Below are 72,089 nucleotides of genomic sequence, written 5' to 3' on the forward strand. Positions count from 1 at the left end.
TGAACTTACATAATAGTTCTAGGAGTAATTTGTAGATTTCCTGGGATTTTCCATGTACACAATCATGTCACCTGTCAATAAATACATTTTTTATTTCTTCCTTTTTGATCTCTATGCCTTTCACTTCCCTTCTTTTTAATTGCACTGGCTAAAATTCCCAGTGCTGAGTTGGATAAGAGTGATAAGCGTGGACATCCTTGACTTCCTCCTGAACATAAAGGCAAAACATTCAGTCTTTCACCATTAGGTATGATGATAACTGCGGATTTTTTTGTAGATGTTCATTACCAAGTGAAGTAAGTTCCTCTCTATTCCCAGGTTTCTGAAAGGCTTTATCATGAATGGGTTTGAATTTTTTCAAATGCTTTTTCTGTTTCAATTGATATGATCATGTGATTATTTTTGTTTAGATTGTTAATATGGTGGACTACATTGTTTGAGTTTTGAATATTGAACCAACCTTGTATCATGGAATAAAAGATATTTGGTTAGGGTATATAATTCTTTTGATATGCTTCTGAATTCTATTTCTATTTGCTAATATCTTCTTAAAGATTTTGAGTCTGTGTTTATGAAGATCTTTAATCTGTAGTTTTCTCTTTCTTTTATTTTTACTATCCTTACTGGTTATAGTGTCAGGGTAATATTACCTTCCCAAAGTCTACAAGAAGTGTTCCCTCCTCTTCTATTGGATTGTGTAGATTGATGTTAATTCTTCTATAAATGTTTAGAATTCCCCAGTGAAACAATCTAGGTCTAGAGATTTCTTTTTTGACAACTTTTAATTATAAATTTAATTTCCTTTACTACTTAAAGTGCTATCTAAATTCTTTATTTATATTGGGGAAGTTGAAGTAGTTTGTGTTTTTTGAAGTGGTCCATTTCATGTATGTTGTCAAATGTATGTGTGTACAGTTGTTAATAGTATTCTCTTATTATCTTTTTGATGTGTGCAGTATCTGTAAAGACATATTTCATTTCCTTCCTAGTATTGGTAATTCATGCTTTTCTATTTTATTCCTTGTCAGTCTTGCTAGAGGCTTGTCAATTTCATTGATATTTTCAAAGAACCAGCTTTTTGTTTCGCTGGTTTTCCGTATTGTTTATCTGGTTTCAATTTGATTGATATCTGCTCTTAACTTTATTATTTTCTTCCTTCTAATGCTTCAGGATTATTTTGATATTCTTTTTCTAGGTTCTTGGTGTATGAGCTTAGATAACTGATCTGAAACTTTTCCTCTTTTCTGACGTATCCATTTAGGCTATAAATTTCCCTCAGCAGAGCTTTATCTGTGTCCTACAAATTTTGATATGTATTATTTTCATTTGCATTCAGTTAAACCAATTTTTTTTTTTCCTTGAGACTTCCTCTTTGGTCATGCAATTATATAGACATTTGTTGTTTAGTTTCAACGTGTTTGGAGATTTTCCTGTACTTGTTCCACAATTACATTATTCATACATAACTTATCACAGTCTACCGGTGTCACAATTTCAACAGTTCAAATGAAGTATAGAAATATTACCTCCTTTTATGTTCCTTTATATGTTCCCCCACTTATAATATATCTGGTGTAAATATTTCTTTTACATACATATAGAACCACATGGGGCAGTGTTATAATTTTTGCCACATCCTCTTTAGTTTTCAGAAGATTAATTATGTTTGATATGGATTTCTTTGGATTCACCTTGTTTAAGATTTGTCCAGCTTTGTGATTCTGTCGTTTCATGTCTCTTACCAAATTTGGCATTATTTTTCACTAACATATTTAGCCTGGCATCCTTTATCCTCCTCTTCAGGGGCTCCAGTTACACAATTATTTTTTAATATCTTTTGTTGTGGTCACATAGATCCCTGAGAATCTGTTATTTTTTTTCTATTTTTCTATGTTTTTCATATTGGGTAATTTACCTTGTTTTATCTTCCAGCTCATTGATCCTTACTCTGTCTCCTCCATTCTGCATTGAGTCTATCCGCTAAATTTTTATACTGGTTATTTTATTTTAAAATACTCAAATTTCCCCTTGGTTCTTCTTTAGATTTTCTCCATTTTGCTGCCTCTTTTTATTTGCAATTGTTCACTGATGCATTTCATTATGGCTGCTTTCCAACGTTTCAAGGTAATTCTATGTCTCTGTTATTTTGATATGTGCAGCTGGTGATTGTCCTTTTCCTTCAGTTTTAGACCTTCCTGGCTTCTTGGCTCTCACATAATTTTCGACTCAAAACTGGTCACTTATTATTATGTTATGAGACTCTTATTTAAACCTTCTGTTTTAGTTGGCTTTCTCTGATTCCACACTGAGAGGAGAAGGGAGCTGGCACTACCTCATTACTGCCAGGTGGAGTTAGAAGTCCAGATTCCCCACTCAGTCAGCCTCATAACACCTGATAGGACTCTCCACTAGGACTCCTCTGATCCCACTCCAGTGGGGAAGTAGAGGGATGTGTCCCTATGTGATCTCTACTGTCACCATGGTGGGTTGGTGAAGATAAAGATGAGTTTTTACCACTCACAGGGGATGAAAGTCTAGGTTCCAGATTTGGCCTTCTACAACACCAACCCAACAGGATTTGGGGACACCTCATTATGGCCTCAGGAGGAAGGAACTCTAGGCTCCCCGGTCAACCTTTATTGCTGGGAGTAGAGGTGGGGCCACAGCTTTTTTTCTGTGATGTTTGGTTCGAGTTGATAGGTTATATCTAAAAATTTTATGTCTTGCTACAATGCCCTTTTGCTGGTCTTTCAACTAGAAAGAGTAGGCTTCTGTTGGCGTATATATTTGTCTGTGCCCATTGGCATTTCTGGGTTGCTGGCTTCTTCAGCAACAAGACTCAAATATATGAGATAAAAAGAAAATCCAAGGAACTCACCACCAAATTTTTCCTCAGGCTTCAGGGTCACTAGCTGGTCTGACTTTTTCTCTCCACATTTCAAAGTCTTCTTATATTTGTTTTACATATAATTTCCAGGGATTATACTTGTGCTTAGAAGGGAAAAGTACATCTCTTCCATCTTCCTGGAAGCAGAAGCTCATTTACGTTTATTTTTAAAATTAGACTGAGAGAGCTCATTTTAAAACAAATGCTGATTTGCTATATCAAATATTCCTAATGAAATACATGAGCTAGTTTCTCCATATTTTGAGTTATTCCCATATTTTAAGTATTCGAGATATCTAGTTATCTGTTAGAGCTATTACTTAATAGCAAATATTTGTATGTTTTTGCATTGGGAAATTATAATTTTTAAATTCAAAAAAATTCCTTAGGAAATTATTTAAAGGCTATTTTTATCATTTAGATATAAAAGACAGGTTTTATCTTTGCTGACATTTTTCTTTATCCTTCAAGTATTTTATGATGATTATAAATCAATAGTGTTTTTGTGTTTAAGAATGCATGGGTAAACCTAAATATATTACAAAGCATTATTTTATACAAAATTAATGTATGCCCTGTTCCCTTTGCTTAAATAATGCATCATATTATCCATCATTTATCTTGTTTTGCATGCACATATATACCTTCCTTCCTATGAGTGAATCAGTCATTAATTCTTTCAGTTTACAACACTTCATTCACATTGTGTGAATATTCACAGTGTGTCCAAAATTGCTCAAATTAAAGTAGCCTTTCTGACTAGATCTTTGCCTGACACTGCGAGATTTCTAGATTCAATTCTGTGTTATTTATTTCTCTTGCTGGAAACAAAATTTTATGCAACCCCTAGGAGAAAAGATCAGAAACCAACTCTGAACTGTTGGTGGTGAATGCAAAGCTTGTACAAAGAGTCATCCTTAAGTCTTATTTGGATGGTTATAATGGGGGATGAAGTTTTGGGCCAATTGGAGGCTGGCCCTGTGGGCTAGTGGTTAAGTTCGGCATCCTCTGCTTTGGTGGCCCAAATTTGGTTCCCGGGTGTAGACCTACACCACTCATATGTGGCCATGCTGTGGTGGTGACACACATACAAATAGAGGAAGATTGGAACTGATGTTATCTGAGGACGACTCTTCCTCAAAGAAAAAAAAAAAGTTGGGCCAATTGTTAGTATCTAGTGGGCTTTATATCAAAGAGTATTAAATGGTGCAGTTTCCCAGGTTAGGGGTTTAGCTCCTCTGGGCCTTCATTTTCTGGGACAGGACAATCTCTTTCAATTTCTCATTATTTCTCTCTCTCTCTCTCTCTCTTTTTTTTTTTTTGGTCAAGAAGATTTGCCCTGAGCTAACATCTGCTGCGAATCTTCCTCTTTTTCCTTGAGGAAGATTGTCCCTGAGCTAACATCTTTGCCAGTCTTCCTCTGTTTTGTGTGTGGGATTCCACTACAGCATGGCTTGATGAATGGTGTGTAGCACCACACCTGGGATCCAAACCCACCAAGCCGTGTTGCCAAAGCAGAGCACACAGAACTTAACCACTGCACTACTGGGCCAGCCCCTCCCAGTATCTTTTAAAATATACACCATCTCTCTTTCTCCTTCTTTGCTAGTCTCTCTCTCTTCTCTACATTCAAGTCTAGTTTCATTAGCTCCCATTGGGTATAGACCCACTCCATGCTCATTTCTTTTATTATTCTTTGAAGATATATCCACTTTATCCAACCTTGCTTTTTTTAATATACCAAGAGAAAATGACCTGATAAACAATTTGATGCAAATATTTCAATAGCAGTTTGGCAGTCTACTCTCCAAAGATATATGGTGTAAATTTACTCTGAAATAGCTACAGTGAAGCCTTGTTTCTTAAACTGTGAAATAAAAGCAATTGACATCAATTTAAGAAAGTATATCCGTATGTTTTCTATAAATGCATTTTGGTACAGATTCTTACAAAAAAGAAGAATGTAAAAATCCTAGCTTGATATAGTTGGTGCCAGAATTGATCTGGGATTTAGAAATAATTTGTATGTGTATGTTTTAAACGTTTTATGGAAAATTTTATACAGATACTAGGTAAACTTTTAGCTAACAAAGTTTTGACACTTCAACAGTGCCATGTGTTTTGTTTATAGTGTTATTTTGGTGCAAAATATAATTTCTAGAAGAAATTACAAAGGAAATATTATAGATTCTAACAGATAGCAGATTGTTCAATTTCAATAAACAAAACATAGAATTAATAGCTATAATAAACAATTCATTTATAAAAATTGATATGAACACAAAAATTCCAGTAGATGAATGCACAGTTGACTTTAACAGAGAATCATGAAGTCCAAAGTTAGTAAGCTTTTAAATTATTTAAATTCATACAGAAAAGTTAACATACAAATGTTGAATAAACACATGAAAAATGTTCGACCCAACTATTAAACAAAGAGATTAAGATTAATTTCAATCTTAATATACCTAGTTACAATGTAATTAATGACTGGATGAAACAGGCATTCAAAGTTTTTTCTAATGCTATTTCTCAACACATTCCAAAATCTTCAAATAAATAGTTCATAAAATGATGAAATAATTCACATCTAAATTACATCCAAAAGATAGACAAATTGACAAGGTTTTATTCTCAAAGAAGTTTTATATTAATCATTCTTTACATCTGGGGAATTGGAACTAATACATATGTCCATGGCCACTAACTTTTAAGCAAGGTAAAAAACATATAGTAAATGATATAATGAACTATTGGCCATTGAAAAATAATCTTTACCATATGAAAATAATTATCATATAATATTAAATAAAAGTACACCTTTGGTGTTACATGTCTAAATGACAAAAATTGCTTATTTTTGACAGGTGAAATCAGTGATAACTTTTCTTCTCTGTCCCTTTGTATAGTATTCAAATTCACGTGAGAATTACATTTATAACATACGTTAATCTTGAGAATAAAACAAATGGTCAATTGTTGTTTGATGTGGAGCTAAACTATAATGGCAGAATAGATGCATAGTTAATTTACATCTGAATCTGAAGCAAGTATATGTAACACTAAAGAACTTCTATGGAAGACAGTGGGAGGGAAGTAACTGCCAGGAATTTGTTCCTGTATTTGAAATTGACTTATCAGTCAGTTTTAGAAGCGAAGACCATCCACTGAAAAAGAATTCCTAATGAGTAATAACACTTTTGTGTGATGTAGACCGTGTTTTCCAATGGACTCTTGAACTTGACCTGCCTTGAAGAATCCCTGTTGTGGAGGTTTGATCTCCTCCTTGTTGGGATCTCAGGCTTCCGGCAGTGCTGTGGCAGCAATCTACGGGGAGAGCTGCTGGAAGCCAAGCCAAGAGCATAAAAGCTAACAACACTTGGCCTAGCAAAAGATAACTCAATCAAAGAGAAGGAAAGAACAGGGAATATTTTCCAATGCATTTTAGTGGACAGGGCAGGCTTAGAGAACAAAGAAACATTATGTGGAGCCACAAATTGAGAGCTGCATTGAAACCTCCTAGAAAAGCTATAGAAAATAAATTGCCAAAATGTCAAATGCCAAATTTTGAAAGACGAAGAAAATAACAATGCAAATAAAAACATATTTGTTTAGATAAAGAATAGATATGTATTAGAACACAAGATTTTTATTTAAAGTAGTGGATGGAGTGGCATTTCTTTGAAAAAAGAATGTATTATGTTTGCCTGAAGAGTTTACTTTCCATGTATGTTTTATTTACACTATAATTTATCTCCTCACTTATAATGATTTTTTTCTACCTTTACCATCTACAGAAAAATAAGTATGTGCAATTTAATATTGCCAGAATCTTTGAAGTTGGGATCACCTCAAAGATGTTTATGAATATGATTTTATTTATTTTTACTTTGCAGGAAGCAGAACTTACGTATTATTTTTTTCCTTGACTACATTAGGAAATCAAAATTTCCAGGGGGTTAAAGACAAGCCAGATGCAGGTAAACCTGGTGTTTTAAAGTATTTTCTAGTCTTTAAAGCCAATTCTATGTAAAGCATAAAATCAACAAAGTTTATCTAAAATAATTTTCAAGTTATAAATAGTTACCATAAACTGTTCCCTATAAAATCACAAGTATTCAGGACATCCAAAGATATCTAGCATTATAGTCGTTACAGTAGCAACAAAAAAGAAATAGAAGATAGTTTCTGCTCTTACAACATCTCCCATGCATTGTGATTTGTAATTATCAATGTCCCTCCTTTGGTTCCCAAAAGGGAGCATCTGCTGAGACTTGGGCCTTCTCTGGGAAGTGAGCAAAGGATGCTCCATCCACTCTCCCCCCACGTTTACTCAGTCCTTCCCAAGGGAACAGGAGTGACTTATTGATAAGATGTGATGAAGGCTTTTCTAAAGCATGCTCAGGTCTTCTATTTTTCTTGGAGGGTTGATCTCCTTCCCTCTATGCCTCTCTCAAAACTTTACATCTGAATACTCTCAAGAGTCTTTAAACCAGAATAGTCTCAAGAGGTCTTTTTCTCAGAAGGCTTAGTTTTAATGTTCACCAGCAGGCCCTAAGGGACATCTTTTGGCTTCTCTGTATGGCCAGTGACCAAATAATGCAATAGATTCTCGTTGCCATAAGGCTGGCTGGGTAAATGTCTACGTGGTAGAAACAACCTTCTCTCTAGTGACTGATGACAGATAAACTAGAGAACACACAATTAAATTTGAATTTGAGATAACCAATGAAAAAATTGTAATCAAGTATGTCTCAAATACTGTAAGTGATCTACTAAAAAGTTGTTCATTGTTTACCTGAAATTCAAATTGAACTGGGCTTCCAGTAATTTTGTTTGTTAAATCTGGTCCAGTTGTAGAAATAAAGCCAATGAAATATGCCAAGCTGAAAGTGAAGGGGGTACTAAACCAAGAAGAGAAAGCAGAAGGGATGGTACTGCTGAGAGTTTTGAGCTGTTTGTTGTTGGTTTAACTTGATCTGGACCCCATTCCCCAGCTATCAGAGAATGTTATGGTATCAACTTCAGCACCAAAGACCTCTTTCTTGCTTTAACGTCAGTTTTGATTTTGCTTAAAAAGAAAACTCCTTGGTCCACTTTCAGCATTTACTCCCTTATCCCCATTCTTGTTCACTTTTTTTGAAATATTAGCATCTTTTTTTTTCTCCCAGTACATTTTAAGCTTTCTTGAGGAAGGCAACAAAGCCTGGCTGCAGGTGCTCATCCAATGCATGTTAATTGTCCTCCGTCTCTGAGAATGGACTGTGTCTTAATCATATCTGCACTCCCACAGTATTCTATCACTAGGACTCACATATAAGCCTCTAAATACATGTCAAATCAAAGTGGACAAGCCCGTGGTCATCACTGTTCTGTGATGTCAAATATATAGTTACTCAATTTAGCTAAACTAAGTATTTCAGTTTTAGTGCTCCAGAAGACAAAATGATTTAATTAGTGCCATGCTTATCCTTATCTATATCTTTTTATACAATTCAAAATCACTCCCTTTCTTCTTCTCTCATCTTCCTTTATCTCAAATTGTAGTTTTCAATACTGCTGCCAGACAGCAGGAACAATGAAAGGCAGAGTTAAGAAGCCAGGGGCAGAAGAGAGGCAGTGATGGAAAAATTGAATTATGGCACAGGGCAGCAGACGAGTTCATTAATATATATTAACTCAGATAACTTGCTTTAGGTGCATCTATATTCTCATTCAGGTGATTCTCATAATATAAAAAACATTTAGAATTATACCTAAATGTTATTTGCAAGACTTTATTAGAGGAAGTTTTCAAAAGCGTAAACATCTGACAGCAGAAAAAAGAGTTAAAAAAGAATTTTTAGAAGGAATGATTAAAAAGAATATAATATTTTTGTATTTTTAAAATTCAAGCAGTTTTCAGTTAAACTGAGCAAACCAACCTAAGCATAAAAAAGCCACAGAAAAATGTACAGCGACTAACGTTACTTTATAAACTCTTTTTATATCCAAGTAAACCACAAATCCCATTTTAAAAAATAGAAACAGGTGAAGGATTTTTTTACGTGTAATAGAGATTGTTATACAATGTATTTAAAAAATAGTTTTGTTCCTAAAGGGAGAATTTTAATATGGTAACTCAATATAGTGAATGTCAACTTCAGAAGTAATTTGACTGTTAAAGTATAAAACAAAGGGATGGAAACAGTATAATCCAATGACCTGGAAATGGACTAAGTATATCTTATTTAATACAACATTTTATCAATGAAGAAATGAGATTTGGACAAGTTACATATTTTACCTAAAATTATGCATCTTCTAAGGAATGAAGCCCAAACATAAGCACAAGATTGCTTGACTCCATGGAGCCAACTTTGCTTATACAAATTTAACGAATAACAATAATCAAATTTTCCAGGATTATGAGAGAGGTGAATAAGCAAAGAGAGTGAAATGGCTGAGCATGAAGGCTAGAGTTACACAGTGGAGGCTTGGGACTGTCAGAATCAGAGGTGTGCATTTCACTCGCTGGAAAAGAAGAGTCACGAAGGATTTGAAATAATGGCAACATGATCGTAACTTAAAATATATTTGAGGAAGAAAATAAGAAGTAAGTGTGATACTTCGTATAATCGATTTAGATATGCTGAATAATATATAACAAAAAATATCTTCGCAATAATGTTAATAAAACATTTTATCAATATTTCTTTCCTTCCTTCTTTAACAACATTTACCACATCATTAACGTCAAATGTTTCCATGACGTCTACTTCATTATTCAGAAATTTTCATTATTATATCTTCCTCTCAATCTTGGTGTTCCCATGCTATTTTAAGCAGAGCATCTCTTCTCAATCATTATTGGAAGTCAATAGTGTATTTCCTTTCCACTTTGCAATGGGTATACATTAGTAGCATAAACTGTTTTTCTTACATGATTATTTGGAAATATGTTAACCATCTATGAAATAAGAAAGTACATGAAATAATCTCATTATGTATACACAAATTATTTCCTTGTCAGAGATTCTAGGTGACAAAGTAAAAATCTTAGGAAACACTTTAATGAAATCTATCTTCAAGGAAATAATTCTTCTGAAATCTATATGAATATGATAGTATATATTTTATCACACTTTTAAAATCTATAATTGGATTATTCCATTTCAACCTGGAAAACAATATGTAAAATATTTTCCCAAATATTTCTAATCAGCATTCTTTACTTGGTTCTGCATACAATTTTTAACCTACTGTATGTTATAATATGGCAATTTATAAGAGGCCATTTATAATTTTATAAAGACAATAAGATATGATAAATATTCGATGAGCATAAACATACATTTTCCCTGACATAGAAAATTGCATTAAAAATTTTTATCATAAAATAGAGAATATGAAAACAAAAAGTGGGTGAAATGTATATGTTCAAATAATAAAATTTTAACTTAAATTTGATTTACCTCAAAATAAATGAGAATTTTTAAATTTCAGCAAGAATCAACTGAGATAAAATACCCAGAGAAAAATAACCAATTTAGAGGTATTAAAAATGGTTAATATAGTGAGAATAACGAAATGATTTTAAACCATAGAAGGACAAACTGATTTTACAAATTTGTAGTTTACTGATAAGCTTCTCTCCATTGTTAGTACAGTCACATTATATTTATTTATATCCATTTTGTTTAAGCATCTATTGTCTATAGGTACCTCTCGTGCTTACAGATGACTTTGCCTGACTCTATGTCAGTATTTCAGTACACAGTTTCTGCTGATGTTACAATATAAACCATTCAAGTGCAGCTCAAGCATTTAGTGAAGGCCAGCACATGGAGGAAAGCAATACTGCCAAGGAATTTTCAACCTATCAATTTTCCTGAATCTCGTGCAGCCAAAAAATATACAAATTTATGTAAAACACTGTTAAATATAAATTATATGTACTTCAAAAATGAGAAACCAATTATTGTATGCCATATTGTAATATTGTCTTAGTTGTTATATGTTAATTTTTTTCTTATTTCTTTGCTTATTATTATACTATCACGAAACTCCAGTTTAATTGTGTAGAGGAAAAAAGCAACGTGAAATTCCAGATTAAGGGGAAAAAAATCAGAATTCCATTTTGAAAAAGCCTCTATGGCAAGACAGGTGAAAGTGGTTTATTCAGTAAACAGATTTTAAGGGAAAGACTTCCAAAGACACAGACAAAAATTACACATACATTCTGTCCAAATTTTTCTATAGGTTTTTAGTATTTATTTTTCTACTCAAAGAACACCAAAGTTAGGTGTATTTAAGAAAATGTCCACCTTGCAGCATGTAATCCCTTCTGTAAATTGATCCTACAGTGAAATTTCGACACTATTTCAAACCTCGCAAGTACGTCTGTAATAACAGACCGAATTGTCACAACCACAGGTTCAAGAAAAAAAGTCAACCTGGGCTTCCATTGAAAAAGCAATTTGTTCAAAACACATCTTCAGAATCCACAAAGGAGAATGAGATTTTCATTATACGTTGCTTCTTTTCAAAGTCTTTGATTAGCATTCATGAAGGCTCCATTCTTAGGCACATCAGGTTCATTATTATTATAAGCAGTTTACATTTTTGTTGCTCTTTGTCACTTTTCAAAAGAACAGCTAGTTGCACAGGTGAAGAATAATACTTGACATACTACAAAAGGTATATAATTTAAAAATCAAATAAGTACTTGAAAATGACAAACACGTCTAAAAGTTAAATATACTAAAATGACAAGGATCATAAAGATAATCAAATAGTTAACTGGATTTTTACTATAATAAGTTCATTTATGGTGTTTTGCTAAGGTTGATTATCAATATCATAATATGTTATGAGGAATAACAAAACCTCATTCAAAACCAACAAGTGCTATTTATGGAAGAACTAAAAGCTTAGGTTTTCTTTTTCTCCCTTTCTTTTTTTTGATATTTATGTCAATATATCTTTCATAAAGTATCATATAGCTCAATGTATATAAATTGACGATGTCCGACATGACAAAGAAATTATTTCTAGTACAACATAAATATGATATCTAATTATGAAATTAAGAAACCTGGTAAATAGCTCTGTAAAATCTTTCACAAACATCTTAATTACGCAATTTAAAAAGGGATCAATATCAACTAATTTTTACGTTTTTACATGATATATGGAGATAGAAAATCAGCTATTATTTGTCTTTACCATACAATTATATTTTCCTTAAAATAGCACGTATATAATAATCTACTAATCTTTGAAGAATCATTTCTATGTAGTTTTGGGAGAAAAACTGTTAAAAACAAATGAGCGATTAAATAATTTTGTTTTAAGAATTGAAACAAATTATGCAGTTAATTTGACTGCTGGTCCTGAATTAATTTAGAATGAATTTGCTTCATTTTACGACTCCAGATCATACATAGTTTTCCTACATATGATAGTAATATTATCAACAGCTTTTCACATGTTCAAAATGATTAACTGAGAAATGATATATGTTAAACTGATTTTGTATAAGTTGTCTGAAATATACAATTCTTATAATAGAAGTATATTTCAAACTCTTTTATCAGTTATAGAGTTTTAACATTTCATATATCAGATTAAACCAGAGGAACGGCACTGCTCTGGTGCATTTCATTCACCACTAATGTAAATAACTTGCCTTGCTAGTAAGGCTAAATAATTTGCAGCACTGTATTCCTGTATTCGAGAACACACTATTAACATACATACGATAAGGTATATTATAAGAAGATTTCACAAATTCTATGTATTTGCAAATCAAATCTTATTTTCTCCTTCAGATTCGTTTTAGTTAAAATTATTTGTGGGGCTGGCCCAGTGGTGCAGAGGTTGAGTTCACATGTTCTGCTTGGGGGGACCGGGGTTTGCCGGTTTGGATCCCAGGTGCGGACATGGCACCGCTTGGCAAGCTATGCTGTGGTAGGCATCCCACATATAAAGTAGAGGAAGATAAGCACGGATGTTAGCTCAGGGCCAGTCTTCCTCAGCAAAAAACAGGAGGATTTGCAGCAGATGTTAGCTCAGGGCTAATCTTCCTCAAAAAATTAAATAAATTAAAATAAATAAATAAATAATATTTTTATTGGTGAATAGTGACATTTTTTAAGATCAGAAATGATCATGGAACTAGCATTTTAAAACAAGTTCAGAAAATGTGCACTACTAAATAAATTATAAAAATTCTTATTCTTTAATGTCATGCTACTTTTTGGAATACCTCTACTGGAGTTTTCATTTGATGAGCAATTAAGGGGTTACATAAAGAAATGTAACATTTGGGAAAAAATGTTAATAATAAGCTTTTCATATTAATCTAAATTAGTAATATGCTATTTCTATTTTCTAAGTAGGAGTCAATTTCTACATAAAATGCTTTCTTTTCTCAATATTATTTTGACGTTGAATTAATCAGAGCATATACTTATAACTTGCATTATTTTTAGAATATTAAAGTACTGTATTTTCACAAAATACCATTTCTTCTGGACACTACTCCTAATCATTTTTTCAATTAAGAAAGCAGGAATCATTGTATAACTATTAAGATGATTTAAAATATCTAATGTAATTTATAAAAAATTTCTCAGCCTTTCCTTCTAATAAAATATGTCCTGGAAGGAATGCCTAAAGCAAAGTGAACTGTTTATTTTCTTGGTTTTATTTAAATATTTGGTCAGTTATTCAAAAATTTCTGTCATTAACTTTCCATTAAAATCTCAATTTTGTGCATAAATTAATATCTATTAATGGTTACATTTTTCAAAATGTCAATAGGAAGCATGAATATCTTTCTTTACAAGAGGCAGAGATTCATTTTAAATATTTGCACATATTCATATTTATTTACATCTCTATGTAAATATAAATATATATATATTTATCTGTGCATACTGAAACTTCACTCTAATAGATGAGAATTTAATATAAGCAAACGCCTGCAAGGATGTTTGGTTTTCTAAATAGCTGAGTCATTTTAGTAAAGTTTATAATAGACTACAAAGTGTAGTAAGATGCTCAGTGTTAGAATTGACAGTGGATGAAAGGATATCCAAAATAATTAAAGGGAAGGGGCTGGAAATCAGGAAAGCATTGAAGAGAATTTAGGTAGAAAAAAAGACGCGGACTGTGGTAAAGATATGACATTTTAATGGTGTAGTTTGAGCTGTAGCCAGAGAATCCTCAACCAATTTGACCTGAATAAATGTGAAATTAAGATTTTCCTCACACCTTGGGCAGTCTCATTTGACATATTTTAATGGGTAGGCCAGATGGTGTTTGGGCAAACAACCAGCTTGGATTGCAAGCTTGTCCTCTAACACACACACACTACATAAGGTGCTGAGCCATCAAACTCTGCGTAATGATAGGAAGCGAACTGAGATCCATCATTCTTCTATACACAGAGCATAAGATTTGATATAAAACATGTAACATGTAGCAACCTAAAATGTTGCAAATCATCTCCATTATTTTCTAATTAAAGACTCGCTGTAAAAACAAACCATTAATTCAATTTCAGGATCTCTTTGAATGGGATACATACGATTTTACTTCTTTTTGTATTAATTGGCATATTCACAATGATGATGGGCCTCATGACTTCAATTGGGATAGCTTAGCTAACAAAGTTTAAATACAGCCATACATTGGAGATTCTGTTATATTACAGAGATGTTGTTGCAATCCATTTTTCTGCATGTTTACGAAAAAAGGGAATAAAAATGGCTGGCGCTGGAGCCACACTATGAATCCAAATCCTGAAACTGCAAATTAACTTGTATGTTCTTGGCACATTTACTTAAGTTTTTAGCAGTTCATTTCCTTCATCTGCAAAATGGGCAAGCAGGAGTGGACTAATAGCATGTCCGCAAATTATTTTCAGATATTTAGTAAAAGACAATCCATTTCAAATAGGAATAATGATTACATTTTACCAATGTGCACATGTTTTCTTTATCTGTTATGAATGGATTTTAGAATTGGACATCACAAATTAAATTTTAATCCTTTGGTGAGTCTTTCCCAAGATATAATATTTTTACTTCAATATTTTTCTGGTTACTGTGGGTTTTAACAAGAATTTTCTAGGAGCAGATCACTCTTGACTAAGTTAATAACTGTAATATGAAAACGAAACCCACGGAACAAGCTAAAGACTTCTTCATGATATCAAAATGTGTGAGTTCAATTAATAAAATAGACAGAATCCATTTTTTTCATCTTATGTTTATACCATATCTAATTGTTATGATTAAAATTATAACATGGATACACATTTATGTTTCTATTATTGTTTTTGTTGGATTGTGTTGTTTTAGCTTAAAAATATAATGTGCAGTTTCAAGTCTTGACTGTCATTTCACTGGTAGACTATGTCACATTAATCTTTATTGCCTAAAAACTAGCACGTCACTTGGCATAAATTAAGAGCATAGTAAAAATTCATTGAATGAATGAACAAACTAAATAAATCTATCAATCAAAACAGGCAAGTCAATAAATTAACCAGTGAGCTAATGGATCATTCTCTGAGCCTCTGAATAATTCTTCTGGTTTCCCAGCCAATGGAAACTGACCTCTGGCCCTCTCCACTGTCTGGACCACAGCATGATACGCTGGCCATGGGTTTCTGTCTCCATCTCTACTCTGACAGACATTTGGTGTACTGTCTGATCCCTGAGCTTCTAGCAGCTTCTTCATCTGAAGGCAGAGTCTTTACTTCTTGGCTGCAGGTTCATTTTCATGGAAGCTGCTCCTGATTTCTTTGCTCAGAGAACTTTGCTTTAACAAATATTAAATAGGAAGCCAGAATGTGGAAAGAAAGATTGTAAAGGACCAGATTTCCAAATATACAAAATCACTAATACATCATGCTTTGTAAATAAAGTCTTGATCTAAACCAACAGTTGGAGAGAGTAGGTGCTTACTATCAAAGGGAAGAAAGCCTAAACTAGGTTAATGAAACTATAAGAGTTCAGAAACACATATCTTCCTAAAATGATTGTTCCTAAGTTTTCTTTCTCAGGATAGAAATGTAGAGGTGGACTTCTAGGACTAAAGAATATCGATTATTTTAGGTTTTTAATACTTGTCATGGCAAAGTATATGACTTCTCTGGATATCTAGCTTTTAATATATAAAGAGTGTGTGTGTATGTGTGTAGGGGGAGAGAGAGAGTGAGAAAGAATAAGATACAAGGAAACCTGAGGCTTATAATTGATAGAGGAAAGATATTGAGTTGCAAGATGACAATCTGGATCCTCCCTTTGCTACACAGCAGCTTCGTATTATTTATTTATGCCTTGAAACTCTAGTTCTTCATTTTCCTCCTCAAAATGATATGGCTGGATTATGTGATCTCCATGTTCATTTATCACTTTAATTGTTTTCTATTTTTAATCAATATTATCAAACTGAGTATTCACCAATATAGTCTTGCGGGCCTGTTGTTATCTAAAAGACATTTTATTGCCTTGTCATTTTGAATATAACTGAAAAAATAATTTTGATCATTTTGATAAATATTAAAACCAAGTTCTGTAACATAATTCCAGGTTCTTCACTTGCATTTTTTTTAAAGATTTTATTTTTTCCTTTTTCTCCCAAAGCCCCCCTGTACATAGTTGCATACTTTTTTAGTTGTGGGTCCTTCCAGTTGTGGCCTGCGGGACGCCGCCTCAGTATGGCTTGATGAGTGGCGCCATGTCCGCACTCAGGATTTGAACCAGCGAAACCCTGGCCGCCAAAGCAGAGTGTGCAAACCCAACCACTCAGCCACAGGCTGGCCCCCTTCACTTGCATTTTTATTTAGAAAGGTTTTGGCACCAGGCACCAAATGATCACTTATTTTTTACTGTAGAACTAAACTGAGTTCTATGGGGCATTTTGGAGTGGTTATGAAGTCCTAAGTTGAGAAACATTGTTGTATATGATTACATGTGCATCAGAGCAATAATTCATAACTGAAATAGGCAAAAATGGGTTTATGTCTCACCTTTACAGCTTAACCAACATTGAGTTCTTGTTGAGTTTACCCAAATGTTCTGAGTTTCAGTTTTCTTGTACACCAAATGGGAATAATAAAATCTACCTTGCATGGATGTTGCGAGTTGCCTGTGTATCCCACAGATGTTAATATTTTCTTCAATTTGGAAGCCATGTAGGCGATGTCGTGGTTAATTAGACACTATTAATTTTATTAACAAGTGGTTCTCCAGACATTAATTTGCAAATGTTTTCTGCACTCCTTTTTGAGTCTTATGGTTCTGTCTGGCTCCTAATCAGTCTACCTGTGCTTCTCATGCAGACCTTTAAAAAAGAGTAGTCTACGTTAGTAGTATTAAAATTTCTGTCATCTTATCCCATCTCATGTGTCAACACACTGGTATCTTAATTCTACCTCCTCTGTTGTTATTGCAATAACAATGATCTAATTTCCAAAAAATCTAATTTCCCAATCCAATGAATGCTTGGGGGCCCCTGTTTTATTGGATTCTATATTTTACTTGACAGTCTTGAGTTTTTGGTGTTTCTTGAAAGAATTATTTTGGCTTACAAAACACTTTCTGACTACTTCTTTATCTCTTTATTTTGTGATTTCTTCTTCTGTAATCTACCCTTCGCCTACGAGTGCTTCCCAGACTTCCATACTCAGCCCTCTGTTCCTGTACCTTTAAATCCTCCATCTGACTGACCTGATATACTTTCATGGGTTTAAAACTCTACCTACATCTTGAGAACTTACAAATCAAAATTTTCAGCATAGTTTTCTTCTCCAACATCTATATGCTTCTCCCACTGCATATTGGATATTTCAGTTGGAAGGCAGGTAAGCACCTCAAATTCAACACAAACAATCCTCAATCCATTGTCTTTCCCACCAAATCTCCTTTCTCCTCCTAACTTCTCCAATTCATTTAATGGCCAAGATCCACCAATGTTACCTTCTAAATTAGTTCATGTTTCATTTATATTCTTGATTATTTCATGACATGTTCACTGAATCCAAGCTTCTAAGATGACCTACAAAGCTTTTCATCATCTGTTTATTGCCAGCTCTCCATCATCGTCTGTCATAATTCTTACTTATGCTCCTGCAATCAGTAATTGCATTTCATTTGCTTGACCTGTGTGCCATTCCTAAATGCTTTCTTTGCTGATGTCCCTGACATTGCTCCATGCATTCATCATCTCTCCATTTAGATAGCTACATTTTCTCCTTTAATTCTTGGCTTGTCTACACTACAAGATCTTCATTAAGTCAGGGCTGGGTTTCTATAATCCTTCTTTACATTTCCTATGTGTTTACGTTTATCTATTTGACTATCTGTTTGCCTCAGTATAATAGGAACAAACTGTATCTTATCCGTTTTGGTATTTTCAGCACCCATCATAATTCCTGATACATATTAAGGACCTAATAATTATTTTGTTAAATGAATATGAGAAGGGTAAATATTTTTATTATTTTTTTTATATGTGGATTGCTACCACAGCATGAGTGATGAGTAGTGTAGGTCTGCCCCTGGGATCCAAACCCGCAAATCCGGCTGCTGAAGTGGAGCGTACCGAACTTAACCACTATGCCACAGGGCCAGGGCCAGAAGGGTAAATATTTGAATATGCAAACTTCAGTTGTTTCAATATTTCTGGTCCTAATTCTTTCTGATGGGGAAAATTGTAGTCATAATCAATTCCAGGTAAACGGAGTCAATTTAAAGTTTATGTTTCATCAATTTAAAGTTTTCTGCCTTTCCTCTTCCACTCTGAAGTGGCCTCTAGCTGTGAGGACTTACACGGATGTATAGATTTATGACATTGAGGTGACAAGTGGTGTCCATTTGGTGCCCGGTCAATACTACCAATTTATAACAGCACCTACTGATATATACATTGGCTTATCTGGTCCTCAGGTATGATCATTTACCCCATATGGGAACCCAATGAACTGTCTACATTTCCACGTGTCCACACATCCTGTCCTTGACTTAACCTTAGTACTCATTTGTGCCTTACAGCCCATTTAGTGCATCCTTCAAAGACACGGAAAACTTTTAGATGCTCTTCCACAGGAATCTTGGATAGTGAGAGGCTGCTTCAGGCCCTCTCTGCCTAGACACACCATGCTATGAATTTCTCTTTCTTTCTCTTTTTTTTTTTTTTTTCGGTGAGGAAGATTCTCCCTGAGCTAAAATCTGTGCCAATCTTCCTCTATTTTTTGTATGTGGGATGCCTCCACAGAATGGCTGAGAGTGGAGTAGATCTGTACCCAGGATCTGAACCCATGAACCCATGAACCTGGGTCACCAAAGGGGAGCATGTGGAACTTTAACCACTCGGCCACGGGGCCAGCCCCTTCCATGTTATGATTCTAATGTACTGCTCCCTATCAGGGAAATGAGCATTCATTTCCCTCAAGTGGAGTCTGCCCAAGAACCAAGGACAGAGGACCCCTTCCCAAAGACTGGAATCAGCATCTCTTCCACATCTGTCTTATACCTGGACTACGACTTTCAAATTTAAAAATCAAGGTTGTGTCACCTTTCTTCTCTGTTTCTGTGTTAATGAATTCTCCTTTGAGCCACAAATTTCTCTCGTCTAGTGGGACAAACAGAGGAAGGCTTGTAACAAAGTCAGGAGGGAATGCAGGAATTGAGCGACATGGGGAAGAACAGCAATTAACGTCCTTCCAATACAGATGGATAAATGCTACTTTTAATGACTCTCACAACAACAAATTGAATAAATATAATCATTTAGCCCACATTAGACACAATTACTTGTAATGGTTTTGGCTATTAACTTTTAGTTTTCTTACACTCATATTGCTATGTTACTTTCATATCCTTTGAATCTTTAACAACAGCAACTGCTCACATCTTAGCTGTGCTAGCAGATTTTACCTATCGGGCATAGGACACTTTCTTATTTTGATTCTACAAATCATAGGTTTAAGCTAGAAGACCGTACATCTGTTTCATGAGAGCTCAGTTCTCTAAATAAAGTATTTTTACAAGGTATTTCACAGGACTTGCAGACAACTAATCTAGAATTTGTTCTTAAATTTAACAACTTTTCTATACCCTCGCTTCTTATTTGTATCTGTAAAATGTGCTCTTGTATTTTCAAGGGCCTTTACTTCAAGATACTATGGTGATTAACTAGGACCATGAAATAACTACTAACTCAAATAAATATCTTTACATCTGTTTCATAAAATTGGGGTTTTACTGTATATTGGTAAGTTGGTATATTGCACTCTGAAAAAACCCACATCATCTTATAAGCATTCTACAACGGTCTACAATGGTCTTAAATATCTTTTGAAAATATGGTTTGTAAAGTTATATAGAATTATGCATTGTGGGATAAAGCATAATACTTCATCTCTTATTGTTAGACAATTAAGCCTTTATGTGCATTAGCTAATTATAAATCATGTCACAAGGAACATTTCTTTACATGTATCATTCTCTAAGATTTATTTTGTTGCGTTTGTTTTTGATTTTTAATTAGGATATATTTCAATGTATTTTTATGGATGAAAGAGAATAAAAACTTTGAGATGAAGCATATTGCTTGCATTAAACAATACATTCTTTAAAAATATTTTCTATTATATTTAAATTAGAGTAAGTATCTTGGTATCAAGATAGAGGAAATGTGGAAAGAATAAAAAACTAAATTACACTCAATTCTTGACTTCCTTCCATCCTTGCTTAATCAGGGTATTCTTGGGTCAAGACAGGTAATTTATGTTAAACCATTAAAAAATTTTACATGGAGAAGTAAGACCAAGGAGAAAAAAGTAGACTGTGAAACTTATTCTAAGTATAGAAATTATTCCATTAATTATTAGTGTTTAATATATACAAATTAGATTTTTTTAAAAGACCATAAGTTAATATTATAGAAAACTATGTTTTAGTTATAAACTAAAATTTGACTTTCTTTTTTTTCTTGTATTTACTTCTAAAAGATGTAGGATTTTAATCTCATAGTTAAATAGAGGCTGTGAATTGTTTCATAATACAGAGTGTATACAAACTCTGTATATGATGTTTGTTAATTCTGTAAAAAGATCCTTCCAGGATTTGGCGAATTGCGTGGTAGTTTCATAGTAATGTTAATTGTGAACGTCTGCCATCTGGTGTTGATGGTGTGAAAATGCAGACACATAGTCCAGAGGGCAAGGAAGCACAGGAAGATAGTGTGAAATTTGCTTAATCTATCTAATTTATTCATATTCATATTTGTATTTACACAAGTGTATTCACCTAACCTGAATGGTGAGTGAAAGAAGAAAACATGAGTTCTCATGTTTTCAAACACTGGCTGCACAACATCTTTGAACAAATTAGGATATTCAATTAGATCATCCAATATACAAATTGTCAAGATCACTTTTAAAGGATCTAAAATATCTACTTGTACTAAAGTCTCTTACTTCCTAAAATATGCAAAGTGATAGCAAGTTAAGTGTATCCACAGGTATTTATTTATATGCACACTGAGAGAAGCCTTTGCAGTCTATGGAGTTGTGAGGCTAGCAATCTTTAACATGCTGGGCTGTTTTGGATTTTCATTTTAATTTTGAACAATTCTCCATCTTGATGGCCTGTCATCAGTGCATTTTTCCTGGGTTTCATGGAAGTTAAAAGAAGTCATTCATTTGAGTCTGAGTGAGGCATACCTATTCCTTATTGAGCAGTTGGGGGTATGGCAGAAGGAGAGTAGATATATCTATATGAAAAGGGGACAGTTCATTTTTTAGCAGCTAACCTATAGTCCTAGTAGAGGCCTGAGAGGGAAATAGAGGGATATGTACTCATTGGGTACTCAGCTGTGTGTACCAGGTGGGTGATGTGTATATTACCTTCCTTCCTGCCTTTGCATTCTCTCTACCCAGGGACATTGGGCTCTCCTTGTAAATATCAGTTGCTTTTCCCCATGAACTTGGAATAATTTGGGCTTTGTAAACACCTAGAATTATCTTTCCCTACTACTGGTCCAAAACAGTCAAAATCTGTGCAGATAAATATGGTTCTTCTTTTGCATGGCATTTGTTTTTCTGGTAGTAGAAAGAGAGAGAGAGGGTATAAAACGATCAAAGTTTTACCACTGGTTTGACCTGGCATTAACAAAGCCCACAGCTTTTAACTATATGTGCATGTATATATAGACATTTTATGCATAATAAATATAATATAAATACAAATGTATGATGATTGAGGATATGTTATGCAGAGCAATATTTCCTGGATTCAAATCCCAGGTCCACCACTTGCTGGCTGTGTGAACTTGACGTTATTTAACTTCTTTGTCCCTCATGTCCTCAAAGGTATTACGTGGTATAATAGGACCTATCTCATAGGTTCTTGTAAGGAACAAAAGTGTTAATATGTATAAAATACCTAGCAAACCTGGTGCATGGTAAATTCTCAGAAATATGTTTTGCAACATTTCAATAAAGAGGAATATAGGATAGCTGAGTATTTCATTGGGCGCTATAGAATTCGGGCTGTGAAATGTTCACTTAGACTCTTCTAAATCTCATTTTAACTCAGGACAGAATGAGGACAGACCTTCCTGCCTTCCTGCCTCTTCAAAGTCGCCACGTATCTTTGGCCACAGTTCTCAAGCTGGATTTTTACTAAAAATTCAGTTAGAAAGATAAATAACCTCCTGTGAAAACTTCATATTTGAATATTTCAAACATATTCCTTTAAACTAACATGTATTATAATATCCATTCTTTCATTAAGCTAAGCGATGTTTTTAAAGCAAGAAACATTATCAACATTGTAGGTGTACTTCTTTTAGAGTCACTTCGTTGTTAAGAAATATATTTTACATGTATATTTTAATAAACAAACTCCAGATAATATATAACTACTATATGCTAAAGCACAGCAACATTACTTATCCAAATTCATTTGGATATTTCCTACCTTTGTATAATTCACTCTCTATAAATTAATGAACACTGCACTATTTTCTACAGAGTTTATGTTTAATTTTTTCATGGAATTAAGTTGTAAGACTATTGATCTGAACACAGTCAAACAATTAATTCTCTGTGAGAGATATTTCTCAGCTCAGCAGATCATATCTGTGGTTCTTTGCAATTATAGTCACAGCTGCCAAAGTAGAAGCTTACCGTAGGGACAAACAGATGGCTTAAAGAAACAAGGGATGTCACATGCCCTGTTATAGGGGACAGTGGACACTGAGGCAAAATAGTTTAAGCTCCATCTAAAGTGTACACACGCGAATATTATACATATGTATAGATTTAAAATTGAGGAGTTCTATACTGTCCTGTATTTGCAGTGTAGAGGGTGGGATAAAGCCCCACCCAAAATTTAAAATTCATTCAGATCTGGAGACTGACATCATGCACCCAACAATGAGGGATGAAAGGAACTTTATTATTCAGACATGATGGGACTTTCCAGGAGGAGCAGGAAGACACCCAAAGAGCAAGAATGAAGTGAGGTGAACAACTTGGGCTTTTATTCTGCTGAAGAGGTAAGGCTGGGGTAGAGGCTCCCATGCATGATCTTGGATCTGCACAGTTTGACATTTCTGCCAGCACCAGAGGGTGAGGAGTGGCCCAGATGTGGGAGGAAGTGAAAGGGGAGGGTTGGGACTTCAAGCTGCCAATGATCAAGCATCGAAAATTAGATTTTCCTCTTCATTATGTATAATTTCTCTTAAGTAACCCAAAACTAGAACAAAATAAAGTCACATACTGAAGTTGTTACACAACCAAGAATATTCCACTACTTTACAACGACTTCTGTCTTAAATTTTTATATAAATATGCAGCAGAATCACAGGAAATATAACTGCACATTTCCTGAGCACAGGAAGAGTAGTATGTTATTGTAAGACCTGGAGAAAAGAAAATGATCTACAAAGTGTTTTCAAAGGCTGTTAGGAGGGAAGAAACTGCACAGTAAGTAAGGGGAGGTGTTCTAGGCCTGAAGAATGCGTGTTTCTGTGTCCTATTTAGAGGAACGTTGCAGATGGGAGATTAAGTCTAAAGAGTGGCAAATATCAGAATTCATCAGCAAGAGACAAATATGTATACTAATGCTATATTTTGAGATTAACAGTTGGTTTTTGTTACCTTTACATATCATCCTGCTTCAGTATGGAGTATGAGAATTTCTTGAATCTTCTTACAAAAGAATTATATATATAATTTCAAAATATCAGTGAAGAAAAAAAGGAAATACAGAATTAAAAATCAAATATTTGCTGTAAGGTTTGACTTTTTTCTAGAACATTCCCCAAATTCAATTGTTTCGATATGACCTTCCACAGTGTTTTTATTTTTTAGCGGCAATATTATTATGTCATTATTTTAAATGTCTGCAGTGCTGTCATTCACATACTGATAAGAATAAACCAGAATATTGTATTGTAAAATTTTTTTTCTGTATACTATGATGTTTTAATATCTTCAAAACTTGTCTGGCCAGGAGAGACTGCCCCTGCCAGGGCTAGCTAATTCCTAAAGATAACACCTTCCCTAAGAGCATGTCTTTCATACGTAAACTGACCAATCCTAAATTTATATCCCCAACTTCTTCCTTATCTAACTCTCACACACCAAGCCAATATTTCCCGTGCTCTGTATCATTCCAGGGCCAGGTAGCAGGCAGCAAGCAACCACGTCTATAGCCCAAAGTCCACTGGTATTATTCAAACTAGCCAATCTTGCACTGTTTACTCTGTGCTGTCTTGTCTTTCCCGTAGAAACCACAACAAAGGCTCCAGCCTAAATCTTCCACTGCTCCTGGTCTTTTTGCCTCCTGACAGGAGCTGGTTCTTCCCCTATGACCCTGTGTGACATGCAGTGACTGACTCCCCCAACCCCCAGGACCTGTGAGTATGAATAATAAACTTGTTCCTCTCCAGCCTCATTCTTGTTTCCTCCTGTGGCTGCACTGACTTTACTATACATGTGTATTCTTAAAACAAACATCATTTCAAACGTTTGTCCATGGGGTTCTAGTGCCCCAGTAGATGTTAATTCATGTTTCACACAAGGGGGTTTCTTACTATAATTTAAGTTAGAGATCAGCTGGATTTAGTAAAGTATTGTTAAACTTACCAGAGACTTGGATAGGCTGATTTTACTATGAATTTCTAAGAGGTAAAAACAGAATTCAGTGATTTACAAGTTTATTATTATAAATATAATGAATAACTTCCAGAACTCAATTTTTTATTCTAGGGAAGAGAGGTGAGTTGGATAGTTTTGCTTTTATTCACTTGCCATTGTAGAGACAATGTTATATAAATGATAGACGCCTAAAACTTTTTGACCTGAATGTCAAATGGAATATTATTACACCCATATACTTGCGTTCACAGTAGTCTAGTTTCAAAAAGTTATAAAAACAATCTTCAGAGTGTGTCATGGAAAATATAGGTATCCTAGTTTCCTTAAAAATTCAAAGAAATAAAAAATATGAGATGGGTTTCCAACGTCATGGATCATAAAATATTGATAAAGTTTGTATTAGTATAAACCACAGGACCCATTTACTCAATACTAGTGTGGTATCCAACACAGATTGCTGACATATGGGATCAGCACTATTTCTCTGTATTATCAGATAAAGATATTGCCAGTCAGTGATGTCACATGCAACTTTATTCTATTAGCACTACTGCATGTCTTATTAACCTTGATGCAGTGCTTGTCAAAGACAGAATATCCCAGTCTCAATGACTTTGTTCTGAGGGCCACTGGTAGACTTAGCACTTATCTTTAGAGTTCTGGTCCTTTGTACTCTGATTTTACCTTTTCTGTTTCCTTAAAGGTTCTGAGATTGTCTATTGTATACTTCAATAGTCAGCATACTTCTTGTTCCCTCGTCCTCACGTCTAATCTCATAGATCCTATGAGTGTCTGGACCTGATAATAAGCTCACAGTCTGCCATCTTCTTGGCTTTGATTGAAACATTCATTCTCAAGACTTACACTCATCTATCAGCCATAGCTGTGAGGTCACAGTGTCCTAAGTCACTCATCCCCCGAGAGCATATTCTGAACACCATGATTGCTCTTGCTGAGTCCACTTGCACTCCTTAGAACTAGTACATTAACACTTAAACACATTGATAAAATGCTCTTTGCTCAGTTAATTGATGCATTCTTTCATGTGTAGTTAGAGTTCAATAACCCTGGACAACATTCTCCCTACATGCAACCATAGCACTAGCCCAACTATTATGGAGAGAACAGTTACATAATCTATAAACAAATAGCCTTACGTTTAAGCACACACAAAACCCCCATAGAATGTACAGGCATTCTCTTCTTTTGATTTAAGGTATATATTCCATACCAAACAGTGCACACACAATGGTGGAGATTCAGGAGCTACATTTCAATTCTCTATGATTCACCCACCTCCCTCAAGCTTGCAACTGGAGTCGGTAGCAATTCTCATTCTTGTTACTTGCGGTATGTAGTGGACATCATGGTTGTCTTCCAAGATCCATTTCAGTCCTCCATATTGTGAGTGTGGTTTGGAAGGAATGTGCTTTGACTGATCATCCTTGCCATGGTTGTTGATATGGAGATGACTCAAGGCAAGCCAAGTATACGATTTGTATTTGATGATTATGGGAATTTTCTCTCTCCCTCTGGATGTGAATAGAGGGTAACAATAGTAAAAGCTAAAACTTATGAAGTTCTTACTATGTGCCAGACACCAAGTAATCTAAGTATATTGTATGATTTAGCTTATTTACTTCTCAGAATATTTCTGTGAGATGGATTCTGTGCTTACTCTGTAATCCAAATGAGTGAACTGAAGATTACAGAAATTAAATAAATGCACAAGGTCACATCTGTAATTGATGGTTGAGCTGGATTATGAACCCAGGCAGTCTGAGGCTAGGACTGTGCTCATGTCCAAACTACTGTTGTCATTTTCTTCATGTGAGAACCATGAAGGTAGTAACCTAATTCAAAGAGGCAAGCTGCAAAAATGAAAGATAAATGGAAGCTGAGCCCTAATTGAACAGTGCCTAAAGTCTGCTCCAACTCTTGTTCTTTCAGTTTCAAAAATAAACCCTCTTTGGGACTGGCCCCATGGCTTAGTGGTTGAGTTTGGTGCACTCCACTTTAGCGGCCTAGATTCACAAGTTCAGATCCTGGGTGCAGACCTGCACCACTCGTCAGTCATGCTGTGGTGGCATCCCACATATAAAATGGAGGAATATTAGCACAGATGTTAGCTCAGGGTGACTCTTCCTCAGAAAAATAAATAAATAAATAAATCCTTTTTGAGCCAGCCCCAGTGGCCTAGTAGTTGAGTTCTGTGTGCTCCGCTTCAGCAGCCCAGGTTCGGTGCCCAGGCACAGACCTACACCACTCATCTGACAGTGGCCATGCTGTAGCTCACATACAAAATAGAGGAAGATTGGCAACAGATGTTAGCTCAGAGTGAATCTTCCTCAGCCAAAATAAAATAAAATAAAAAATGTTTAAAAACTCTTTTTATTGTCTAAGCCAGTTTGTGTTAGATTTTTCTGTTATTTGTAGCTAAGAGCATCCTGTCCTATCAGTTAGTGCCAAGAAGATATATTTACAAAGAGCAGGCTTTTATATGCTGATCTGGTTGAGCAGAAAAGGGAGCACTCAGGGCTCTGAGGACCTCTGTTTCTGGGTGGGCATCTGGTAATCTTTGCTACGTGTTAATTGGTGACTTTCATCCAATAATGAAATTTCCCTTGTCCCAGTGATTATTTTGGTAATATATCTGTAACAGATCAAAGTTACTGAGTGCAATGCTTTCCCCTTGTCTGGATGATACTGGGACAAACCAAGGGAAGACAAGGAATTGTGCTTGACATTATGGAAGTGGATGTCTCTCCCTCTCTTTCTGCGTGTCAGGGAACAACTAGACTGCTATCAGCTATTTTTTGTCTATGTGGAAAGACATCTGAAGAGAAAGCCACACTTAGAGAAGCACAGAATCAAAAATACTGGAAAGGAGCAAAGGAGATTTCATTTAAGAACCCTACTTCAGACATTTTCATTTACATGAGCAAATTAATCCCCTTTACTGTCTATGACACTGTCAGATGGGTTCTGTGGTGCCATCCCCAGCATGCTGAGTGCTACAGCGTGCCCTGCACTCCAGTTTTACGTAGAATCTTTCCCTCGGGCACTCTCGCTGTTCCTTTCCCCACCTACATCATCTCGTTTAATTTAGTCCTTCTCCTTCTGAACTCCAATTATTTATAAGTTTACCCTCCTATGCAAGTTGTCATGGTGATGAGAAATGAAACTGCACATCTTAAGGATGGAGAAAAGATCAAATAGGTGCCGATCATGACATCCCATTATATTATCTAAAATACAAAGTCTCATTTTCAGTTTATCTATTAATGTGAAACAAACCACTCCAAACAGCCATTTATTACTTGTCATAATATTGTGTGTTAACAGGGTGGTATTTCTGTTGCACATCATGATGCTGGCTAGGTCACTCACGCAGCTACATCAAATGGAAGCTTGGCTCAGTTCTCATCCATGCAAGCACTTTCTCCTGTGGAGTTGTATCCTCCCAGACCTCTCTGAGTAGCTCTTCTCTCTAGCAGGAGTGCCTAGATTTCCTACAGCAATATAGTCAGTCCCATGAAGGAAGATTTCAAGAGGACAGCCTCAAAGTGCAATGCTTATCAAGTCTCTGCTTGCCTCATTCTTGCTAATACCTATTGGCCAAAGAAAATAATACGGCCAAGTCCAGAGTACGTATGTCAGGAACTACAGAAGGGCAAACGGAGTGGGTAGGTAGTTCACTGGGGGTCACCATTGTCACATCTACTGTAGATAATGAGACTTTTTACACTGTCAGTATTAATTTCCCATTGGTATCTCCCAAAGGTTCAAGCCAATCAACTTCTCCGGCTTTGGAGCATCACTAACACCGCCTTTCAGTTATCACAATCACAATACAGTCAGTGATTTTCATGACTCAGAAGGGGCGTAGGTGAGGGAAGAAAGATAAAACCCCTTTCATCACACCTGCTTTTTATCTATTTGGTTTGAGTACCTCTCTGTACCTTACAACCAAAGATCCCATGACAAAACAAATGAAAATCTTTTTTCTTTTTTTAATGGAAATGAATGTGTTATTTGGGATTTGGTAGCATATTAACTAGAACACCTTACTTGTTTGGCTGTTTAGAAACTTGTTATTAATCATGCTTTATATCCAACAATGTGCTAGGTGATTTCCCATGAGCTAAATCCTTAGATTTTATCACCAACTTTGTAACGTAGATACCATTTTTTTCCTCTTTTTACATTTGAAGAAACTGGCTCTTGGCAAGTTTAAGAACTCATCAATGTCACATTAGTAGAAAGTGGAAGATCCAATATTTGAAGGAAGATTGGAAATGTATTTTCCTAAAATTGAATTACATAAAGAGGGTAATTTGACAGATATTTGCAACTAAGACTCATCCATTACTAAAGCCTTGTCCCCTAAAAAAAAGAGAAAGAGAATTCCATTGGCCTCTGGATAGATGGTGATCTGGCATTTGCAAGCCCAGTGGCCTGTGTTGACTGAAATCACCAGCTGGCCCTTGCTTTCTCACAGCTCCGACTATGTCCTCTCAAAGCTGTGACTTGTCTAAGAATGCTCACTTCCTGCAGGGAGGGCGGCATTATTCCCCTTTTCCCAGGCTCCACTATTTTCCCTTATCCTTTGAGTCCATATTTTATGTAATTATTAGACATGACATGCCCTTGTTCATCTTTATCAACTTAAGCTCGTTTTATAAATGACTTTGGTCACTCTAAGGGTAAATACATCAAGGTCCATTGTGCTGCGTATCTGCATTAAGGTCAAGATGTAAGGTGAGAGGGTAGCAGGAAACAGGAAGTGAATAAGAATAAAGGAAATGGGAACTATGGTGCCAATGCACATTCAGAACTGCAAAATGTCTTAGTCAAAATTGTCATCCCCAGTCAAGGACAGGGGATGTGAGAGATAGGTGACCTGAAGAAGCAGAGGTTATAGAACATGACATTAAAAAAGACTAGTATCAGGGGCTGGCCCCTTGGCTGAGCAGTTCAAGTTCCATGCACTCCACTTTGGTGGCCCAGGTTCACAGGTTCAGCTGCTGAATGTGGATCTACTCCACTTGTATGTGGGATGCCATGCTGTGGAGGCATCCCACACACAAAGTAGGGGAAGATTGTCACAGATGTCAGCTCAGGGCAAATCCCACTCACCTCCCAAAAAAGACTAGAGCTAATTCGGTAGCAGGGGTGAATGTATCTGATACCCTTACAGGTCCAGGTGTACTTTATTTTTAGCTCTTTTCACATCCTTATTTCCCACGGGGCCAAAAATGCCCTATATTGATTATTAAAGGCGAATTATTCCTTTAATAATTTGGTTGATGACATTTAAATGTTTATCCTTTCACCAAAATTTGCATTTCTTTTTGCTGTCTTTGCAGAGAAATAACTGAGTCGTTTGACAAAAAATATGATACATTTTGGGCTAGCTCCAGTAGCCTAGTGGTTAAGTTCAGTGTGCTCCGCCAGTGGTCCAGGTTCAGTTCCCAGCCTTGGACCTACACTATGGTCTGTCAGTGGCCATGCTGTGGCAGCAGCTCACATACAAATAAGAGGAAGATTGGCAACAGATGTTAGCTCAGGGTGAATCTTCCTCAGCAAAAAAAATAATAATAACGATATGATACATGTTTATAGTGACTACTTGTTAATCTAACTTGCCTATCAATGACATTTCATTTTTAAATATATATTACAGATGAGAAAGAAGTGAAATGTGTTTCTTATTAGTATAAAGGAGGTAGAATGAAAATCTTCAGTGTTTTCTCTCACAAATGACCTTATAAATGTACTTACACTTTTACTCTTGAATATAATTTTAACTAGATAATATGTAAAGAACATTTATATATTTCTCACCTTAAGTAGGCTCTTTATTTAGGATTCAAATATCCATAAGTGTTACCAAACAAATATGACTCATCCTTATTCGTAATCCAATATTGTTTGTTTTAGGGGACTTGTTCTAGACAGAGGTAGCTCTCCTACGTAGTCAGATTAATCAGGAGGTTATTTTGTATTGCCGAGAGCAGTGTGTTTAGTAATTGGATAATTTGTCTTCCCCATCACAATAACAGTGGATGGAATCAGTACACTTGCCATGAAGAAGTTTGTTTCTGCCTGAGCTCAGGGAAAATTTGACTACTTCTATCAGATTAACATCCATTTGAAAATAAATTATTCCTGTAATCGTCAACAGAACCCAAAGCCTGGGAGGCCTTCCTGAGGGAATTATAACTGCAGTGGGAAGGAAGGGGAGATGGTCAGGGAGGGCTGGGGAGACATCCGAAGCGGGTGAGGAGGGAGGAAATCTCTGAGATGGCTTGCCTTCGCTTCATGCTCAGGAGGGTATAGAGCAAGCATCATTCTCCTTATAAATTGGGAGACAGAACTAAATCATTACAATAGCATTGGCATATGGCTCATACTGCAGAATGGCACCGTGAAATGAAGATCACATTATTGTGCCATACGGGGCTATCGTGAGTGGAAAAGAAAATACCAGGATGGTTTGCATTGCTTTGGTAAATATGCATGGTACTGGCAACTCAAGAAAGTTCTGTCTGAAGTTCACAGTTCAGCAAGTGTGGCTTTCCGCCATGATCATTACTGGGCATAATTAACTGCTGCTGCCTCATTGGAAAGGCCATTTTCTGTGCATGGTTCCATATGAATGTCTTGTCTGATATACACACATGTAGACACATATTGGTGCATATATGCCACAATTTAATTCCTTTTTGCTAATTAATAACAATATTTTATCAAAGTCCTTTTTACACATTGCACATTCAAAGAAAGAACTGACTTTTCAGATTTAGGAGAGTGCGTGGCATAACCTCCCAGATGATGAGCATCTTTTCTCTTAAAATTCTACTGTTTTGCTTCACAGCTGCAGGCCCTTTTGTTATCTCAATATTTGCCTCATTTTGATACTTGCAAAATAACTCCACAGAAAAAGAAAATAAAAGAGTATCTTTGCTTCAGTTTTTCTTTTTCTTTTTCCCTCTAGTTTTACCACCTTCTATTCTCACAGCAGAAATAAAAAGATGGAAACAAGTAAAACATAAAAGTCTTCAATATGACCCACATAGTCCCAAATGACTCTTTCTCCAATCAGAAGTGTTCCTGCCAATTTATCATTTAGGATGATCAATGAAATACTTCTCTGTCCCTAGTAAATCTTTCTTTATTGCCTTTTGTATTGATAGGTATTAATAGGTAGAAATGCATAGACTATTTTTCTATTACAGTCCTCTCTTTTAGAATTTTCAGATGGGGTACCTTGTTATACAGAACTCTGCCATTTTTATGGTCTTGTGGTCCCAAAGAGATGACAAACACTCATCTTCAAAGAAAAGAACTGATTGGTTTAGATATTTTCTTTTTAAGACCTTCTGATTTCGTATTTAAGGCATTTTAACTTATTAAACAGAAAATGTTAACATGATTAAATAGATTTAAAATGGTTTCATGAGCATCTTTTACAACGTCTACTCCATGTCTTCAATGGAACTCCTTTGAAACATATTTTCAGAGCTTATGATTGCATATGCCTTTTCTATGTAATATCTATGAACTAATTATTCTTCCTCATTAATATAAAAGAAAGATCCCACTGGACTTTTGATCAGTGGTTCATTTTATCATTTAGTATGCACAAAGCCCTCTTTTTAGTTTTGCCTAAAATTAGGTAATTTCCTTTTGTATAATTATGACTTTCAAGAAGAAAGTAGGACCAGTTGTCGTCTCTCACTAATAGCAACTGAAGTTTATATATTAATTAGCATCTGCTACCATGTGAATCAGTACATTTTCCTCTTCCTAACTCTGTATTTTAAACTCTCTACTGACCAAAGCTTTGCTCAAAAAGAACACTGATCTTATCACAATAGAAGAACCGCATGAGTTGTAATGATTGTCCAGCTTTCCACAGTTGGGTGCAGTGTTTCAAGCTGTGCTCCTATAAAATCTTAAGGGGCAGTTTTGCTTCTGATTTGTTTTTTGCAATCTTGCATGTGATTACTATAGCCCTGCTCTCCAATCATCTTTCTATCTCTTCCTTTCTTCAGTGACATATTAAATGCTATACCTGCACTTCACGAGAAAAAGAGATGGTAAGAAACGAGGCCTAAAATCAAGAATCTTACAGGTAACAGTCAGAGATGGCACAGTAATATTATACATCAGGCAGTGTGTTAGTTACTTTATAGGTATTATTTTTACTTTTCATAAGAATTCTACAAGGTTAGCATTAGTTCCCTTTTATAGTTGCAAAATCTAATGAGTAGAGAGCTTTCATAATTTGTTAAGTCTATAGTTTAATTAAGAGTTCGAGGTGGACTTTGGACTCATTTCATGCTTGACCCCATATTGAAGGGCTCTTTCCAATCTTAAGATATAGAATTCTATACATAAATAGGTTAAAAAAAAAACAAACAAAAACAAGGCAAAGCTACAAACAACAGCATGAGAAAGGTAACCTAAGAGAAATGTGAGCAGAATGCTTTGGGGATGGAAAGGAAAAGGACTTTACTTCTCATCAGAGGGATACAGAAAGGGATCTGAGAAAATAGAGATTTTAAGAAGTGCCTTGGAAAATAAAATGGTAGCGATTATGGGAGGCTAAGTGAGCAGTTCGGAAGTAGAGCAAATTATGATTTAAAATAGAAAGGAAGAAAATGTTGGTGACTAGAAAGCAATCTTGCTTTGTAAAAGCATGGATGCCAGTAATCTTAGTATCAATTTACTTTTTTTCTTTTTTTGTTAACATTCTGAGAACGATTTTTTGGTGAGGAAGATTGGCCCTGAGCTAACATCTGCTGCCAATCTTCCTCTTTTTTTTTCTCTCCCCAAAGCCCCAGTACATAGCTGTATATCCTATTTATAAGTCCTTCTAGTTCTTCTGTGTGGGATGCCACCACAGCGTGGCTTGATGAGGGGTGCTGGGTCTGCACCCAGGATCTGAACCTGCAAACCCCAGGCCGTTGAAGCAGAGTGTGCAAACTTAACCACTATGCCACCAGCCAGCCCCCTCAATTTAATTTTAATAAAATTGTTTAAGATAATGATCATGATTTTATTCACTAGTGAATCGATATTGGCATATACGTTATATTAAATAAAAAAAATTCATCTTGGGTCCATCATATTTCCCCTTTGGAAAGGTAACTTTCTTTTGAAAAACATCCCTTCATCTTCTGCTAGTTTCCTTCACAGAACTATGTAATCCTGCACCTTGTATTATTTAGTGTTGCTCTCAGTCAGTGTCAGAGGCAGCACATAATTTGTAAAAGGAAAGAATGAGGAAGGGAACAAAGATTAGCAACCATCTAATGCGTTTAGAAAGATCTTCACAATTGATTTCTTATTTGACTCTCAACATTACTCTAAGAGATCAGCATTATTAACCCAATTTTTTTTTCTTCTCCCCAAGGCACTCTAGTACATGGTTGTATATTCTAGTTGTAGGTCCCTCCGGTTGGGCTATGTGGGACGCTGTCTCAGCATGACCTGAATGAATGGTGCTAAGTCTGCACCCAGGATTCGAACCAGTGAAACCCTGGGCCGCCAAAGCAGAGCATGTGAGCTTAACCACTTGGCCACGGGGCTGGCCCCTGTTAACCCAATTTTATAGTCTGATGCTAAGTGGTCAAAGACAGTCAGGAAGTGATAAAGCTAAAATGGGAACCCAAGTCTGTCTGACTCTTTCTACTGCCCCCAAAGGCTGAGTGTAAGAGAGAGTTTTAAGACACAGCTGGTCATTAATGGCATCCAGAGCTACTTGAACACTAAAAGGAATAAAGAAGAAGAGAAGGTAACTGTTAGAAGGGAAGTTTCAAGAAGTAAAGTGTGAACAAGTATAAGGAAGTAGAGATAGCGAATGGAATCAGAGAAGTTGGTTGAAACAGATGGGGTTATATTTGTGGAAGCAACAGACCTTATGAAAAATTTTTATATTTTTATTTCTTCAGTGTTGAGAAATAGTATTTTTTTCTAGGCAAAGGGCAAGAAGCCAATGGTGACAGATTGATATGAACAAAAAAGGTAATGATTGATGTACTCCTGCACCTTATATTCATCCTTGTTCTCCAAAAGAGAAAGAGAGTTCATAGCTAATCTGTGGTTTGCACTGGACCTTCAAGGGCTCTTTGATTCAGGACTGACCAAGCAGCAGAAGTCTAATGAAAGAGGAGACAGAGAAAAGCAGAGAAAATGAGGAACCATGTGGATCAGATCTGGAGAGACGGAGAGAGCAAGGTTAGTTCCTCACTCAGTTTCCAAGAGGCCTTTCAGTAGCTCATATCCTGGGGCATCCCATGATGTTGTGTGCTGTCTAATGCTCTTTAAAGTTAAGCCCCCTCTACTTGAGTTCATTTTACAGATTTTTGTTTCTTGAAACAAATAATTGTGGAATACAATAGGCATAAGATTCACACGTCTCATGTGACATTTAGTGAAATAGATTTTAGAGAAATATGAAGTTGCAATATAAGTTCATATAGTAGGCTACATATCATTCTTCATTTCTCAGAGTAAAGAAGATACAACAAACAGAAACACAAAGTGATACAAGGAGGTGAGAATAACCAGAGGATGAGAGAACAGAATTTGGAGAATATACAGAGATGGAGCAAAGGACATAAAATCCTTAAAAAAAAAAAAGGAAAGAAAAAAGATTTTGCACACTGAAGAGTTTTGGTAACAATTTATTTTGTTTACCTCCAATGAGGATTAGGGAATCAGAAGCTGCTCATCACAATATATTTCTCATGGTGTTGGACATAAGGGCAGCTCTGCTTCACGTGACCTATAAAGACACTTGCTTCACATTTTTAACAACGTTATTTTCCTCTAAAATCATTTTCATTACCAAAATTATTAATCCATTCTGGCATCACTATTGTTAGTATAGAGTGGATGCCTAGCATCTGTTTCTCTTCCTTATAACACCCCAAATTCCTCTTAGGATAATAGCTGTCTTGTGTGCATTCTTGATGAAAAAGTTGTTCCTGAAACCATTTTCCACTATGGAAGACATGGCGGCCAGATTACCCTTTTGATGTGGTATACATATGTGATCTCAACTCGACAAATGCATGCTCTCATCTGGAGCTCTGCATTTGAAGCGGAGACCACAGACAAAGACTAGGGTAGAAGGACATTTATTCTAAGGCAAATGGTGATTGTAGAGGCAGTAGTGGCAATCTCAGACTTGGATATTCAGATTTCCAGAAATTGACAAGCTTCTTTTTTTCTTCCAGGCACCTCAGTTCTACCGTTGAGTCCTACTATTCCTGAATCTGTTCATGAGCCCACTAATACCCTTCCAATAAATTATTTTCGATTTAGGTGGGTCCAACTTGGTTTCTGGTGCTACCACAGACTCACAAGCACTCATAATTTTACTAGAAGTCCTCTGAAACTGTTTATTTTCCTATCAAGAATCATTGGAAAGATATGCAGTACCAATTTTAGAAATGAACTCACCAGCTTACAAGACATTGTTATCTAAATTGTATTGTGCAATATACTGCATGGTGTGAATATGGTCTAGCCAGATTTCTTCACTGCATTTTCTTTGCACATGCTATGTTCTAATTCCTGTGTTCAGATATGCCGCATTTACCATACATCATTCTAAGTAGCAAAGGTTACAGTCTTTCAGATTAAAATTGTAAACTTCCTCTTAAAGCAATGATACGCTCATTCTTCTACCATTTTTAGAACGTGTATTTTATGGAGTGCGCATGTTCTTGTATCAGAGCATGAAGAATAGAAACTTCTACATCTTAAACTCTACTTTCAGGGAATACTTGCCGTTAATCAAGAATTTTATTCTATGCTGCATATTACCAGATCATATCAAATGCTTCAAGAAATTTATGGATCTGTAGTGGTAGGGCTATTGTGTCTATTGTGTTTTAAGACTTCCGATTTGGTAAAATTTCACTTTCTTTAGAAGTGCTATTTATTTGTGAGTTTCATTTTCACTTTTAAAAGATAAAGTCAAAATTATACATCTTGCACTAAAGATGCCTTGATCTATAAGCATCAGGCACACCAAGCTTTTCCAACCTAACCCTTCAACTCCCTTACAGTGACTTAGATGATATGTACACCCCATCTTTCATTCTTAAACCATGTATATATTTGCTTTATGGTTTTTGAGTAAATAGACACTGTTGTGGGTTGAATTGTGTCCCCCAAAAAGATATATGGAAGTTCTAACCACTGATGCCTCTGAGTGTGACCTTGTTTGGAAATAGGGTCTTTGCAGATGTAGTCAAGATGAGCTCACTAGAGTGGGCCCTAAACTAATATGACTGGTGTCCTTATAAGAGGAAAACGTCAAATGGAGACAGAGACACATGTGGGCAGAAATTGAAAGGATGCTAAAGCAAGACAAGAATGCCAAACATTGCTGCAACCATCACAGCTAGGAAGAGGCAAAGAAGGATTTTCGCCGACAGGTTTCAGAGGGATCATGTCCTGCCAACAACTTGATGCCAGAGTTTTGGGCCCTGGAACCATGAGGCCATAAATTTCTGTTATTTTAAGCCATTCTTTTTGTGGTACTTTATTACAGCAGTCCTAGGAAACTGATACAGACACTTCCCCAAATGGAAACATTTTCTACGTTCATTATACTACTTCTTGCAAAGTTGGCTCCCACTCACCCCCTCACCAGCAAAATACTAGTCAGAAGTTAGTCTTACTCTCTCTTTCCCCTTAGAATAGGCTTTTCAATACATCAATTCACAATTCAAATAATCTTCTTATTTTTAAGTCCTCAGGGCAAAATAAAAGATTAAATATTTTTTGTATTGTTAGTGAACTATTGTGTGGATTTCATTCTGTCTCCATGAGAACATTAGCTTCTCACTGATAACATAATCCTTTTAGCTTACGTAATAACCTCATCAGGCAGACTATACAAAAATATAGTTAACTTTATTAAACAAACCTTCCCAGAGAAGACATACTATCTATGTATCTCAAATCCGTTCCATGCAGGCAGCCGAACACTCTGAAACTGTCTCTGATAGAAGATCCTAAGAATTTTTTTATAATTGTGAACTTTTGCTGTTTCAGTATCTAGTCAAAAAACTTATTCTACAGACACCAAACTCTGTTTTCTGAGATGTTTCCAGATTTATCAGTCTATCACCTCAGCCTACAATAAGCTTATTCACAATATCAAATATCAATTTCGGTAAATGACAGTCAAGTGTAAGAAACAGAAATTGGTGTGACAGAGTTAATTCCCAGCCTACATATGTTTGTGAGTTGCATGTGTTGAATCTGAGCACACTTTTCCATTAAAACAATACTGTAATTTTCCACTAAGTACATAAGAATCAAAGTAGTCAATTTAATTCAACATTTATCAAGCATCTCCTCAGAACTGCAGACCACTATTGCAGGCAATAGCAAGTCACACGGAATAGCAAGTGGGCCCTTGAGGAGTTCATAGCCTAGAAGTTAAGTATGAGAACATGAGTTCAGATGTGAACTGTAGTCTACGCTCCAAGGCTCCTTGAGTCTGGCCTGCAGTGTGAACGAGGCTTGCAAGGAGCATATCGCTGTGGCCTGCTGAACATGCCCATGCTCACATCCTGAACCTGCCTCTCAGTGATCATGGGCAAATTAAATGATTTTAAGCCAGTTTTCTTATCATTGGCAAAAGTGAAACAACAGCCTGCCTTGCAGGCTTTGTATGAGGATTGGCAGGGGAAAATTTGCAATATGGGTATATAGTAGTCAAAAAATGAATGCGTGTTGAAAGTCTCAGCCAATATGGAAGGAAGTAAGTGATATTTGAGAGCAGGCTCTAGAATATGCTGTAGAAATCACACTCTGCTTTGTAGATATATAGATAATGGTCAGAAATCAAGCATTGCTCATTCTGTTGACGACCTAGCAAAGTCGGTAAATGAGTGCCTCTGATAAACAAAAGGTTGAAATAGGAATGGAAGCTCTTGTAAAAAGAAGGAAGTAATTGGTATGATGAGCTAAATTAGGTTACCTATTGCGGAGTTAACTCTATTACAACTTTTCCTAAAATATATTTCATGGAAATGAATATGAGTTCATTTGAAAAGAATTACCAAAGTTTGGGAAGCCCTGGGTTAAAGGAGTGAAATCGGTTTTAGTTTTGCAAGTCTTCTGAGAATCTTCAACCAGGGAGGAAAGATAGCCAGTGTTTACTGAGCACATACCACCTCAGGCTTCTTTTTCTTGGCAGTGACCCACAGCCTTTCAAGGGTCATCCCACAGGTTTTGTTAGTTCTTTCTTTCCTAGAGCTCCTCACCACGCCGCTCCACAGAACTCACTTTGGGAAATGCTATTCTATTCTGAAACATTCATAGTTGCCTAGGAAACAAGACAAATTTGTGACTACCATAATTCTAATCAAATCTTTTTTTTTTTTGCACCAAACTACTTCCCCAAACCAACACAGTTTTATTTTACATGACACACAGTGAATGGGTTTTTATAATTAGCAATATATTCCAGTTTTCTTAATAATCGTGATGTAAGTCATCCTACAATTATCTATGACTCAATTTTCTTTCACTTGGCTCATGGCCAGCAGTGAGTCTTTAAGTTCTAAATGATATGCATTTTTCCTCTGAAAATTAGAGATACGTAACAAAATGTTACACAAACCAGCACAAAAGACAACTGAAATACGTATGTATGTGTTTTGGATAAAGCATAAAATCATACCTGTGATAGAATTAACAAATGAGTAAATTTAATGGAAACTGAATATCTATCTCAGAAAGTTTTACTCTGAAATCAACATTTGAAATGATTTGAGCCCTTAATCCATCAAGCAACATAACTAAATAATCAGTTCATTCAACTTAATCAGGGCTAATCCTTGCTAAAATTGTGTTGTAGACATGGCTGCTATTGGGGCATATTCAATAGTATCAGATTTTTAGCACTTCTCCAGTACCCTGGTATACTTAACTTTATGCTCCAAAGGGGGAGAAAAAGCATGTTTTCCCAATTGTGATCACTCATACTCAATGTTAGCCAATCACTAATTGTAATGCATTTCTTTGACATCGATTTTCTGCACTTAAGAGCCTTCAAATTCTTAAGATAAAAGAATATAGCACCTACAAATTTTCTTGCATTGCTCAGTGGATATGTAAGGATTTGTAGAAATTTAGAGCTTTTCAAATGTCTCTGATATCACAACAAATAAGAAAACATTTTCTCTCATAATTTAAGTCTGGCCCTGAACTAAATAGAAGTTAATTTAAGAAAATGTATCCTTTATTAATGCAATATATACACACATACATATAATATTTGAAATGTTCTGTTTAGATATATATTTCAGACATGAAATATAAATATATTTAGGATGTTGTATTTCTTATCTCATATTTCAGTATTTGGTTCAGACTTTGTTCGATGGGTATATGCGCCTGAGTATAGAAGATGTGCTTTCCACTTATAATTATTACATGCTCACATAACTGTTCGGTTCGTTTTCAGTGAGCTGGTTTTATTTTCTAGCTCATTTTATCAGCATAGCATGTAGACAGGCCAACAACTTTGGCACTTTGGTAGCAATCCTTTATTTTTTTATCACTTGTTTGAAATATGTTTCTAGAAACTAAATGTATCTTCGCTATTTCATAGGTTGTCTCAATCTTTCCTCTTCTAAAGAGAACTGAAATTCAAGTAATGATATCTGGGCAGGGAAAAAAAATTTCAATCTAAGGTTAAGAATGTTAATTACCACCTTACAGAGAAACCAGGATCCAGAGAAATACAAGATTGGGCTGTTAGAAAAATCAATATTCTACAAAGATACAAAGAAACCAGCATTTTACAGTAGATTTATTTTTCACAGTTCAAATAGCACAAGAGCATTCTAGTGTATGTAGTTTTCCTTTGTGGACAACGCGTCAGGAAAATATTTCAGAATTGAACCAAATACAACGAGGTACTCATAGGCTCATGTTTCCATCTCTCTTCACTCTTTCCACTAACGGAGCACACTCGTTCCCTCTGTGTGCACTGATTTATTGATGACCTGAGTAAAGATTACTTAACTGTGTATAAAATTATATATAAAATATTATTAGCTGCAGAATTTTAGCTATAGAATTTTAGTTAAATTCTTTTTTTTTTTTTTTGAGGGACATTAGCCCTGAGCTAACATCTGCCACCAATCCCCCTCTTTTTGCTGAGGAAGGCTGGCCCTGAGCTAACATCTGTGCCCATCTTCCTCTACTTTATATGTGGAATGCTTGCCACAGCATGGCTTGACAAGTGGTGCATAGGTCCACACCCAGGATCCGAACCAGCAAACCCTGGGCTGCCGAAGCGGAATGTGCGAGCTTCACTGCCCTACCACACCGGCTCCTTAAATTCTTAATTATTCAATCTATCTGTGACATGTTTTCCTCAAATACAGGCAATAATAGTAATTAGCTTGGCTATTGTGAGAATAACACACAATACATGTGTGTTACCTACATGCATGTCACAATACATGATAGTTATTGCTAGTAGTATCACTAACTGTAATGTTTCAGGTTATTTTTTGGAGCACATGTTTCACTGAGTATACCTCCATAAAAAGCATCAGAGTGATCTAATAAGACAGCATTATTATTTCCTGGTACTAGAAAGCATCAATGTCAAAGTACTACCTTTTTGTTGCACAATTTAGTTCCATTAAATTATTTTAAATTATGTTCTTGATTTTATTATAAATGAATGTCACATAAATATTATTCCCTTCCGCAAGTAGAAAATAAAACATAAATTGTTCTTTCTAAAGCATGGCTTATTCTATGTAACTGAAACGTGCATCCTAAGTCATAAAGTAAATATGTCTTCGAGTGACATATTATGTTGTCACAATGATGATTAGCATAATTTTGTTTTTCAACAATCAGTATGAAATTTGTGACTTGTCACATCTCTGACAAGGTATTTTAGTGACTGATAACTAGCCTTCTTTATGCTGAGGAAATTTTCAAATAAATGAGATTTATGAAGCTTTCCAATTAGATGTCATAATGTTAGAAAACAAATACACTCAGTACATGTATCTTTCTCTATGTTTATACCTATATACACATTTTTGTAATTATAAAGGTATATTTCACATCAATGCTAAATAATTACATAAAATGACATTTGCATAAGGTATATTAAATATTTCTTAGTGACTCCCTCAATTTGAATGAATGAGTAAATGAACACAAAATTTCACTAAGAAGTTTATGTACAAATCACCTAGTAGAAAGTCCCAATTCACTTTGTCGCAATGGAATGTAACCACATTCTCATAAGTGCTTAGTGGTTTGACCGAAAACAGAGGTCGTGTTTTGTCATGCATATTTAACAATGAGCAGCAATATGTGCCTGGGTATCACTACTCCATCGAGTTAGCTTAAAAGGACAAGAAAAGGCAGCTGGGCTTTCCTTTTTGATTTGCGAAAGGTTTTCAATATTACACTTAAGCTAATGAAATAAAAAGTAAAAATCCACTTTCCCTCTAGCTACTTTTGTACTGCCACAAGTATTAAATATGCATTTATTTTTGTGACTGAAGACATTAAGATGAATGCTTTAGCAAATCGAGTAACTGAGAATTTACAAAGCTTAATTCACATTTAATAGGAAATCCCAATAATTGGTTCTGTATATGCACAGAACTACTTATAATCTTAGAATTTAGACTCTTGGCCTACTTTGATTCCTGGAATAATAGAAAGGGCCATATAATTAAATAAATATTGATAATTTATGTAATTTTATAAATATATACATGTATATGTAGGTTGATATATAAATGTTGGTATATATAAACATTTATATAATTATATGCATATACATATTGCTGTGTTCATTTTACCCTCTCTAATAAGAAATTATTGATTTTTTCCAGTAAATCTTTCATTCATTCTTATCTCTCTCAAATTCAAATATGCTACTTTTAACTCAGAAAGAAGCAAGTCTTTCAAAAGGTTAATGTGCAGGATAATGGCAATCATTAATTTATAAGAAGTAACTTAACCAAGCATTTTCAACATTTACAACTGAGAGATCGTATCTGTACAACCACATGTAGCCTGCCATTCAGCTTTTATTCACCGATAAGAAAATTACAGATCACACGGTGCTAACTGTCTGGTCAGTACCAAACGGGGAATGGCAGAGACCTTATGGTGGTGAGACATTTGCAGGCTGCAGAATGGGGTGACAGTGTGTTCATACTGCTGACCAAATCACTGACAAGGCTAGGGACAGAGCTGGTTTGGCCTTTCTACTCCTTTCCTTTCAGTTACGACAGTTCAGAAACTATACAATTTCTCGTCATGCAATGCCATATATTTGGACATAGGTGATTTGCTTTCTCCACTTTTATTTATTATTAAGATATTTTTCAAATGCTGATTTAGAGAGTAGGCAATTGGCTGGACTCTGAACATAGGTTCAGAGCGTCTTCAAGAAGACTGTGAAGGATGCTAGCCGACATTCTTCTAGATGCTTCTCAGGCATGCCTTTTCAGTACTGCTTTCTAATCACACATTAGTTCCCTCAATATCACTTTTGATGTCAGTTGAGCTATAGTTGCAGAAATAAGGATTCAAACTATCATGGAACTCTAGTCCTGTCTGAGGTCCACGTGCTGCCAGGGCAACTATGCTAGAGCTGCTTTTGCTATATTTAGTCATAATCCCAACTTTCCTATGTATTGAACTTCTTCACTGAACATTCTTTAAAACACTTTGTGCATAAGCACCCACTAATATGTGATGAATAACTGAATATGATACAAATATTCAGAAGGAAATGTCTTGGACTGTCTGTGAAAATGAAATACAACAGACCAGCCTGCCAGGTAAGGTTAAGGTCCATGAAGGTAATCCACATATGCAAAAACTCCTAGTGTCTCAGTTTTCTTCTACTCTATCTCTGCTATACTTCAACCTCAAGCTCACTCATGTGCTGCCCTGAACCTATTATCACTCAAGAGCACACTAATTCTGATATCTTAATCCTTACCCTCCTACTTTTGAAACAAAGAAACAGACCAATTTTGGGTAATCTTCCCTCAAATATTTTTCAAACTTTTGGAGATCTCTGTTCCTTTGATTACTCTTTTTTTTTTTAAACTAATCTAACAATATCTAACTGTCTTTTCTTTCCTCCAATTACATGTCCTCCATTCCCATGACATATAATTTTCTATTAGAAATCTTCACACAGATTAGGGATAGATGTCTAATTCATCTTGGAAAAAACTAAAATTACCCATTCTCTCCTCTACCTTGCACCATTCAAGCACTCAGGCCAAAATTTGGGAGTTTTGACTCTCCCCTCCCCCTTTAGTATTTTCTCCAAAGTCCTCTTACTCCCGTATTTAAAATAATTCCATATCTCACAGCCTCTGAGATAAACTCTAAACTGTTTAGCTTAGCATTTCGTTGGTCTCCCCTCTCATTCTGTCCTCATGCCACCCAATCCCATGTGCAATACACATTGCATCCTCCCTCACTGTCACACATTTGCATATGCTGCCTCCTTGTTTGTGACCCACTTCACCCTCCCTCCTACCCTTTTCTCAGAAGTCATCTTCACCAAGAAGTCTTCGTTGACCTCCCCTGCTCCCACACACGCACACATATCTGTTTCCATAGCACCCACTATCAAAGAATTTATGGCAATAAACTGCTTAATTCCACTATTTTCTCTTCTGATTTAACACTTTTGAGAGAAGAGTCCACACATTTTCATGCATGCCTCTGGCATTTAGTAAAGTGCCTAGTAGATTTCAAAAAAGATTTATCCTCAAAGACTGGTAGGAGACCTCATGACAGCAGTGACCCTTGAAAAAAATGACATGCTTCATAATCCATCTCTCAAGGAAAAGTTAGGTTTTTATAACCTTTTTGGCAGACCTTAGCATGTCTCTTAATAGCTCTATCTGGTATTTGGTGAAAACTTGCCTTAGAATATTGATTTTCATGCAATGAATAACACACACTTAGGTAAGATTTTTTTTTAAATAGTAAAGTACTATTTGCATAGAATAAACAAGATAGTCCATGGTTTTGAATGATTTTTTCCCACATGTTTTCACATTGTTGACTATAGAATTGCATGCCAATTTTCAAACTATGCCTAGGTGTGTCTTTTATTTCCTTTATCTTCTCTTATTTTGCTTTGTCAGTCCCTGTCTTGGCACCTATGTCTGGTTCTCTGGCTATAAACATGGAAGTAATTATTGTCTACATTAAGGACATTATATTATAGAAGAAACACTGCTATGAGAAAAAAAAAGTCCTGCGGTATCAGTGAATACCTAAATATGTATAACACACAAAGTCAATATTCAATTAATATATTTATTCTTAATGGAAAATAGTATTAGTCTAATGTTTTCTTTTAATAGAAGTACAGATCTCAATATGTAGACATGATGGATTTATTTAATGTTTAAAAACTTTTAAATAATAACTATGGAATATAAACAATTATATTCCTTAACCACTATTTTGGTTAAGACTAGGATTTAGTTCTCTTACTTCTTAGCTTTTGAACTTTTTTTTATTTGAACACAAAAGAAATCTGGAAACATTAATTTTTGCATTCTCTTATAAAAACGTTAGAGAATTGTTTCCCACTTAGGAAAACAAATTGTACAGCTGTATGTGGAATACAACATTATTATCCTAACATTGCTTTTGGTTCTTTTATTTTCAAATACTCTTATTCTAATTTTATACTGCAATACACTATTAAGGTAAACAATTCATTAAGACTTATTATTTTATAAAATGCTTTTCTCCCTGCAAAACATGAGGGTTTGTACATTTCTGGTATGAACCAGCTCTACCTAGAGTAACTGTCGTTCCCAGTAATTTGAAGGACAATGAAATGTCCCATTACAGAGAGAAGCCCCCTTGACCCTTGTCCCTCTTCACTCTTTAAGGGCTCTCTGACTATATTTCTCTGCACATATATTTTATATATTGAATTAGCTGCAGTAAATAATTATATTGCTTAAAAGTTGTAAATAGTCTGCTCGTGATAACGGTAATATCCAGTGTAACTTGGTCGAAAACATATCTCTGAAAGAAAGAGGAAAAGACATCTCTGCAAGATTGGAAAGAAATATTCAAAGAAAAAGAGAAAACTTTGTTTACAACCGACTTCATGGCCAGGAACTAAAGATTGAGGAGATATGAAAATGCTGAGAGAGAGTGAGTGAGCAAATGCTTTATTAAAACATTCAAACTTTCATCACTGGCAAATTCTGATTAAGTTGCTCTATATGGAGGAATATTATAAGATAGCTTCATTTTTATTGACATTTTACCTAGTCAAAGCATCTTTTCTTTAGCACTAACCTAATTTCTTTTCAGGATTAGGTTTATGGGTGAAAGATAATTTGCATGAAAGCTAAGTTAAAAAATAAATGATGAGGATGCCATTTATAAAGCAGTGAATCTTATTCTGCCTTTAACATATACAGTGGATTTAAGCGTGTCTATGTAATATGTGCTTTATTGAGATAAGAAACAGCCAATGCATTAGTAGATGTATTTGCTCGAAATATTGATATTGCTTAAAAGTAGTTTTGTGACTGACAATTTATAGAATGGGAAAGCACATTATGTTTTTAAGTACGATTAAAAATTTCTCAACAAAATACCTAGTTCCGAGGAGTGAAAAGTTGGGATTTTTCAGAAAGAACAATACACCTTCTACAGTAGAATTTCCCCAAGGAGCTAGTAGTGTATTAATACAAAGACACAAATACCTGGATTCCTTTTGTCTTTGCTTCACAGAGGAGTAAAAAAAACCCTTCAGTTAAAGAAAATCTAACAGTGATAAGATTTGAGTTATGCCATTTGTAAATCTAAAAAGCATAACTAAATAAGCATTTGCTAAATTAAATGACATTGTTAACATTGTATGCTAATACATTCTAGATAATTACTATAATAGAGTGAATCTATTCAGGAGGAATGAAATATGCTAGAAGAAACAGCCTTTTTAAAGAGTTAACATTTCCAAACTCTACTATACGTAAATAGCAATGCTGTAAAATAAAATGTTCAAAACAGCACTATTTGAAGGCTAGCCAAGACATTGACCTTCTCCTAGTAATGATATTCTTGTTGGTTTATGGCTGCTACTTAACTTAAGATGAACATTGAATAGATGGCATTATTTCCATTTTCTGATAATGAGCTGAAATATAGAAAATAAATAATTACTCCATTGATATAACACCTCATTCAATAAATAGGCACGGAGTACCTACAATTTGTAAAGCACTGTTCTAAGAGCTTGGGTCTCAACACTAACTAAGATAAGCCCACCTGTTGCCTGTCTAGAGTTTACACAGAATATGTGCTTATGATCATCTAGTAAATCGATACAATACCAGGTCCGATGCTCAGATTTCCTTATTTCTAGTCTAGTGTTGGGTGTGTAGATTCTCTAAGCTCTTAGAAATAAACTATCTGAAAATACATCAACAATAGTAATACTAATTGAAAAATTATATCTAACTTATCCAATGCACTTAATAAAATACACAATAAACATTTTACTTGTTTATTAATTGTATTTAGGTCCAGCTCATTTAATATCTATACAGTGAGTAGAGACTGTATACACACTGAACGAATTATAATTTAACAAGGCTTATACGGGAATGATTTTCTTTCTTTCAGTAACACAAATCAGTTTATATGTTAACAAGGTAATAATTATTATATAATCCTCCCTAACCTCACAACAAGTCTACTGATTAATCATGGTGTAGATTTATCCTGGGTCAGAATTCTACACCTATAAATCACTCAACAAGCATTTAATCAGTGTCCATTACAGGCCAGGCACTCTCCTGGAATCTTGAGATTTATCAGCAAAAGAAAGACGACGATGTCTGTTCTTGTAGAGCTAAATTTCAGGACAGGAGAGGACTACGAGCAATAATCATAACAAGTAAAGAAATCCTACAGTATGTAAGAAGGTGATGAGTTATATGGAGGAAAACATTTAGAATGAGCTAAGAGAAATCAGGTATGCAGGGCAGAGGGACAGGTCCAATTTTTAAAAAGTTGGTAGGGGAAAGGCATCGTTGCAAAGATGTCATTTGAGCAAATACTGGAAAGAGGTGAGGGAGTTAGCACTGCAAATATTTTTGAGTACGGTATGAGAGAGAAATTCAGTTTCATGTATTTTTCATATTACTAACCATTGCCCCGATATCATTTATCCTTCACTGAACTGCAATGCCTATTCAGTCAAACACCAATTTCCCACGGAAGAGTGGGTCAGTCTCTAAAATGAGATGTTAGGGGCACTAGCGTCATAGGACTTTGTGAGGGAGGAATGACCCCAATTATGTAAATGATTAGAACAGTGTCTAGGACTTAATAAGTAAGCAGTAAAGTCATAACTGTGATAGTTGCTGTTTGTGCTGGTTTATGAAAAACCAAAAACAGCAGGGTTTTTTTCTATTATCTCACATGAGGCTACCTACCTAAACTCTTATTTTTTCTGTAATTAATGTGGTGACTCTGTTGCGTTTTCTATATAAACAATCACTATTTATAAATATTGACATTTGGCTTTCTTCCTTTCCAATAATTATATATTATATTTATTTTGCTTGCCTTAAAACACTTGTTAAGACCTTCTGAATAAGGCTGATAGTAACTGTGAAAGTGTACATCATCCTGTTTCATGTTCTTAAATTTTGCTTATATTTCTTATGAAAAGTGTATAGCCAAACATTTAAAAAAACAATCTATTCTACATATCTCTGTCTTTACTGACATTTAGTCAATTTACATTTATCAGGTTTAATAATATTTTTTCTCTGCTAAATTGGAAATTAGAAACTCAACATTGGCTTCATTGTTGGTTACTCCTGAAATATGGCAATGTATAATTAATTTTAAAAAGTCTAAAATTGGTTAATATCATTACACCCCTCCAGAGAAACACTGGGATAATAGTACACTTTAATTTTAGATATCCCTCTTTTGACCTACATGATATTATTGTCCAGTACCTACATACACAAAAGTATATAATTTGATATTATTATAGTTTCACAAATATAATGTTTGTTAAACATATAAAACAACATCTTGGCTCATCATTTTTTGAAGTCACTTTAACAAAATTTGATTAGAGGATAAGTTGTTCTTTTTATTTTTTTAATCTGGACATGACTTGTAGCCCTCTCATTCAGAAAAGCTTGTTCAGCACATAATTCTTGATTGACAATTACTTTATCTACAACCTTAAAGATGCCGTCCTTCTAATAAACTTAGGGTTCCATCAATGTTGCTGGGAAATATACTGCCAAGTCTAATTATCATGGCTTTCAGATCATGTCTAATATCTACCTGGCTGTTTATACTTTTATCTTTGGTTTTCTTCAGTTTTATTATGCTCTATCTTATTCAGGGTTTTTAAGTATACCTACTCTATTTACCATATATTATACTTCCTATATCTGAGGATTTTAAAAAGTAAATTCTGGAAACATCGCTAATTTTGTTTTCTATTATTATTTCTCCCCTTTACTTCGGTTTTCTCCATTTGAATGTCCAGTTAGACATATGGCAGATCTTTTCATTCTATATTCCATACTTCATCGCTTTTTAAAAAATATTTTCTCTGGATCTAGTTCTCTCGGCTGTATTCCTAGAAATTTTATGAACTCTATCTTTTGGTTCATCAATCTCCCTTTTGTGGTATTTTTTCAAGTGTTTAGTATACATTGAGTTTTAACACCAAAAATTTTATTTTTCATCTTCGAAATTGCTCTTTTTCCCAAACTTCCTGGACATTTTGTCAGGTTCTTACTCTTTGCTTATTTTTTCTGTTCCATCTTTTATTTCTTTTTTTATTTTTATTATTAATTTTTTTTGAGGAAGATTGGCCCTGAGCTAACATCTGTGCCCATCGTCCTCTATTTCCTATGTGGGACACCTGCCACAGCCTGGCTTATAAGCAGTGCTAGGTCAGCACCTGGGACTTGAACCATCAAACCCCAGGCTGCAGAAGTGGTGCATGGGAGCTTAACTGGTATGCCACCGGGCTGGCCCCTTTCAATTCTTTTTTTAAATCTCTATTTCACATTTTTATGATAATTGTAATTTTGTCATTTATTGTTTCCATTTATTCTGCACTAAGGATTTTTTTCTTGCCTCTTTGATAATTTTTTATTCTCAGCTCCTACTTTTCCTTAACTAAAACCGTGAGAAATCTGAGGACTTCAGCTGTGAGTATTTTCTTCCAGTGAGGATTTTTGTTTGTCTTTCCCGGGATCCAGGACACTCCATTCACTGGAGACATTTTCGTCTCCTTCCAGAATCCTGGTTTAGCCATGGAGGGAAAGTCAACTGGAAAGGGAGCCTTCTTGTGCAGGCCAGTGATGATGTCATGATAAGCCTTTGGACTGAGCAAAGTATCGGAATAAAACCCCCCAATCTGACTACAGAAGTATGACAGGACAATTGTTACTGAAGAAAAGAGATGGGAAAAGAAGACAGAAGAAAGTGACCATGTATCCCTTCTTTATGCAAGTTTCTGGACCTGAGTCAGGTTCAACTTGGGGGAAGGGCAGGAAAGCATGAATTGAATGAAGGATTAACATTTTGACCTGAATAAGACTAAAATTTTTGATATCTGAAAGTTAGACTTTTAACATCTAAAATAACCACAAATTCCACAGGATCTGTGACAAATATTGTCCAGGCAGAAAAGGAAGATCTGCTATGGTATATTTCAAACAAAGTAGTGTGAGGGAAAAATTAAAACGCTTTATTATGTCACTTCCCACAACTCCAGCTCATTCAATAAACATATATCTGAAAAGGTGGCATAAAATGAAATGAAAATACACTAAATAATAGTCACTTCCTTCTCTTATCAATTAAGTGTCTGCCAGGGCCATCTGGATGGTCCAGATTTGCTAGTAATCTTGAGTTAGTTTATTTACACTCCTTGGGATAAGGCTATGTTCAGTCAGATGGTGTGAAATTTTTACATCTGGTGCAACTCTCTCTGCACGGTCATGCTTATAAAGATGTTTCATCTGAGAACATCTTCAGGGACTGGCTTACAGTCGCCTCTTGGAATTGTTACCCAAAGAACCCTGTGAAGAGTACACAGGGGGTTCCCTATTACCGCACTTAACGGCTGCTTCCAATAGACTCTCTTCCTACTTTCTTCTGTTTTCCCTCCAGAGTAATCTCTATTAAAGATGCTCCAACGGAACCGTTCTAAGCCAATTAAAGACAGTCAGAGAATTAAGTTGCACATTCCTGAATGTAATAAATAGTCTTCTAACCTAATATTTGTGCTCCAATGCTGGTGTGGTCTTACGTGAATTCTATCAGTAACTTAAACAAAGTAGTTGTCTACAATAACCCTAGAAATATTTGCATCAAATAACCCCAGTGTGTAACAACCACTTAGACTAGTATCACATTCATGAAGTGGGGTGAGTGTCATAAGACAATTGAAATTAGGTTGAGGAAGCACTTGTAAATAATATCCCTTTTGCTTAATTTTTTGATGTAGGAATATCAATTGTTATACTTCAACGAGATTTTTATTCAATTTTTCTAACATTATTTAGAGGTGTTTCTCAAGGGCTTGGAAAATTTACTATTTTTAAAACACTGAAATATGTTATACCCAGTACCTCCTTCTACATTTGCAAATACTTGACATAATTCAGAAAAAAACGGTGGTAATAAAATTCTAGTGCTGTCAGGAAAATTCAACAGTAGTAACGAAATTAGCCTCCAGAGAATTAATCCAGGACACTTTTGCATGGTGTCCATTGACTTAAAGTCGATGGCTGTGTGGAAAACCTGTTGCATTTTTCCTTTCTAGGCTGTATAGCCCTCCCCCTCATTGTGCTTGATCTACAAAAGCGAGTAGGAAGTGTGGCACTGTTTTAAGAACCACCTAGAAACAAGAGTCAAGTCTTGACCACAAATGTTAGTTGTCACTATTTGTTAAAAATTTTTTTCTTTCATACACATTCTGGTGATAATTTTGTGTGATCATTATAATGACCACACAATCATTGTGGTGTGAGAAATGAAAAATATGGGGCTTCATCCTTTGAGCATTTCCACCTCATCTCAGGTAGTGACTTAGCTAAACTTAGTGACTTAGTGACTCAGATGGAATGCAAAAACACCTTATCATCTGAAACTTATTATTTTTTCCACCAGGATGGCTTTGAATTAATAGCTTATATGGAAACAGAATCATAGGAATGTCTGTTTCTCAAAATGTGTCTAAATAGCTTTCAGCTGCAATATTACAACAATAGCTAAAATTTATCAAATGTTTCCTTTGTGCCATAGACAGTTATAAACATTTTTAAAGCATAAGTGATAATTTAATTGCCCAATTTTTGGTTTTTCTTTGCCTTCCTTTCAGAAACATTTAGTCGATATACAGTACAATTTGCAAGGTCTGGATAGCGGTGGCATACAGACTTTACTGTGCTGGGGATTATCTGACAATTAGACTGTATTATTCCAGACTCGAGACACAAGTGACCTGGCTCCAGGAACGGGAAAAGAGGAGGGAAATGCTCTGTTAATTAATGCTTACTCATTGGCTAATGTTTTTAATATGCCTTACACAATCAGGAAGAACATTATTATTACTTCTGTTATAAAATCTTGGTTCACTTTACCATTTTTTAGTAAGTAAAACCAAACAGTATAAAACCACATAGATGTTTGAAAAATATATCAACTTTAAATTCATTTGTCCCTTCCAGCTTTATTTCAGATCTATTTAGCATTTCCTCAAGCATTTCTATATATTCTGATGGACCAAAAAAGTTGTGCAGCATAGTTAAATATATTAGATTATTTAATGGTACCCTATTTTAAGGCATGTGAATAACTTTCTTGCACAATTTTAATAAAAATCTGTATAATTACAGTATTCTTTTATATGGAAGTTCTGTTAAATAGTCTTTATTTAATAACAACACCTTACATATGACAAAAATGTTGTAGTGTAATTCTATGTGATTTATTAAAGACCATAGAATCTTAATGAATTAAGAAAGACATTATTTTGATAGAGCTTCAAGCATGGAAAACAATAATTTTTAATTAAATCTGGTAATTTCCACATATATGGGAAGCAAGAAAAGAGAGGTAGTTGTCCACTATTAAAACATGTGCTGTGGAAAGATTCTCTGCTATTTTGTCTCAGGTAAGATTCCCTTTGCCTCACTTATGCATAAAGTACATCCAACAGTGTTTCAAAATATTTGATTGCAGGAAATATATAATTAAGGAGAACTGTCTCAACTGAAGTGCACATTTTTTTTTCCAGGAAGATAATATATTATGCTAAGAGTAAAAATGTATATTAATATACCAATTAGGTTGCAACCAGACAAATGAGCTGAGAGACGATTATCTGTTCTTAAGAGAGAGGCCAAAAATGTACTTGAACTTGTCAGAAGGTCTTAAGAGTAGGTGGATTATTAGTGTAGAGAAATAGAAGATTGAAATAAAAATTTAGTTATCTCAACTTTTGGCTGGAATCATCTCTGCTTAAAAAAATCAAAAGCTAAAAAAGTGATGAATTTCATAATGAACAATATGTTTCAGTTTTAGAGAAAATGCTGAGAGAAGTATGATTATCTCAAACATTGGCAATTATTTTGTCAATAGAGTTAGATAATTGCATATATTATTAATACATATATATTATTAAATTGATTTTATGACAATGCATCTGCAAAACAAAACAAAGATTTAAAATATAAGGTTATTACAGATTAATTTATAATTAAAACTTTCTAATGTTTCTGAAAATAAGCAAGATGGAATTTATCTATTTTCGTTTTTACTTCCACTTTATTTTACAGGAAAGTTAAGTAAAAATAATGATTATTTGATGCAGTAAAGTTAAATGCCAAAGGCAGCAAAAAGCAAGAATAAGCTGAACAAAACCTCTAATGTTTTGAATATCTGTTGGTCTTGTACACAACTGCCTTTTGAAGATTTTGGAGTTCTCTATTGTGAAGGTTTCAATAAAGAGTGTTGCATACCATCAAAAGGATGATTTTGTGCAGAAGTAATATTCCCACCTTACAGAATGCATAAGGAATAAAAGCATCTGAGTCCTTTCCATTAATTTTTATAGTACTTTTTCCTAATATTGCGTCATGCTCAAACTGATCATTTCTTCAGGAATTGTGATCATTATAAGTTTTTACTATGGCTCTATCTACATGTATGTGCACCCATAAGGCATGTTTTTTCTCCCTCTAAATAAATTTAATCCTTGTATATGTTTGGGGCACACAGAACATGTTCGTTTGGGATTTTGGTTCCAGACTTTCTAGAAGTGCTTCTTCCTCTATGGTTGCTAAAATAAAGTTCCAACTGTGATTTGCAAGAAATCATTCACATTAAAGTTGAAGTGGTAATACAAAGTGGGGGGTAACACTACGTCCTTCACCTTGCTGGGAGAGCAGATGGACACCGGAACAGAAGTCCGATGGCATGTTGGACAGCTATATAGATTTTGTGTTTGCCCTCGTTTTGTTCTCCATAAAAATCAACTCATTCTTCGAATGTATCCACACCTCCCTTAGACGCTTTTATTGTATTTTATGTTTTTTCCAGTCTATGTCAATATATTTATCTTTTTGGCAAAGAACAAAATATCTCAAAGGATGTCCTGCTAAAACAAGGAAAGCTGCCAGAATGTTATTAGAAATGAAGTAACAAAAAAAGCACGTTATCACTTCTCACAAAGTGCTTTAAAAGCACTAGTTTCATATATTAAACAGAGTTGGCATCTTAGTGTTCAAATGCAATGCATATTTTCGGCTTCCAGATTAGGTTATGAATTTCATATTTATCCTCTTCATAATGATATTTATAAATTATCTTAATATGATCTTGAAATGCTTATGTTAAGAGTAAATTCTACTATATAGATTATTTTGTTTATAGGCACATTACCATGTGAATCAATAAACACATATTGAACTAGTAACTCTATAATTGAACTGGTAATACTATAAATCAGTTCTTTGCATCATTCCATGGCCACCCACAAATTAGGATAAATAAAGTTATACTGCTTTAGGCACGTTTAATTTAGAAATCTGAGCCAAGAGATGCTCTCAGGCTTCCAATTTTCAAGTGTCCATTTCTCTACTCTTCATTTGACTCTATATTCTTAAGTTTCTATTAATAGGAATAAATATTTCTTAGAAATTCTATTTATTTGTATTAAATCTTTAGGTCAATTAAGATGGTTTAGGTTAAAAATTACAATTTAATCATTTCTGAGACTATCAGAAATAACCTCGGCATGTGGTTTCTACCATTGATAAAATTATGGGGGAATTAACCAAAGTAACAATTATGCGTTTATTTATATTTGAACAAGAGTGGTAGAACTTGAATAGAGTCTGTAACTTGATATATTCATATATATATATACACACACACACACATACGTACACATACATTCACATATATATGTGTATGTACACATTGTGTGTGTATATATGTATATTTGTGGCTTGGACAAAATTATTTTAAGTTACAGTAGACAGTTTATCTTTATGATTGTACTGTTAGACTCATCTATGTGTTCCAGGATATGAAAATTTATAATTTTATTTACTAGATATTTTAATGATTAGTGTAAGTCCTTATTAATTATGCTAGAAGCTTGCTATGATATTTTGTTCTTGTTGACACTGGTTTGGCTGGTATGGCAGCACTAAAGAGAGCAGTGTATGGATCTTTGATGCATTCTTCCTCAATTTTTTTCTTTTATTTTGGGAGGGGTGGCTTGAAAAATGCTTCACAGACTGTGAGTTGTTAAAGGCATAATAATGTTTTGGTTATCCAAGGTATGGAAAATGTAATGTTAATGATACTAAAGATTCTTGAGGACTCGAGCTAAAATTCTTACAAAAGTAGAAACATTGCATCATCCAGTCAACTTTGTACCAAGTTTATACAAGCAAAGTTTGTTTACTTTTTATCCCAATTACCAAAGTGGTATGACATGTTCATTTGTGAGAAATTTGAAAATTTTTGAAAAATATAAAGAAAATTCACTGCACTCCAACTAATAACACAGCCCTGAAATAAAGTACTGTTAACAAATTGGTATATTTCATTCTTCTGTTTTTGATTCTTTATTTGTAAAATTATTCTTCTTGTTTTTTCTTTTAAGATTGGCCCTGAGCTAACATCTGTTGCCAGTCTTCCTCTTTTTTTTTTCTCCCCAAAGCCCCAGTACATAGTTGTATATCCTGGTTGTTAAGTCCTAGTTCTGCTATGTGAGATGCCGCCACAGCGTGGCCTGATGAGTGGTGCTTAGGTCCACGCCCAGGATCCAAACCAGGGAACCCTGGGCCGCTGAAGCAAAGTGCATGGGCCACATGGCCAGCCCCCAAAACTATTCTTACTTTTAAAGAATTAATATTCGGCTTAGCTGATCCTCTCTATCGTTTTGTTTTACATTTGTTAAATGCTGCTTTTATAGTTATTTCCTTATTTCTAATGTCTTTAGATACAATTTGATGTATTTTGCTGTTTTCTTGACTCAAATATTCACGATTATTATCAATTATTTGTTTCTTAATGTATTTCATGCTCTCAATTTACCTCTAACTGCCCCTTTCAACCACTGCAAGGTCTGATATTTCATAATTTTATTTTTGACTTGACTTTGAATACTTGTTTCAGCATCAGTGTTATCAGGGTGCTGTATGTAAAAAGAGAGGACACATACAAACTAGGATAATTTGAGAAGTGGCTGGCAATGAACTATTTAAAAGGTGGTGGGAAACCACAAGAATAGTGTCATATGACATGGCGGGCCACAGGAGTGCCAAGGGGACAGGAGGTAAAGTTATTTCACGAGGTTGTAAATCCAATAGGTGAAACCCCTGGAGCTCAAAGCAGGATGGGAAGGGAGGAAAAAGGGTGGATAGTGAACATGGAGGAGCCAACTGAAGCTATGTAGTATGGAGTTATGTTTCAGTTCTTTAGTTTTAAAATGACATTTAATGTCATAACGGCCAGAGAATATGATCTCTATTATAACAGTTGCTTGAAATTTCATCAAACTACCTGTGTGGCCTGATAATGTGCTTAATATTTTTTTGCAACTTCCCCTTGTATGCTTGAAATGAAAGCATATTGTCTATTTGTGAAATCATTTTCTACCTCTATCCCTTAGACCATGATTGTTAAATTTGATTTTCAAAGAATATATTAACACATTTCTTTTTGTTTAATTGATCTCTAGAATAGTGTAAAATTCTCTATGAATTTCATTTTTTATCAGTTTTTTTCTTATTTTGTCATTTCTTTCTTTACATATATAAGGCAATGTTAAGTACATATAATTTATGGCTTTTATGTTTTCTGAAAATTATTTTTTCCTATTTTATATTCATTGATATCTATTAATGCTTTTTTGCCCTAAATTCTATTGTATCTGATAATAATATTGCTACACTATCTTTTATATTCATTTAGTGTTTACTGTCTCTTCTTTTCATTATTCCTTATATACCAGTTCCTGTATGATTAGTTTCAACTGTATCAAAAGAAAATTATAACATATTCTAAAAGATTAATAAGTGAATTAAGAATGTCTTTAATGTTTTCATTCTTCAAGTAATAGTTTCCTGTTTTCTTCTGAACAAATATTGTAACTTCATTTCTTTTCACATGTATATCTAATCTCCTTTCTGATGCATACTTCATATTATTTACTATGACTCCCCACTTAAAAATATATTTGACACCCCTATGTTCATTGCAGCATTATACACAATAGCCAAGCCATGGAAGCAACCTAGGTGCCCATCAAGGGATGAATGGATAAAGAAGATGTGGTATTTATACACGATGGACTACTACTAAGCCATAAGAAATGATGAAATCTGGCCATTTGTGACAACATGGATGGACCTTGAGGGTATTATGCTGAGTGAAATAAGTCAGAGGGAGAAAGTCAAATACCATATGATCTCACTCATAAGTAGAAGACAAAAACAACGACAAACAAACCCACAGCATTGGAAACTGGATCCGTGGTTACCATAGGGGAGGGAAGGGAGGAGGAGGGAAGGTGGGAGGAGGAAGGGCAAAAGGGATGACTAGGCTCATATGTGAGGGGATGCACTATAATTAGTTTCAGGGTGGTGAACATGATGTAATCTACACAGAATTCTAAATACATTATGATGTACATCTGAAAATAAAAAAAAGATATTCACAGATAAACAAAATAAATATTTGAATCTCTTTAGAAATATATACATACCTATGTGTGTATGTGAATATATATCTCCTTTATTGTATTATCTCTGGTTTAAAAATTATGTGCTTTAATTGTTTTTCAAATGCATACTATAATTTATTTACTTCTAAGTTCAAAGACCTTCCTTCTCTATGGATCCCAAACAAATTCCCGAAAGGAGTAGAGAAGGGATCTTCACTGGTACTCACAAGTAAAAATGAACCTGAAAAATAAGTGAACCCATAAGATTATATGTCAGGAATTATGCAGTGTCTCTTGATCAACACCCAGATTCTTTCTGTAAGCAGATATTGAGTAATGATAAACGTCATGCTTCAAACACTTCCAAGTATGTGCTCTTATTCAATAATTTCTTGCAAACAAATCAGTCTGCTTTTTAAAAGATTAGTTTAATCTGATTACATTTATTATGGTTTGCAAATACTTTTATCGGATTTTGTCTTCTTTTTATACTTTCTCTTTCCTTCTTTTAATAGTTTTGCTTGCTTTTTATTGATAAATACATTTTTTTGTTATTACTTCTTCATCTCCTGTTTCCTCAACAAGTTTGTAAATTATACGCAATGTTATTTATTTACTTATTATTGCAATAACATTGTATTATAACATTAGGTAACTTTCAGGTGTACAACGTGGTATATTTCAAATTCTGTGGAGATTACATCACGTTCACCACCCTTAGACTAATCACAACCCATCACAACACACAGGAGCCTAATCACCCCTTTCGCCCTCCTCCCTCCCCACATCCCCTCCAGTAACCACAGAGCCAATCTCTGTTGCTATGTGTTTGTTTGTTGTTGTTTTTATCTTCTACTTATAAGTGAAATCACACTGTTTTTGACTTTCTCCCTCTGACTTATTTCACTTAGCATGATACATTCAAGGTCCATCCACGTGGTCACAAATAGCCAGATTTCATCATTTCTTATGGGGGAATAGTATTCCATTTTATACACAATATTTCTAACACAGCACTCTCCAGGATTTGTGTTCCCTTCTTAAACAAAGACTTAGCAAGCTTTACTCTCCTACTGAATTCCCAGATTATTAGCTTATGCTGAGTTATAGTTTCATCTTTTTATCACAAAAATTAGTCATATTTTGTCAAATGATAATTAAATTTACCAATATTTCATTTATATATCAATTTTTATACTGTACTATGGCTTCGATATTCTCCTAGCCAAGCCATATTCTTGCAATTATTTCAGAAAAGATCTTTGATGGTTTACTCTCTTAGGGCTAGTCTAAAATTATCTTTATTCTGGTAAAACTCTTCAATGATATTTTAGTAGAGAAGATATTCTAAGTGGCTACTTATTTTCCTTCAACTCTTTGAAGTCATTGTATCCTATATTCTGATGACTGTTTTACTGCTGAGAAATCTATTTCAATTTCATTTTCTTTGGTTTATAGGTAATCTTTCTATCCTCAGCACCCCAAAGATCTCTTAATTTTTGATAAGCTGCTTTTCACAACACTGTGCCTAAGTGAATATCGAATTTTATTTATATGGCTCAGTAATTTCAATGTGAGGATTTAGTTATTTCCTGAAATCTAAATAGAAACAAACAAAAACGACCCTCAGCTATCATTCCTTCAAGTATTGTTTCTTCACAACTTGTCTTATTTTTGTATTAAAGAAATTTCATTATTTTATTTAAGATTGAATGTCATAAGATATAGTTTCTCTAATTGGCTATTTCCTCTACCTACCCATTCTTGTTTTATGTCATCTGTTTATTCTGCATAAATTTCTTTTGTTTTATAGATGTTTGACTATTTATCACTTTGGGACCATAAACATATTTTAAAATCCTTTCCAGGCTGTCAGATTATTTTGATTTAATGGCCTGACTATTGATGTATTCATCTGCCTTCATGTTTTGAAATCACAGCTTATAGGAAAGTTTTAAGTAGTTTTCCCCCCTCATTCAGTCTTTTTCTATTGGCATTACCATCCTCTCCACGGTCCTCTTGCATAGCGATGATACAGTCACCTCCATCTGGCCACTCAAGTTTCAGAACGCAAGCCCAGGTCTCATATTAGCCATTTGGTGTCTCTGTACTATGGTAATATTGGGAAATTGATGATCCAAATGATCCATCCAATGATTTGGCTCAGGATCTAATTGCAAGCCTCGGCCTGTATCTCCCCACCTCCTATAAGCTATAGCCCCAATTAACAACTTTCTTACGCCTCCTGTCACACATGGGAAATCACTACACCAAACCCTAGGTTTGAACCTTACTTCATTCTTCCATCTTAAAAGAGGAATTGTGAACATTATATGAACCAAACTCCCGGTCATATAATTTTGACTGCTGCAGGACGAGGAAAGCCATTGGCTGAGGGCTTCAGCCATGCTCACCTTACTGTTTCTATTCGGTTTCTGTGACATACCTTGCCTATCGCTTTTTATAACTTATCTATTACTGCTGTGGGTTTGGAGTTTGGCTAGCGGAAGATATTCAAAGTATGACCCAAAGTAGCATGATCTTTAAACACAAACCGAGAACTAGCTCCTTTTCATAGCTAAGAAATGTTGATTCATATCGTATACGTAATTTTTCCATTTTATATTATACTGTAAGCACTTACCATTTAACAGTACATTGATTTATATGCTTTATTATGTTGTGGTGGAAGTTTCTTCTCATTACACTTTTATGCATACTTTTCAGTGTTGGTCACACATATTTATCCTTGCAATTGCTCGTTGCAAGATTAATTCCTGCAGCTCCACAAAATAATTCTTTTATTTTTTTATTTTTAGATTATTTATTTTCTCTCTCTCTGTCTCTCTCTCTATCTTCAGGATAATTGACATCTTTTGAAAAAAAATCTAATTTTCCTAACTCAAATTTTGACATCCTTTTAATTTGTTCAAGATATCTTCCTATTGTTTTTTACAGAGAGAACATAATATACATCCATAGATAGATAGATAGATAGATAGATAGATGATAGATAAATACAGGTACAGATGGATGATAGAGATACAGATAGAGACAGAAACAGAGATAGAGATATAGGTATAAATATATCTATTATTAATTTGCTTAATAAATGTTTGTTGAATTTGAGTTTTTAAGTATCTAACGATATTATTTGCCAAAATGATGATTTAATCTCTTTTCTGTTTGCTTCACCTTTTAATATAGTTTCCCTGCCTTATTTCACGTACTACTTTAAGAAAGAAGTAAAATAAAAGTTGTGATAGCAGATATCTCTCCCCTTTATCTTACTTTAAAAGAATTGTCTTTACTCTCAATTTCTTGTGAAGTACGACAAAGTATATTTTTGATTGACTTGTTTTTTTCCCCTGTTAATTATATTTCTTTCCAATATTCAGTTTTAAAGTGGAAATGGATGACAAAAGAAGATTTTAAATGATAAATCCTTGGCTTCCTAATTATTAATGATCAAATTCATATAATATTAACAATGATGATGTATAAAATAATCACTGGTAACTCTTGGGTCTTGTTATAAAGTGCCAGGTAGTGTTGTAAATTATTGAAATATATTAACTCATTAAGTCCTCGTATAATTTCTATGAACTGGGTACAATTATCATCCACATGCAAAGAGAAGAGAAACGAGGCACAGAGAGAGAGCTGTAGTGCCTTCCCGAGATGCTGGAACTGCTGCATATTGAACTGGGGTACCTCTCTGTGATTCATTTAAAGAGCTTGCCCTCCAAACACTGAGATATGTACATGAAATTTTCTGAATTGATTATAAATAGTGTATTTAAATGTTATTACTTTAATTGTAATTACTTTAATTTTTTCATAAAGTTATGATTTGGAAGCTGGTGATTCATTCATTTGATTATAGAAGTACTATATCTAAGTTCAAATATTGAAAATGTTAAGATTCATCAAGTTATGTTCTTTAGGAAGCAGAAAAAATTTCAAAGCATCAAGCAATGCTGATTTCACATCTCTTTAAAATAAAATCAGTATTTAAATTGCTAAAGGGCTCACCAGCCACATCTACCTTTGGATTTTCAGTTATTTACGTTTCTGTACAATTTCACCATGATCTGGTCCACTGTCAATTCGTAATAAGTGCTTTTTGCCCCTGGACAAGTAATTCCCTTTAGGGACACAAAGAGAAAGCGAAAGTTAGAAGTTAAGAAAACAATCTGATTATTATCGAAATATTCCAAGTAATTCAGGCCAAAACTGCCTTGCCAGCATACTTGTCTCTCAAACCAGATGAAGACATCCCCTTCAGCTTGCTGACATTTCTGATATTTTAATTGGGACACCAACCCCTTATTATATTTTGCTTTAGGGATCCAATAGTACCTATGGACCATTTTAAATTGAATAGCCCTCAGGCCAGTTTCTCCACTGTGCCCAAATGATAATTGATGAATATGCTTGCTTTAATTCTTTATTTTAAATTGGTCCTTTTCTCTTTGGCTCCTCATTTTAAATTTTAAATTATTTCCTGCATCATTCCATTAGACAGTTGGTATCAGATTATTAGGTCTTAGGCATTATGCCATTTAACTTTAGTTCAATGCTATGTTGTTAAAAAAATAAAAAGTGCTTAATTCAACAAAGATTCAAAAATGAACAGCCTTTAGATATAAATATCTTAATAGTTATAAATGAATTCTGTTAACTTAGATGATACAATCTGGATTGTCAAACGAGTCATGAAACAACAATGATAACTTGGTAAAGATTCTGGAAATATCTTACAAGGGATTATATTATAATGAACTTACTAGGATTTCCTAACAAAGGTCATGTTTAAACATTAATAAAGCAAAGAATGAAAATAAAAGATAAGAGACAGAAACTTCAAGGAGACATCTTACTGGCAAAAAAAATTAAAAGTGAAAACCAAATAAAAGTAATTTCGAAAAAAATGATATATTTGACTATTTTCTTTAAATTATAACTATTTTTTAAGAAATTCATTGCTCTCAGCAAAGCCAAGTAAAGTTGATGTATAAGAAAATATAGTCAGAGAAAAGAAAAAGTTTAATGTTTTCAAAGACTATCCAGTTTATTATAAATATATATTTTAGAACACACACAAAAAAATGTTCAAACCAACACTGTTTATAATGTCAAAACAAATCATATGCCATGAACGGGAGAATGGATGAATAGACTATTTCATACTCCCACAGTGAAGTATTAAACAACAATGAAAAAATGAACTATTGTTATATAGAAAGCTAACCTGAGTAACAAAATACTGAGCAAAAAAGGAAGGTTTCTGTAGATTACATGCAGAATAGTATTTTAAATAAATTTTACAAGCAACCAAACTTAAACAATATATTTTATAAGTGAACATATATATCTAGAAAAATTATTAAAAGGTAACAGATTGATAAACACAAAATTCAAGATGGTGGCTATGGGTATATGGAGCACAGAAGGACAGACCAAGGGAAGAGTAAGCAGGCACGTGTAAATTATTGAATTAAATTAATAGGAGCCATGTATTGTCCAACGTTGATAAAATCTAAAGAACCAAGTATTTGAATTAAATCAATTTTATGCACCTGAAATTTAAAAAGGGAAAAGGTGGGGCTGGTCCCATGGCATAGTGGTTAAGTCGCGTGTGCTCTGCTTCAGCAGCCCAGGTTTGCGGGTTTGGATCCTGGGCACGGACCTATATCACTTGTCAAGCCATGCTGTGGCAGCAACCCAGATACAGAATAGAGGAAGACTGGCACAGATGTTAGCTCAGAGTGAATCTTCCTCACCAAAAAAAAAAAAAGACAGAGAAAATGCTACTGAGAAATTTGGAGGAAAAAACCATACTCTGTTCAAAACAGAAGTCAAATGCAAACAAAAATAACAATATTGAGTTTCTATAGATGATAATCTGAACATGAATCTAAAATGTAGTTAATTAAAAACAAAATCAGACTATTAGAATTTCAGAGATGAAAGATGCCTAAGAATTTATCTATCCCAATCTCTTCTTTTCGAAGTTAGGGAAATGGGGTTGAAGACTTGGGGGGCAAACTAAGATACGTCTTGTTTCTCAAGTTCAAAAGATAATGTTTAATGGCAGAGCAGAACACCTAGGATTTGTGTTAAAATATTTTGACTTCCTGCATCATCAGCTGAAATTTTCCTAAGAAAAATGCTTTCTTGTAGTTAGAGTTTGCCTTGTTATGAACTTCAAAGTTGATTCCATGCAGATAGAAGAAGCCATTTGTGTTGAAAACAGAGAAAGATTCTGATTGGTATAAATAGGCAAACCTTTGGAAAAAGCCTGTATGCTCAGTCTTGAAAGAGAGACAAAAGTTGGATATCTGTCAATGACAGAGTGCCAGAGGAAAGAGACAAATGCAGAAAGAGGAGGCACAAAGCCTGGAAACTGGACGGTGGGAATGAGCAAGAAGAATGCAGCCCATTGCAAGAGCAGGTAGTGAAATGGTTCCCTGAATGATATTTTGACTTGAATCTCTGGGCTTCAGAGAATATTTGAAGTTTTAGAAGAAGCAAGTGGCATGGACAGGATTTAAACTGTAAGAATAACATATTACGGATTGGAAATGAGTTAGATGCTGAGCAATAAAACAAAAACAAAACAAACATAAACTACCCAGTAAGTTTCTAACAAAATCTCAAAATCAAATATATTCTCATCTATCCAAGATGAAGAAAAATCTGACTTAATGACTCATTTCCAGCTCTGCGATTCGATTTGAGTAGTTTGGTATCCAATGAGGTTAGCACAATACTTACTCCTTCAGTATCAACAACAGCTAACTAGGCAGAAAAATAAGCACTGAGGAAAATAATTATCGAAACACAAATAAACCTTCAAAAAGGCTACAAATTTCTGTGGATAAAATAAATGATACTATCAATTTTTCAAAAGTAGTGCTTTAAAATTTAACTCAAATTCATGTTACTACCGTTGATTCGTTAGAAACTGTCTTAAGAAATTTTCCTATAATTTTGAACATGGTATATTACCTGCGAAGAATGGGAATTATTTTAGGAATATAATGTAGATTTCAAAAAATAGGTGAAAAAATATTGAACAATATACCAATTTTCCTTTGCATTTTGTCCTCCTTCTCCCTTTTTTGTGGTTGGATATGTTTATCACAAGGACTCATACATCCTTGGATTCAGCATTTGTTGAATGAATGAAAGAATAAATAGGTAAATAAGTGCATTAAGAGATAAACTTTCATTTCCACATATGATCTTCATTGCAGATATTTGCTGAGCAAAATATTAATATTCTACTTCCACGCCTTTGCACATTCTATTCCTGCAGTCTTTATTGCCTCCACTCCCTCATCCTGTCTAGGTTAAAAAGCCTTTCCTCTTTTAAAGACCAAATCGAAGAAATATAATCCTTGCTATTTTATTAGGAATTAGGATTTCTTCTTTTCCATTACACCAGCGCTTTCTTCATACTATGGCCTTGAGCTTTGGTTAGGTGTGTATATGTTTTATTAGATCGTAAATTATTTAAGCACAATAAAATGTCACATTCACATTTGCTTCCTCTCCATCAACTGCCATAGTGAAGTGTTTCAGTGAATGAGTAAGTGCATATGTGTGTCTGTGTATGTATGTGTGTGTGTGTGTATATATATGAATACATACATAGATATATAAGCTTAACTTATGTTCATATATCTATATAAATATAATTCATTTTACTATATACACTAATAAAAACCAGAGTGAATTGTATTTGAGTTACATATTGATGTCCGGATTGGAGCAGAGGACTCAGGTCTCTTTCAGCTATAGACGTTTATGATTATGAAGAGCAACTATATTTATCAACAGTTTTCAACACTGATTGAATGTTACAATCACTAATAAAAGGCTTTCAAAATAAAGATTTTCAGGTCACTTTTTCTCAGGCTTTAAATTTTGGAAACTTGAAGATTTTATTGCAAAGTGCAGCCAAGATTCATAACCACTGCCATGTTGTACTAGAGACACATATATGTCTGTGGTACTATTTCAACTTTTCATTAATTTCACATTTAATATTCCACAGTTCTTGGACATTCTAAGGATAAATATTCATTTTTCCCATGTATAATTTCTTATTTATAAGATGCTTACAGCTGGATAAGAGTTGTTTAAATGGTATAAAATGTTTTCTGTGAAAGAAAAAGGAAGCATACTCAATTTCAGTTTATAGCTCTTCAATAGTCTTATCAAAACTTCAGAGCTTGAGTGCCCTGGTGTGTTCTCAATCTGGGCTAGAAAACTGATAGGCATAATTTTCTTCCATTTATTTTTTTTAGCTAGATATCTCTTCAAAACAGGATGGGAAGTTTATGGGTATAAGTATGTGTACCACTACTACAAAAATCATGTATCTGTCCACTTACATAGTTTTGAGCAATAGTTGGTTCATATTAGAAATGCATATTCTTAGTTGTCTAATAACATTATAGTCTTTAGGTGTACACTTACAAATTGCTAGCATGTTTTATCATGAGTACTTTTGCATATTACCACAAAATATCACATTTTTCAATTATTTGCTGGGTCCCCTTAAATCACAACCATTTACCTCTTAACAAGAAATGATTATGTAACTGATACACATGGATCTTTATAAACTGTGAATGCTCTTTTCTAAAGTTCACACATTATTCTTAGTAAATAGGACTATTTTCCATCACTGTAGTTACCAGATGGTTGCTCACTGTCAGATTTACTAAACTAGAGAGTTAAATACATGCATTCTGGCACAATATTCCCAAGGTAGTTTCTTTTTCATCTTTTCATTTTCTAATTTCCATCCCTTTCAGGTGGAAATCACTTCAGTAAAAAAGATAATTGGTTGTGCTTTTCAGCACTGAAGTGTTTGCCTCAGGTTAAGACTGTCTCTTAAATTAAGAAAGACAAAAACAATATCCTACTTTTTCCTGTCTCGCTATCTCATCATTTGTAAATGTTCTTTCATGAGACTTCTTATTATCATTTTCAATAAAACACAAAGTTTCTCTTTCTCTGCATATTATTTTTACTTAATGTTTTTCTTTTACTTCTTTCTTCCCCTCACCCTCATGCTATTTCTTTCTAAAGGAATGTTCTGCAGCCTAGTGTATAAAACTCAGAATTACAGTTAAGAATCTCCTCATAAAAGGCAGGAAAACAACATTCTTTGGACAACAATGCCTTCATCTGTAATAGTTTCGACAAAAAGGATAGAATGCAGCTCTTCCATTCACTTCCAGAATAATTGTTTTATGAGAATGCTTGGTTTTTATTATTTGTGCAATTTAAAAATTCCTCCTTATGAATATATATGTATGACCGTGTCCTTCAATTAGTACTTTCTTTCTCTTTGTTTTCATCTTTTTGTTTGGTTTTGGTCTTTGTTTTTCTATAGGGCTCTATACCATATCCTGGTGTCCGGATCTTAGGGACCGCATCCGTCTCTCACTCCTGAGACGGTCTGTGGATCATCTGCAGAACAAAATGGGTTTCCCTGTTATACTTTGCCAATGCATGCAGTGTAGAGGAGAGTGTTAGTAATCAATACAATGAGGAAATGAAGAGGAAAATAATCATAGAAGAGACGTTTGATTTTGGACATCTTGACTTTGCAATCTCTGATCTATGTAGTTTGCTAATTACCCATCAGAGGTAAAATTAAAAATCACTCTTGCTAATAGTAATAATAGATGTTTTCTCCAGAAATGAGAATCATCTCTCTTCGTTCCTGAGAGTGCCAATGCCTATTACTATCGAATTTCCACCTGAAATTAAGACCATGTTGACATTCCAGAGTAAGAACTTGGTGTAGAGTCACATGACATAAAATCAACAATTGTCACACAAAAGACAGAGTTTCTGTAACAAAACAGGCATCAAGTTTTATGCATAAGAACATACAGCAGATAAAGAATAATGGGTTTCAGAAATAATGTGTGATGACTGTTGTTTAGCTTACGGCAGACACAAAATTCAACATGAATGTCTCTGTTCGACAAATAAACTCTTTGAACGTCTGTGGAAAATCTTTCAGTTTCCACGGGCAAGCAAGCAAACCATACACTCATAATTATATTTACTTAAGTCAAGCAATATACTAAAACTAATCAAAATATAGCATGCGGTGCTGAGTACAAATAAAACACAAATTATATGATATAGTCTCAAAAATATAGTAAACATTCTATAAATTTATTAGCTCTTTAACTTATCAAATGTAAATCCATTAACAAACTGAAATGATTCCACTATATTAAACTCAATTGTACATTTTGATAATAACTTTAACTTCTTAATTCATATTTTTAACCTTTAAAAGGCCTTAGGTATGTAAATAAGTCACATATGATATCTCTTCTGGAAAGAAAATGGTCAAACATAATTAAAAGACATAGCATATATAATAGTTTAACATCTCTTATTTATATTTAAAATGCCCACAGTCCTAATTTGAGTTCTAAATTTCAGTTTAGAACTAGTTTAGTATGTTGAGTTCTAAAATTTAGTTTAAAAGTTATATGCGATTTGTAATCCATTTTCTCCTAAAAAAAATTCTTATTGTGGTCATGCAACAAATGCCACTTAATCCCTTCATTTATTCAACAAATATTTATAAAATACTATATATGTCAGGTGCTGTGTTAGTGCTGAGGACATAACCACATGTAAATCTGAGATGGTCTCTTCTATGCAATTTGTTAAGGTATTATTGGGATATTAATAAAATACTGCACAATTATTTTTATTAAATAATCATAGCTTAAAATACTGCCACAATAAAATATGCTCAGAATTACATTTTGTAATGCCATGAAGCTATTTCCTCAAAATGCAAAATCTGGCCAAAGTTTGGATGCCCAGGAGATCAATACAACACAGCTGGTGAATGGGAATCGAGACTTTTATAGTTCTATGGGATTCTAGCTCTTTCTAAGTTAGTATCAGGGATGAAAAATAAATTTTGACTTTCCAGTGAAAAATGAGGCCAGAGTACATTTTTAGTCTATCTCTCTAACTTAGTGACCCCCATTCTATGAAAAACGAGCTCCCCATTTACATGGGTGGCCAATGGCCTTCATGACTCCATGGTTCTTTTTGCCATAACTGATTTGATTAGTGATGAAAAAATGAATAAACTGAGCAGAAAATTCTAAGCAACTCTGCACTCTGGGACAGTCAGGCAGTCTGCCAGGGAAGCAGAAGTCTTTATGACTTTGATCAAAAATTGTGTAATTCTGGATTCATCAGACTCTCACTTAATCTCCAACATTTTTCAGCCTCATGCCACATATCTGAGACCTACGTAAATTATAACTCAGTCTTCTGTCCCTGGAAAAGTGTTCTTTCCTTTTTTTTTCCCTAGCAGTTAATCTCTATCTGGTTCCTTCTCTCTATCTGATCTCTTGTGCCTTAATGGTATTCCAGTTCTCAGGGGTTCTGGTCTCAGCTCAATGAGCAGAGTAAATGCTTTGACCTGGTCCAATTTATTAAAACACTAAACGTTAGTAAAGGTTGAACTAAAAAAATAATTTATAGCCTGTACTGTCATGAGACAGTGTCTCAGGCTTTTTCAGTTTTGTAAGTAACGAGACATTTCCTATCTTTATTCTCCGCTTGAAACACAGTCCTACACTGTGCATTAGCACAAAGATTATGATTTTAATATCATTACAGTTTCCACAATTTCCCTCTTAATTAGAGCAGCTATCCCAAGACTCATCCTGGCTCTTATTCTGGGTAGCTCTCAACTGCCTTTTGTGACAATAACCCAAAGGTAGTCATTGTAAAAGTATACTCAAGGATAATTTCTATATAAAAATTTAATCTAAATTATATTTTAAGTCCCAAATCCAAGCAAAAACCTCAGCGTGCTACCAAAGAAAAACTGAAACAGCTTTGGCCTCACTCAGCTTGTTGTCCAATTGATAGGAATAAATTTGCTCCATCTAAATAAAACATCAAAATACAATTCAATGGTTTCTCTTGCTTTTTAAAGAGATGTCAAAGAGACATTCAGTTTTATGACTCATAGTAAAATGTCCTAAAAGTCCTTACACGAACCTGTCTCACCAGAGTCCTCAAAACACCTGGTCAGAAATCTTGCTCCTCTCTTGCCCATTCTCCCTTCCTGCACATATCACCCCATACTACTGAGTTGTGTTTTTTTTTTGGTCCCACGCTCAACCTGTGTTCTCATCCTTATGCTTCCATTCCAGTTTCTAGTATTCTATATGCACATTGGAGCTGCAGACACAGTTCTTCATTTGTTTCAGGGAAATTTTCCTCTATTTTATCTCTGAGTACTTCTATTGCATTGTTAGTCTTCTTCCATTGGTCCCCCACATTGATCGCTTTCTCTCCTGATGCGTGAATTGCTAGATTGCTTTGCTTCACCTTCTCTGCAATTAGCTCAAGATTTTCATTTATGTTGTTAATTTGGTTTTGGCTCTGGCTAGTCTTACGACAGCTTGGGCAGCTTCACTCAGACTTTTTGCTCTGACAGAGCACAGTTTGGTTGTCCTTGTCTCACCTTTCCTGATTGCTTTCACCACACTTTCAAAGAGCCACGTGGACTTTACATTTTCTACAGCCTGGAAACATCGAAGTGTAGGAAGAGGAATGAGGTCTCCTACTGAATGTGGTTCTGGCTTAGACACTTGGTTTCTGCTCTCTGTCTACACTAGGGACCACAATATGTAGCCAATTGTGCCTTTCTCTCTCAGTCTTGCTCTGTGTCTAGAAGAGAGCAAATTAGTTGATGCTTCCTACTTTTTCTCTGGGCAACTCCTGTTGTAGAAACATACAGGGGCTGAAATTCCTCAGTTTCCTTTGATGCTACCACAGTGGGCCTACTTGATCCCTTATTTCCTTTTCTGTGAATTATAGCATCTCAGAATTTTGACAGCTCACATTCTTTCCTCAGTGCTGCCACAGAAAGTGGGACGTAACTATTATCCTCCATATTCACCTAAAGATCATTTAACCTTGTGTCATTCTATTAATATAATTCTTACAAAGCAACAGATTATGCTTGAAAGCCCTGCTAAGCAACAGTTTTGTAACCTTTATCATATGTTTTATGATGTCATTTTGATTAACTAAAATTGTGATATGATGCAATTTTATTTCTCTTAAACGAAATTGGGAGTTGATTGTAATGACAGTAATGACAATAATATGTGACTGACTATACAAAAATAACTGCCTAGATCGGAATAGAGAATATTGTTGTTCATAAATATTTTAAGATTAAGTCATTAAAAGAGAGATATGCAATGGTAAGTGTCTGAACTGGGAAAGAATAATTCTGTTCTGCCTGACAACAGACCCTGTCCAAGCCACTTAGAATCTCCGAACCACTCAGTTTCCTCACCAGTAACGTACACGAAATGTACTATAGGACCTGCACTGATACTTCCAGATTAAAGTTCTGTAATTTGACTTGTTGACTGCTTTTGAGGCTTCATTAACTATTATTCTAAAACTAGTTAAACATGCATATTCTGGACATTATAAAAACTTCACATAGGAATGTATATATTTCAGAAGAGAACTATATCCATGTTTTATTGATAAATTTCAATTTCATATCATTAATCATTATCTTAGACGCTAGTTTAGGTTTTGGAAAGTTCATAAACATATAGAAATTTAGATTCTAAGGCTTCCCTTTACAA

This window comes from Equus quagga, chromosome 22 (assembly GCF_021613505.1).
Source record: "Equus quagga isolate Etosha38 chromosome 22, UCLA_HA_Equagga_1.0, whole genome shotgun sequence".
NCBI classification, from domain to species: domain Eukaryota; kingdom Metazoa; phylum Chordata; class Mammalia; order Perissodactyla; family Equidae; genus Equus; species Equus quagga.